This window comes from Camponotus floridanus, unplaced genomic scaffold, assembly GCF_003227725.1.
Source record: "Camponotus floridanus strain SB8 unplaced genomic scaffold, Cflo_v7.5 scaffold6, whole genome shotgun sequence".
In the NCBI taxonomy this organism is placed as follows: Eukaryota; Metazoa; Arthropoda; class Insecta; order Hymenoptera; family Formicidae; genus Camponotus; species Camponotus floridanus.
In genome coordinates, this window is record NW_020229769.1 from 133427 (window position 1) to 194374 (window position 60948).

Consider the following 60948-nt stretch of genomic DNA (forward strand, 5'->3'; position numbering starts at 1 on the left):
TATTTGGAAGAAATTTCTACGTATGGGATTACTTTTGTGAGCATAATCAATCATTCATTTATAATCATCAGAAAAAAAACAGAGATTAGAACAATATATAACTGAATCTATTGCAGTGCGCGTGAAAGAAAATTTTGAGATTTCTTTGCTGGAGGAAATGGATGAGTATTCTCAAAGACTTAATCGAGATAGAAGAGTATATACGGAGAGCAGCCAAAGATTTACTATTTTAAGATGTTACTGTCATCTCATTGATCAAATTAATATGTTTAGTCAGACTTTAGGGAAAGATGGAAAATTTCAATTATTTATCTGTTTAGCAGCGAGGTAAATTTTGTAAATATCTTTGATGATATATAGAGTGTTCTATTTTAATTGATTATTTATCTTTTCTTCTTATTTAAATTTAATCGTCAATGTGTAATTTTCAGAGAGCAACTTCTACATCCAATGTTACGTCCGATGAGTGACGCGCGTTCTACGGCAGATATGTACGAAGAAAATTCGTTTCTACGAAATTCTACATTATTGACTTTTCTCATTCATATTCTCGAGCCATTGAGCGAGTTCCATATTGTCCTCGAGAAGAGCTTGACTCACGGAATCTCTAGTATATGTTAGTATTTGCCAAATGGTATCAATTGTAGATATTCCGTGTTCCTTCGGTAAGTGTTGCGAATTATATGAAATAATTATAATCGTAAAAAAATCCACATCAAGCTTTCCAACGTTATATAATAAGAATGTATTTGTTACATGGCGTTTTTAATTATTGACGAAATTAGAGAATAATTAAGAGCCTTTCATAAATAGGAACACACCAGGAACATACTTTTAATTGATAAAAAAGCCAATTAATTCTAAACAGTAACAAATGAGAAATTCAATTGTTATTACGTATGACGATAAAAGATTCGACAAATTTTATCATTAAGGAAAATTTAAAAATATGTAATATTAAATCTAAAGACTGTTACGAGGATGTAGCTGTACCATATGCGTCTTTAAACAACAAATTAATGACAAGAAATAATATGAGATTTATTAGATATAATATTAAATAAGAAGAACATATAGATCTCGTCCTATTTCAGAAACTTACAATAATATCTTATCGGTGATAAAAAAATTAATATATAATTGAAATATATTTGGCCCTATCTTGCCATAACTATTAATAATGCGATAAAAATGGAGTGTTGAAATATTTATACTAGTGAAGAATCATGTACCAAAGATGTGATCCCATTTATTCAGTTTATATCATTTTGTATTAGCCTTTGTTATTAAATATTAAGTTTTTAACATTGTCGTATATTTTGGATGCATGCAGAATATTCTGAAATCATTTTTATATTTATACTGATACACGTACAGATTAATGATAATTTTTTAATTCTAGAATAAAAATCTTGATATGAAAAATTATCACAAAATATTCACGTACATATGTATAATCTATGAGTCTCGTTCAAAAAAAATACTAGAAAGAAAGAATTATCTTTTTTAATGGCTGTGCTTCATATTTGCATGCTATAAGATTGAATATAATTTGTATTAATCGCGTGAGTACTAACATGACAATTTTATGTTATAAGTATAAGAAAAGAAAAGAGTGATTATCACATCTCCTTTTCTATTACTGCAATTTATTTTTCAATGTTCGCGAATGAACTTTTTTATTTGATTCCATATTCGGCGCCATGGAATAAAAATTTCTACTATGAGATTTATAATCTTAAACTTACACAAATTTTGTTTTTATTCCAATGAGAGATATTAAAATCCCTTCAAATCAAACTAAATCTTAATCTGCGAGATAGTATATGAACTGGGATCGAAACTGTAATTATCAGATGATAATTAATTAAACTTAATTATCAAATGATTACTTTAATTAATCTATATTTTATGTTTAATTATGGTTGCAAATTTTAATAAGGTATATACATTCTAAGTTACAATCGTACGTAAGTGTAAAAAAGTCTTTTGATTTTATTATAAGAATTATCTTTCTTAATTCTTTTGATGTTTTGCGAATTTATACTTAAATAATAATTTATGTACAAATTTATTATTTATATATTTTATCGTAACCATATAAAAAAAAAACAAGAAAACTGTCATTGAATTTCATCGCAAATGGACCAAATGACGTAACCATGTTTAGAATGCTCCATCTTTCTAAGAAAAATCGATAAATTAATAAAGAATATTTGTTTATTTTCTTGCATGATTTATGAAATAATAAATGAATAAACTTTTTGATCAATCAAATATTGCTCGATCAGAAATTATTATTAAAAATTTGATATACATGGTCTCTTTATAAGTAACATGGAATAATAATATTGTGACTATTATAAAAAATAATTCCTAAAGTACAATCCTACAAATATTTCTCATTGACTCAAAACTTTATTGGACACTCAAGATTCAAGAACTGTTTGATCAATTTTTTTTCAAACTATAATATATATATATCTTAATTCTACAATATTAAATGTCATTTTGTTATAATATCTTGATATTTGTATATTAATTGGCAAAAAAATATCAAACAGTTTGACCAAATATGAAATTATAATTAACTTTTGCATTAATCTATATATATATATATATATATATATATATATATATATGTATATAATTCTTCCTTTACAAAGATGACGTACCGATTTCCTATTTATTTTCAATTATTCGGTTATTATTCTTGCATTATAATAATCGCGCTTAACATTTGATGGTGATTAATGAATTTGGAATTAGAAAGTAGAACACATATACATGTGCACATATATACACGATTGTCCTTATAATTTAATTTACAGTAATAGCTTATTTGAAATTATGAGAGCCATATGTTATAAAGATTGTACTATCTTTAAATTTTCGCATTTTTATCTTGCAAAATTTTATTAAATTTCTTCAATATATTTTTAAATATATGTATTAATATACGTATTTGAAAAAATATTAATTCTGTATTTTTATTACAATATTCAAAATTAAATCAAAATTATTAATGAGTATAGCATATTTTGAAACTAGATACATTATAAAATATAAACCACTTATTTTAAAAAGTGTAAATTCAACGTCGCACATTTTGTAAAAATTGATTTATATTTACATATTATAGTTTTCATTATTTAAAAAAAGCATCAATTTTATGTTAATAATTTATTCAAAATGAATAATTCGCATATTCCTAGAACGATATTATACACATATAGCAATATATAATATTATCATCTTTTGAAAAACGTGTTTATTCCAATATTATCTTTTATCCTACATTATGATTGTAATTAATAATAGTGTAAAGAAAAAAATTGATTAGAGAACGGCGTCGTAATTAATTTAGTTATTTCATTTAGCTAACTTTTATATTGGAATTTCATTACTGGTGTAATACTGGATCACAATATTCTATATCTAATGATTTAATTATATATTACATCTAATATCAAAAAATTTGATAACTTAAAGAAATGCACTATATATGATTTAGCATCTTACTTTAGTTTTATTATATATATATATATATATATATATATATATATATATATAATTTTGAATTATAATAAATTAATTTTTGCTACACATATTTTACATTTGTCTTGCATTTTTTATTATGCGTCTTAGAGTTATATCTATTCATTATATCTAGTCATATTTATCATTACATCTATTTCATATTAAATATCGTATCTTTAAAGTAATTCTAAATATAATAGGAGATACATAAATTTTTATTTTAAGATTACGTCAACCATAAGCCACCAAAGTATCTTTGCTCTCTTCCACAATCTATTCCAAAGGTTTGTAACTATTTAAAAGATATAGAATATTATGATAAAAATCAATGTATTTCATCATAATCAAATTTACCTCTTGATTTACAATATATATCGTCAAAGAGCTAAGGATCTAATATCAGAGTTTAAAAAATATACTTTTTAGGATTTAGACATGGATTAGGAACGATATTCTCTCTCTTTATTATTATAAATGGAATTAAATGTATTTGGTATTATATATATCAAAGAGTAGAGTATGCATTTTACTATTAAAATTGACGATGCATTTATATTATAATTTGTCAATATATTTAAAAAGGAAAACTATTTATCCTATAATAATTTCTATTTCTATGAACAAAATTATATTATCATTCAGTCGAATTATCATTGTAACTAACCATCGATGTATTGATAAGAAAAACTGACTTAATCTAAAGATTTATAATCATTATGTATTGTCGTTTTTTGAAGTGAATAAGAATTTCTTATTTATATACGTTTATACAAAATGTTTGGGAAATTTAAATTTAAATTTTTAAATTTGAATTTTAAATTTAAATTTTTAAATTTGAATTTTTAAATTTGAATTTTTAAATTTGAATTTTTAAATTTGAATTTTTAAATTTGAATATTTAAATTTGAATTTTTAAATTAAAATATTAAATTTAAATTTAAATTTTAAATGTTAAATTTAAATTTTAAATTTTAAAATTTTAAATAAAAAAAAAATTTAAAAAAAGGGATGTCAAGTGAATTATGAATTACGCAATATTTTTAACATAAAAGTGACTATAACTCGGAAACGACTTATTTCCGGACCTATGTTTATACAGCTTTTTTTCCTTCTTTTTGGGTCCCGAATCACTTCCCAAAGTGCGAATGATTTCCTGAACATTCTGTATACCTATATGTCCATTTATAAATAACATGTGTACATTTATAAATAAAAAATTCTTATTCATCGAAAGACGACTATGAATGCCGACTGTTAGGTCTCCTTTAGCAAATAAATGAAACCTTTTTTCGTTTCAAAGGCGTTACGATGTTTTAAGTCTTTTAATTCGGTATGCCATCTTTGTAAAAGAATCAGTTCTCTCTCGAGTTAGAATAAGCGTTATCCAAAAATTATTCTTGTGTTTTGTAGCCGATATTATGTGATCATTTTAGATAAGGAAAGAATAATATCCGCTTATTTATACTTTCGTAAGTAATGTATACTGTGTACTGTGTCTTCTCCGTATCCAGATTTATCCCGCGACTGCGTTTTATGTTTTGTCACGTTGATAGAGTCACATAGCTCTACATGCGATCAAGAAGTTTCATCATAAATTTTTATACGTATACTTCGAATTATGTATTTTCATCTCATTAACTTTATATATATATATATATATATATATATATATATATATATATATAATATATTGTAATATAAACTCGAGGAGTACAAAATTGTAAAAATAAAGCGCTTTTCGTGACGGCGTCAATATATAAGGACACACGGCAGCGATACTTCCTGAGCTCAATAATCATACCGATTTAATACTCATTGCAGTAACTTAGTAATTTCGTAGCTCGCTCATTATTGTAAGATCGTTGCCGTATTGTGTATATATATACATATGCATGTGAATTATATTAAAATTCCGTGTATAAGAAGTTTTACAAAGCATGCATTCTATAAGATGTATATATTGTAAGGTATATTATTATGTACACACACACAGAGTAGAATATAAAGTATTATCCAAAGAATTAATAAGAATTTATGTATATTAATCTCTGTTTTTATATTATTTATATCAAGAATATACTTTGCACTTCTTATAGAGATTAGGACAATAAAATAGTGTAAAGCAAAGATTTTTCAAAGATTTGAGTTTTAGGAAATAAAATTATTTATAAATAATATTATTTAGAAAATAAATAATATTAGAGAGAGATTAGAATAATCATTTAAATAAACTTCCAAATTATTTTTTTCTAATATTGATGTGTAATATAGAAATATTATTTTTCAAAGTATATATTCTTTTATATAATTAAAAGAATATTTTTTTTAATTAAAAAAATAAAAATATATTTTTTACGTTGTGTTTGATTTTATTTCTGAACAAGAGAGCGAGACTTTGGAAAAAATTATATCTTTATGTTACGTTTCCCTTATCACGCATCGAGAAAGATCGAGACAAGAAAGGGAAGAAACGATAAATGATAAATAAGATACATACAAAAGTATTTGTATAAAATATCGATAGTTTATTTTCAATCTTTTGCGTTGCCGCGAGGATGCGTAAGATATGTACACAGACGTCGGATTATTTTACGCAGTACAATTCTCATCTATGCATTAAAAGAATTTACGTGCTAGCTTTAAAAATAACGCATTATAAATGTTTCGTTTTCTTTGTTTTCTGACTCGGTAAAAGCTACGGTAATGATGGGATATATCAGGCATTTGATGAATATCTCGGGCGAAGTGTGATTTGAGGTATATCAGTGGTATTCTATTGCGCGCTATTAAAAAAAAACGAAGAGACAAAAAAAATAGTCGATTGGTCTTGATGGAGACCGGTGAAAAGTTAATTCCGTAGAAATATATACGTGACATGTACATGTGTGTCTAACCGATTGTATATATGTGTGTATATGTGTATGTGTGTATGTATTTACTTATAAACGTAAAATTGATAAATGAATTGATAATCGGAGTATAGCGGAGTATAATTTCCGTTTATGCACAGATCGCACATGAGGAGATTATATTTCCTTATTTAAGAGGCTCGATCTTAAATTTCCAACGAGATCTTCTCGTCTTTATAAGAAAAAAGAAAACTTAATTCGCTGATTTATTCTATCGCTCCTATTTACATCGAGCTTAATTTTCTTTTCCTCTGACGTTCTCTCTCGTCATTGATTTTGATTCTTCATGACTGATTCTCATTAGTTTTCTTTAAGATATTTCGAATAAAAATTTCTTTAGATACGCAATATATTGCCAAGTCATATTTACTATTTCCAAACTGTCGAAAATCATAGAATCTCTTCTGATTGAAGTTAATGAAATACAATGAATTGAATTACTTATAATGACTTCATAGATCGGTTTTCTCTTCAGCGCTATCGCTTTTTTATATACATTTCTCGCTGCTTAAACGCTAAAAACACACATCGACGCTCGCGTCCTACATCTCTCATTCGCTCTCAAACAACCTCTGTCTCTCCTTAGGAACCTGCGACATTACGCGGCATTACATTTCAACGTAATAATAAATCATCGCACACACGGCGAGGGAATATTTTGTTTTTTAAAAAAGAAAAAAAAAAACTCTTTGAATTACATTAATTATATATATAATATGTACACACGCGACCGCAACAAGTGAATACAATCGCATCCCCGTTTGTTTTCTTAAATATAAAAATCAGGCGCGGTTAATAATTCTCAATTGGTATTTCGCAGTAATTCCGCGATACTAAAAGACTCTTCTTTGATTTGAGAAAAGAAAGTTTTCATTTTTATAAAAATTTTATACATTAACGTAATTTTATCTAGATTCTCTTCTCTGTGTGTATAACTGAATAATTATACTTTTATTATTAAACAATCTCTCTCGTTCTTACTTGGAACAATATTTTGCGAAAAGAACTCAATTTCTGAAAAAAAGAAAAAAAATAGAAAATATATCTTTCCTTAGATTTTCCTTTCTCAACTCAAAGATTTTATGACGAAGATAGATCTCTTCTTATCGATGAATGGGTTTCATCAATGATGCTTTACGTCAAGATATAAAGTGTGACGAAGATATGCATCGTTAATGATATGACAACGACAATTATAAAGAAAATGAATAGATAAACAGACGAAGAGAAGAAAATGAAAGAGAGATCAGTCGCGCAGATCTCTCTGTAATATCTTTGTATTACTCGATTCCGATTATACATTGTACTAAGTTTTGGTTAATTGACATTTTTTGTTTCTTTTACGTACTAACTAGTTTCCACTTCGTGGCACATTCGTGGATTCTGTCAAATCTCCAGACACGACATTCGCGTATAAATTCACGAGCAATCCACGTGCTTTCTCTATTTGAGTCGCGTTTGAATGGTCTGGATTGATTCGCGAATCGTGCAGAAATGATCAAAGAGTCGCAGAACGTGTCGTTCACACGTTCCTCCTTATGATAAACTGATTTCATCAGGTCAACCACGACGAATCGTACAGATGTAAGAACATCTGTGCGATGGATATACATTCTTTGTGCGAGATACTTTGTTCTTCGGTATATATACATGTATACGTCCGCACTCTTTGCGATGCGAAAGTTTTCGGAGCTATGGAACGTCGATTGTGATTTAATCTTGCCCATCCGGGCGATTTCAAAAGCCATATGACGTCCATAAGCTGGAAAACTCACGCACTCGCAAGTGTGTCATCGAAGTTTTCGAAGTCACGAGAGGACGAATCCTTCCCCTTCCGATTTCTTGAGACTCTCATTAAGTACTAACAATTCCATTATTTTTTTTTGAATGAGTTCCGCGTATAACAATCGCTACATTGCTACGGATATTGTCTAGAAAGTATCGCCATTGATATGATGAGAACATCTATCATATAATCTCACATGGGATATTAAGTTAAACTCGATATTTAAACATCAGTTCATCTGAACGAGATTATCTTCTCGCAACAGTGCTTGAAAGATGTGAAAATACTTTCTTTTCTTTCTCTCTCTCTAGACAATATGCGCTTGACATAACGAAGAAACTATCAGATCAGATTTCGATTTGTTTTCATCGTGCTTTTATATGAAATTCCTTCAAAACACGATTATCGAGTCGTATTCTCGTATTTCTCGTTTTTCAATATATCGTTCAATATTTCTCGTTTCGTTTTATCGCTTTACTTTTTCTTTTTTTCCCTTAAATTTTTCTATATGCGTTTTATCTTACTTAATCGTTACTGCCTACCTATCTACGTACACGTATATACAGCCATCTATGTAAACGGTAAACGTTCTTGAAATATATATATATATATATATATATATATATATATATGTACCGCGGATTTTATTACATATTGACGAAAGGAGGAAGAAAGTCAATTTTTCTCTTCTTTTTTTGGTTTTTCGTTTGATTCTTCTTCTCCCAACGCTTTCTTTCTCTTTTGCCTCTTCTTACTCTCGTCCCTTTCGCACAAGGAACTACAGTAAGCTGTACATGCATACACTTCGCGAGAATCATTCTTTTCACGCTCGCATTACATTACGTACGCACCCGAGTAGGGGGAGGAGGGGTTGGCACAACCCTTCTTAGGAACCGAGCGGGATAAGCGAACGATCGCGCGGTCGTAATCTTTCGAATATATAGACTCGCATCGTTCATCATTTGGATAAACCTTAGTCGTAATGTGAAACTTTATAAAATTAGAAACAACTGCATCATAAAAAAACGCGCGATAAAAAACTGCAAGAGACAACATTCTACTTCGCATTTCGTAGATCACAGACACGGTTCGGTTTATTAGTATCTTTACGAAGAAACGAATACCTTTGCGTCTTAAAAATATCTGCATGTATTCATTCTTGAAATATTCGAACGTATTATTCTATATGTGTATATAGGCGTTTTTCGAAGTGATAAATCTCTTAGAAGTAGTAGAAATTAAAAGAAATAAAGTGATCTTGGCGATCTTGTCTCTCTCTTTGCCAAGCAATTTCTACATTTCGTAACATTAAGTAAACCACACATTTCATCAAACTCTTCGATATTATTTCATTGTGTGTGTATTAAACATTCTTGGATTTAATATCGTAAGCAACATGGTCCAATATACCTCTTTTCTACTGATTGTTATCTCTCTTTTTCGTTTTTATCGTGCATTCATTTTGTACGACCCTTGGTACCCCTTCCTCTTTATTTCTCTTTCTTTCATCAATTTACATCTATATATAGATATATTTTTTCGATATAATATATAATATATATATATTCATTTATTCGCGTACGCATACTATATATGTACAAAACGCTAAATGACTCTGGATATGACTAAGTGAAATTTTTTTTCTTTTTAATGCTCACGCGGAGAGGACAAGTTCTCTCCTATTTATATTGTCATATTTTTCGTGTTTCTCGGTAATTTCTTATCTCGTTATCTAAAAGTTAAGTTATATATATATATATATATATATATATATATATATATATATATAACTTATTTAAGAATATATATATACATATATATATATATATATATATATATATATATATATATATATATATTCCTACTACAAAATTACAAATGCGTAAAGCGTATTGCATTGCCTTCCCCCAAACAGCACGCCTTTCTAATTTCTGTATCCTTTTTTTTCATGTTTTACGGACGACACACGTTGGAACAGTATAAATTCAGACACAAATCACCCGGTAATCTCCAGTCAAATATTTTTCACATCATCTCGAGCACCTTTAATCGTTCGTTTATTTTTCTTTGTTTTCTACAATTTTACGATTTTTTCGATTTAAACCAATGAACCAACCATGTCCTCTGTTCGCAAATTTTGAAGAGATTTAAAAAAATAAACTTTTAAAATATGATATCGACAAAATAATGAAGGCATGTATTGTAATTGAAATATTAATTGAATTGTGATAGACTATTTGGATAACTGTGAGGAAATCAAAATTTTTCTTCAGTCTATCTTTATCAAAACATACTGTACGTAAGCATACGCAACTAAATCTCGCGAAATATGTATATAAATCCAAGAAATAAAAATTCTCTCTTTCATAAGTACGTCTCGTTGCAATCGCATATCGAAATAAACTTCATATTTTTTCAAAATGCATCTTACATGCTTCAAATGTACCCCCAGGTTTTAATTTGTAGTAATAATTCGTGTCACAGTTTCCAATGAAACGCGTGATTAGCGAGCGATCACAGGTTCAATCTCGAGATTCTTCGGGAGGAATTTTTCGCTTCGAAGTACAATCAGCTACTTCCGTCGCGTCACATTTCTCTTCCGGCGTGTTCTGTTGCTCTTCCAGAATTACCTTCCGTTTTTTCGCCGGCTGTTCATCATCGTCGCTCGAAGGCAAACTCTCCTCCTCGGCTGTGAGACTCACCGGTGTGTCGGCCCCTACGGAGTGTCCCCCTACTGCGGTTTTCAAAAATGTACATCCCTGACGTCGGTCGGCGTGCCCGCTTTCTCGTGCTCCAGTATTTTCTCCTGACTTGTATTGTTTTGGTCCCCCAGCGGCCTCTGCGGCGCGCTCGTAACACCGGTACTCATTGTCGGGTGTCCATTTCCGGGATTATCGGTGTTTACGTGGGCGGCCTGCGAGATCATCTCCTCTATCTGCTCTAAGCAGCCATGCAGATAATCCTGTAGGAAAAAATAATGTTGTGATATCGGAGTCAAATTTTTCTTTTTATGCATTAAAAGATAATTTTTGTCGCTTATTAAAAATATTTTCTCTAACTTCCGAAGATGCATGCATGGGCGAATCAAGAGGGTAAAGTTCCAAGACTGATGCGTCTCGCGGGCTATAGCTGTGACCCGAGGTCATGAATGAAAGTCCAGGGAGACCGGATGCCGTCTCGAGGACGATATCTTCCTGCTCCCGGGGGCCTAAACACACGGACGAGAGAGCGGGATCGCTTAAAAATATTGCGCTTCACGGGTCACGGACCCCATGCCGTGCCATTCATTCGCGCTTCGGTTTATTTGCACTAGACGATATAGATGGAGAAAGAAAAGAGGAGAAAGAGCGAGAGAACGCGAAGGAAGAGGAGACGAACCCGGCGACCCCGCTCGCCTCGTCGTCATCGTTCGACGCGCATACGGGGCCCGCAGACCCCGACTCCTTTTTTTTTTCTTCTTCTCTACCACTCCGGCGCGCGCGCGCGAACATGTGCCCGGCACCTGCTCCACCATCTCCTTCCCCGCGCACTTCCCGTCGCGCTTTTTGCCAGTCCCGCGAGTCTGTCTTTCCACGGCCGGACTTGTGCAAAGGGCAAGTTTTATCGTTTCTTGCCGATTTCTGATGTCGAGACACCAGAACATTGGCGGCGCACTGCCAATGACTAGGATTGCACGAGGTACCAAGACTAGTCTTGATATTATGTCTTGTCTCGCAATTCAAGACAAGATCAAAATAAATTTTTTTTACTACTTCAAGCATGACAGTTTTTCGATATTTTATCGAGATGTTTCCCTCGCATTCATTGATATCAAATTTTGGAATCTTGTAGAGGAATGATAAAATCGAGATAAAATAAAGGCAGACGGGCGATCTTGTTTTATGTATGTTTCATATATGTGATACTCTTGATACGAATGCTATTAACCTGTTCAATAGCCGTGATGCGGGTGAGCTCGTCCAGGAGACCGGCCAGCCCGTATCCGCTTTTCCCGGTCCAGTCCAGTCCGTGTAACGCCGCTGCGACGCTCGCTGCCGCTATCATGCTCGGCGTGTACATGGAGAACTTGTATTCTGCACATAAGACATATATATTAAACACATTATTATTTTTCATGTTAAAATATTATTTATTAATATTATTATTTATATGTAAATTATATTAACATTATTACTTGTATATATAAATAATAATATAATAATATAATAATAATTTACATAATTTAATATAAATGTTATTACTTTATGGTTTAAAGTTCAATAATATCGTGTCATTTATGATTTAAAATTCAATAATATCGTGTCTTAATACAAGACAAAATTAATGGACAAAAATACGAAATTAAATTTTGGAAAAAAAAAGTTAGAAGCACATTGTATTAATTTATACATGCAATGTTGAAGGGTTCTTTTAACTTAATATTTAGACAAGTCACATTACATGTTTCTTGTCAATTATTTATCGATTTATGGTTCACGCTATACATAGATTTTCTTAAGGACGATCTCTCTTCACGCGTATTCATTTCATCTTAAGCACATTCTTTGTCATTTACCGTGCCACACGCTGCGAGGATTGGTAAACAATCTTCCCTCAGAGAAGAGAATTTTTTTCTTTAGATATTTCCGGATAGAAGTCGAAATTACGATACGATTTACGATTTACAGGTGGAAACGGACGGAAGACAAGCATGTGGTGATCTTTTGTCCTGCGAAATGTTCTCCACTTCCGCTGTTTCCTCAAAGAGATTCTAATGTTGCAACGTAAACCAGAACAAGTTCAGTTCTCAAAAGGTCCAGGATGCAGAGTGTCGGATGTAAAATCTATTCGTTCTGATCCCGAGCCGTTGTTTTAAAGGTCCCATGATTTTTGTCTTGTATATGTGCGTGTCGTAAAACCATTGCCTAGTTTTTCTAATGCTCGTGAAGTCAGAACGGTGAGACGAGAATTACATCTACGTCAGTGTTTCCCAGAAAATATTTGCATATTTAAATCACAATTTGAATAAGTAGAGAGATTGTGAAGTATGATATTATTATACTAAAATTTTAATAATTGAATTAAAAGTCAAAGCTTTAGAAAAGATTTAAACAATTTTAATTCTAATCTCTGAGAATATTGTACAAAATTCTTATTATATTTATATCCAGAATTCTGTTATGCGTTTATTTAAGTTACTAAATTTGTAATTTTATTTGGTAAAATCGCAGCATTGTTATTTTTACATAGATTCATAAATTTTTATTAATTATCTAATAATTTAATACAATCACAATTTTAGTAATTTTTTTATACTTGAATACTTTTTTATCTTGAGAGAAAAGTAAGATAATACAAAGCTATATGGAATTCAGCTATTTCATCGTCAGTTCATTTTATCTTTATAACTATGTCAACATTGTGCTCTAAATTTTTTCAGTGATTAATTAAGCGTCTTCAGTCTATCACTATTTCGAAAGAAACTAACTAGTATGCATTTACCGCATTCCAAATTTGAATTTAATTTCTACCGAATCACTAAAAAATAGCCTGAACTAAACATCATGAGAAAAAATTGTTGAAAAAATACACATGAAGAAAGAAGGTCATTTACATTCAATGTAACACGTTGAAAAAAAATTTTATATTCGAAAATGTTATAACTTAGACATTGAATGGAGAAATTATATTATAAATTTAATATAATTTAATTTTTAATATAATTTTATATTCAATATTATTAATATTTTTATATTAAAAATTTAACATAATTAACTAATATATTTTAAATTTATAAATTATATAAAAAAAGAGTACGTCCGTAAAATATTTTAATAAAAATCTATCCACAGCGCACTTATTTGCTTTACGCTCCGAAGCCGAAATCAGCTGATAGTTAAATGGCTCGGAGAGAAAGAGAAAGAGAGAGAGAGAGAAAGTGCCTCGGTTATTAACCGGCGAAATTAAGAGCACAGCTTGTAGATATGTATATGTAAAACCAGTTTATAAGGGAAAAAAGACGACGAGAGAGGACGGGAGGTAGGGCGCGTAGATAGCTGTGGAATGTGAACATCAGACGAAATTATCGCACCGGAATACTTGCGTATACCGAAATTCAATCCTCTGCCTGGGAGCTTTTTTAGCTTGCGTAATCAAAACTCGTGTCACGCATCACTTCCCGTCTGCTCTAAGAAAATCTTTCCGCGTAAACAATAATAATTCGCTTGCGTATAAGGCAGTGATTCTACGAGCAATCTCTAAAAAATAATTTTAATATAATTACTTCGCGCAAACTGATTCATTTAATTGCAGTCTATAAATATCACGCAACATTTCAGAAAGATCGTATAGCTGTAAAAATATACTCTATAATATATGAGTGAAAAAATTTGCATTTAAATCACAATTTAATTAATCAGAGATTAAGTATAATTTTAATATATTAAAATTTTAATAATTAATTTATAATTATTGAAAGTTTTAAAAGTATTAAAAAAATTTTAACTACAATCTAATGATATTGTACAATAAATGCATAATGCATAAATATTTCTGTCCTGGATTTGCAGAAAAGTTCTTAATTCTTTATAAAATTTATTTCGTTTAATTTTGATGGATATGCAATCTTTTGTCCTCTTTAACTTATAAAAAGATCTTTTGCTGAGGTAGATAGGTAGATTTCTAAGTGTCACAACAAAAATTTATTATCTTTTTGTATCTGCAGAACATTGTTTGTATAAGATGTAGAATTTATAACAATAAATTCTAGTAATACTTTTTGCCAAATTTAGATCCATTACATTAGATGAATATAAATTTTAATGCTATAGTGAGAGCAATCTTTGAGAAATGATTTTTCTGTGTACTACAGTCGAATTTTATAACAAATATGATTAGTTTTAACGTGGATAGAGGCTCCACAGAAAAGACTTTCTTTCTAAATTTGACTAATAATTAGATATAAATTCTCCCTATCATTTAAGTGCAAAATATACGCGATATTGCAATATTTGCTAATCATTTTTTATCTCAGTTAATTTTTCGCACCTAGAAAACCTTAGGTACAAGACCATTTTTTTTAATGTATGGATATTTCCTCGACTATTTACTCTGTTGGATGTCGATTTGGCGGAAAATTCATCAAATCGTTTTCTCGCTACTCTCTCGCTGTCTCCGAAAAAAACGCGAAGCGCGATACAGCCTAGTTTGGTCCGTGAGAAACAATTCGCGTCTTCATCCTGTCATCGCTCTCCTCTCTCTCCTTCTTTCTCTCGGAACCGTCCAGATCGACCCAATACAAGTACCAGGACCAACGAAGAACGAAGGTCCTCATCGTTCTTTTTGCGATCACGATTGTAATAACAGCCGACCGATGCGGACTTGAGGACGAAAAATCGACGAGAGAACAGAATGGAGAGAAATAATCGCATTGTAGGAGGAAAAGGAGGCACAGACACGCCTGTAAGTTATGTGTGCGTGTAGAGACGCATCTAGGCATTTAAACGCAACTTGTTCTCGCGATCCTTTTTAGCCTCGCGCTATCTTAGCCTCTGCCTATCTTGTCGCGGACTTCCTCGGTTTATTTTCTCTCTTTTTTTCGTGACACGTATGAGTCACATTGAAGAATTTACTTATGATAATTCTTGAAAAATAAATATCTTTTATTTAAAGAAGAATGGAAACTATTATATTATTTTAGATAGTATCAGTGATAATTCTTATTTAACTTTTAAAGATAATTTTTAAAAAGTTTTATTTCTAGAAAATTAATTCAGCACTTGAATTTTCATTCAAAATATATAGTTAAAGATTTAAATTTAAAGTTGCCAATTGATTGCAAATTATAAAGTTGACTTTATTCTCTACTTTTCTAAATTTATAAATATCGTTGCATGCTCTTTTCTTAAATTAATTCGTAGTTTAATTAATTTGACAATACACAATACAAGCTAAGTAGCTTCATAAGAATGCGATCGTAAATTGCTATGGCGTATAAAGAGGAAAATGCGGCGAAATTCCACGACGGATTCCAAAGAAATCGAAGTCGTCCATGCCTAACTATACGTGACTGGGCATTTAAACGGACATTTAAAGCCTTGTTAAGCGGTGCAGGTCTAGAAAATCGAGATACAAAATATTTTCAACATTCGTGAGTTGCTTTTGAATCTTTAAAGAAACTTTAAAATAAGGAAGAAATGAAAAACAGATATCTTTCAGCGCTATAATTAATACTTATTGTGGTGTCCACCTTATCAATTACATCTACCATTGCACCTTTTATTTATTACTTTTATTTATTAATAACGTAGACGAATATTGTAAAATCAGATCCTGAATATAACAATATCAGTAATTAAAAAAATAATAATGTTATCATGCAAAAAAATTGTATTATTTATTTTTTTTTTAATTCGATTTATACAGGCTTTTCCTCATCTCTTTCGAATTGTGCTAATAAACACGAATGATAATGGAAAATGTATAATGATAGTACATAATAAACAGTTTATTCCTTCTAGAAGCACATTCGAAACCGCGCATGTTACTGGCGGCCTCATCTATATGTATATGCGTGACCTATTTAACAAAAAAAGAAGAGAGAGAGAGAGAGAAAACGAAGAAAAGAGGTGATTCGTACGACTGACAAAGCTACGTGACGGTTTCCGCTGTCGATCTATGTTCTACAATGCACCGTGACTATATATTCATTAATGCATATATGTTAATGACGTACGTCCCAAGTTGTTTGCCGCACATATATGTACGTGACACGATTACAACATATGCAACATAGTGCGAAGAAGTGCATTTTAAAAGGCACTCGTCGACTTGCTTCGAAATGTTTACACGTCTCTATACAAAATGAGTAAAACTCGAAACTTGTAAAAGGATTCCCTGACCTTTCAGCTAAATATATTGGCTGCGTATTTTTATATAAATTTTATTCAAAATTCTAGATAAAGAGAATATTTTAAACATTTTTTTGTCGTGCAATTTTCTAAATTTTTTATCGTATATGTTTTCTAATATGCTTTTCATTCATACGAAAGAAAGACGTAGCACTTTTAGTTTCAAGTACTAGATGTGCATACGTTCTGAAAAAACTGAATTACTTTCGTGAAATGATTTTTTACTTGCATTTTCATTTTATCAATAAAGAATATAATAATAATGAGTATAGATCATAGAAAGAAGATCTTAATTATTAATTTTTTGATCGCAATAGCATGTCTGATAATACTAATCTTACTAATTCCTCGAATTTTCTCCATTTTTTATTAATTAACTATTTCTTACCTCGAGCGCTGAGAGCGATAAAGGTTTGTGCGTGCCTCCGGACCATCACGGTGTCCCAAGTGCACGGCATTGGCAATCTATTGAGGATGTGCATTAAAAAATCACCGGGTGTTACCGCAGATAGCTCCCACTTTAGTTTAGAGACGACCAGCTGCTCCCACCTCTGCAACAAATCAGAACAAATGCTCGATTAATTTCATGATACATTCGCTGTACGCAAAAGATATGTAAAGTAGAAAGTGACATTCATCAGTTCATTAGCATTTAACAATTTAATGCGGATTTAGATTAACATAATTTCTCTCGTTATCAAAAAAGAGGAAATAAAAGCAGGAGGCAATAAACTGCATCAATATTTTCAAAAAATATAAGTAATATTAATATTTTATATAAATTATTATCGATATGTTTCAATTATTTTCTTTCAATTAAAAATAGAAAGGTAAAATCAATCTTAAATACGCACAAATATATATATATATATATATATATATATATATATATATATATCAGTATGATAAAAAGATGAAAAGATTTTTGTGCCATTAATAACATTGACTCGCAAAGTACTTTGTAAGATTGCAAGATGTAGCTTATACGAATCAACAAAGAATCATTAGATCTTTTATCTCCATTGAAAAGAGAGAGCGAAAGATCCTTTTCATCGTAGATTAATGGAAAAGGAGCTTCCTTTTAAAAACGCGGAAATATAGGCGCTTTTAATTACGCAGGTGCGACAGCGAATCATGTCGCGCGTCGTCAAAAATCACGGAGCCTTGATCTCTCTTCGTTCCAAGTGTTGAACACGAGAGAGAAAGACATATTAATAGGAGAGGGAAAAAGACGGAGAGAGGTTTGCCCTTTCTCTTCGACGAGGTTACTACGTCCGTTCTCTAGAGTACGTCGTAGTATATACCCCCGTCCGTTCTCTTTCGACCGTGAAATTACACGGCGGGAGTTACGCGCGACGAGTACTACGTGTCCTTCGTCTTGATTAAAAGTCCATTGAATTCGGCGAGGCTTCCCATCGCTCAGCTGTGACGAAACCGGGCAACGTGGTTCCGTTTCAAGCGTGAAAGCATGTTTCATAGAGAATCTTGGACGATTAATATATATATACATATTACATATTTTTATATTTATTTACACATATATATTTTACATTTATATTTGTATACATATGTATACATTTGTATACATATGTATACATATGTATACATTTGTATACATATGTAAAATCAAAAAAGAGAATAAAGCAAAATTTAGAAATAAATACGATATCGGAAAGTCAGCATATTGAAAACGAATATTAAATAAAGAAATAGATGTTTCTATATGATTGTATAAATGTGTAAACTAATAATCATGATACATAATGTAATTATTTTATTATAGATCCATAATATAAATTATAATATAAATATCTATCCATAAAATAAATATATTATACGTATCCATAATATAAATACATTATAAAGAATAATTAAATGTCTATAAATGTATAAATACGTATTTTATATCTCTATCAAATGTGTATTATATGCAAAATTAGCTATTTAGTTTTATGATATGGAACTGCTACAACTTTTACTGCAAACGGAAACTGTAAAATGTCCAAGATATGACTTGCACGAAAGCACTCGTGTTAATAATATTAGTCATGGTACGCAGCATTCGAAATCGTATATAAAATGAATATTTCATGTAATTTTAGTTTAAGCCTATTTTAGACGATCCATAATTTACGGCCTAATTCAAGACAGAATTCTTAATATAGTTATAGATTTTATGTGCCATGTTTTTTTGAGTATTTATTTCGATATGTATCTTGCATATAATATCACGTCTAATTCTTTAAATTCTTTCGTATCTTGTGTACACACAAAATTATAGGTAAAATATGATTTAAAAAATCATAAATCATCTTAAAATAAGCCTTAAGATAATAATTATAATTAATAAAATTATTATAACCATAAAGTGACTAATCTCTCTCCCTCTCTCTCCCTCTCTTTGCCTCTCTTGTATAACCCAATTATATAATTAAAATATTTAATTTTCATATAAATAAAATTTAAAAAAGTTATAATCACTCGGATTATATAACAACATACGAATTTTTATAAAATATGAAATATTCGTATTAAAACTATATCCACGAATGCGATTCTGAAGAGAAAGAAGGCGACTTATTCGTCGTATCACGAGCCAAATTAAAGTCCTCGCCAAAGAGGATGTGCGCTCGAGGGAAGATAAACCGAGGGAGTCTTTCTCTCTCTTTCTCTCTCTGTTTATTCCTCCGGCTTATTCTCATCCTTGAAGGGGTTCCGTGCTCGAGTGCGTGCGTGCGTGCGTACGCTCGCCAATTCCCTCTAGTCTCTCGTCTCTACGCGTCTCTCGTACGTTGGACATCGGGAAACCGGTGAATGAAACAAAGGCTCGTACACACCGAAGAGTAGGAGAATGACAATGTGTAATAACAGCGCGCTGGTGTATAAAACTGTGCTATATTCTATTAGGCAGACCGGATCATCATAATGTCCTACTTTCATTTAGGTACTGTTGTAGTTTTGTCCTTTTTGATGAAACTGATTAATTGCTGTTATTGTCTATTATGTGGGTAAATTCGTTTGATACCGTTATATTCTTGTATTATTATTTCGATTATACACATTTTTATTTTATTATACTGTTCTTCTGGTTTCAGATATAATATATGTACTCCTTTCCTCTCTTTCCATATATGTATATATATTTCGTATAAATTTATATTATTTATCTATCTAAAAAAATTACGTTTATCGATTATAAATATTAAAGATTAATTATTGCTAAAATTGAAAAAGATGTGTGCTCATAAAATCAATAATTCATCAGACATGAATATAAATATATTCATATAAATATTTATGATACGAAATATATGTTATATGGTTGCGTTTAATCCGCTTGACAGATATATATATTAGAACTGTTACTTTTGACAACTTGAAGGAGATTTAAAATTTCGAAAAGTAATAGTGCGAGTGACAAATGCATTCATAGAACGTTAAAAATATCATAAAAAAAGAATTAATAAATATATATGTGCTCAAAAAAGGTATAATTATTTCTGAACATGATGAAATACATAATTAATTGCAATAATTGCATATTTAATATAAAAGTTTCAAATAAAGAATTGAAGGAGGTTCTTATTAAATAAGCATGAACTTTAATAAATTAATTTAATTTAATTTAAATTCTTCGAAGCTTTGAAGATTAAAGTCCCACGACTGCCGTATCGAAATTTCAAAGTCTTCGAAGCAAATCACCAGTCCTATCATATGTATGCGAAATGTTCGGCGCAACGATGCGCGTCGCGTCATCGCTCATCAGAGTGTCTACGATACGCTCGCGGCGCGTGTACGCACGCTACGATACGCGCGTACGTAACGTAATGACACGTAATGATTCACGAGGGGGACAGTGATCTACTTCAGGGATAGTTAAATCAACGATCGGAGCGATGATAAGCGTGCCTTGCGTCGCGTCGCTTTAATGATAAAGAGTACGTTCACCGTCGTGTTCACCCTCTGATACATCCTACCTAATTTCTACATTACATTAAAGTATATTACATTACATCACGCACATTACATTACGCATATTTAGTGTCACGGATACATATGTAAAACGATTTACAACATAATATATATGTAATGTATTAATTGTATTAAAAATTACCAAACACAGTTCTATTATTATTATATTTATTCCTTTAAAGTTTAGGGATTTCGCTAAATTAATATTTGTATTTTAAAAATATTAGCATAACAAAATTTATCATATATATATATGTATAATAATTAATAATTCATTCAAATCGGAGGATTTCCGTTCTATTAATATGCATCAATGTTGTTATTGCTGGATTAAAAAGGAAAGAGAAGTATGTAAGGAGCAAAAGAAATAAGAGGCAAAAGTATTGAAACATGGAAGAACAGGTGTTAATTATGTGCTTTCCCTTTATGCAACACCTTCTGATGTACTTTAAGAATTTAAATGATACACATTTTGTAATTAATGTGTATCAAACCTGTTGCGTCTTCAATTACATCAACTTTTGCAGGCTATATAAAGTTAGACATAAATAATATGTAAAGAGAAAATGAATATAAAATTTGCAAACCGAGCTTCATTTCAAAATAAGCAATAAACAAATTGTAAAAGTTGTAAGAAATAAAATGTAACACATATAATTTAATTACTTTATCATTGCATTTCTATTCTGTGCGTCAGCTTCTAATTTTGGACATGGTATCTATATTTCAAAATCAACTTTAAAAATGATTACCTAGATTTCTCTCATTCATGTATGATTCATTATTTGTTTAGTACATTACATGTTCCTTTCAAATAAATTGAGTACTGAATAATGCATCGGAAGATTAACTTTATTAAAGCGTGTGCACACACGCTTGGAAACATACGAGTTACGGGAAGGATTCGCGCGAAACATGCAAGCATGCATGCATGCGTAGTGGAACACGCGCAATTTAATCGCGTATACGATAAAGGTCGATTCATATTATATGACGTGCACCGGCAACGACGAGGCAGAATATTATGCAGTGAGGAATAATGAAACAGTGGGCCATTTATTACGCGTTCGAGATATAGCGACAATCGGAATAAAACAAAGCTAATGAGACCAGAGGATAATACTCAAAGGGTTGCAAATCGAACAATAAATTTCATTAATATCTCAAAAAGCTATAAATATAATTTGTTCGAACTTATAATTTGTTTCTGTTTTATTACCATACCTTCATGGTGTGTGTTGCTCGGAGAGCAACACACACCATGAAGGTATGGTAATAAAACAGAAACAAATTAATTCTAGAAAATAAATTCTCAATATTAATTTTACATTTTGAATGTATTGCTCTAGTTACTCATTACAAATTTAATACACAATTTTAGTAAAATTAATTTTTAAAATAAATTGTTTTTTCAAATCATATAAATATCATTTTTAATATAAAATTGATTTTTTAAATAAAAAATGCGATTTGTTTAATTATTTCTCTAAGTTATTTTCTGATGTTATTTGTATAATTTTTTAAGGAGATTATATAATTCAAGATAATATATAAAATATATAAAAATATATAAAATAATATATAAAAAATAAATATATTATGCAATTTTGTATACTGATGCTGTAATTATATTTTAGAGCTTATGTTATAACTGAAGCATATCAAGGTATGAAAAATTTCCACGGTACTTATATGTTTGCATTTCCGGTCTACAATTTATAGTCGCTCTCGATTCATACCGCAAGTAGTATCGGCTAGGTCAATAACTATCGAACGATCGATGAGGAGGGGAAGGGGGAAGTACAGTGCATTTATGCGTTTCATTCATGTGCGCGCGAGCGAGCAATCGTGTTCGCACGGTTTGAATCGCGCACCTTGGCCGTCCCGTTTTCCTGAGCGTGAGAAAGATAATCCCGATGAACACATGTGACTCTTTTTTTTCCAATGCTCAGGTACGCCGAATATTGTGACACGGAGAAAAGAGATAGTATGTCGCGATAGTGGCTAGCGCGGACGAAAACGCATAATTACGATCATTAATCGTAATTACCGCGGGTGTACACACGTGGGTTCCCCGATGATGTGTCCTCTTTTCTTTTTTATCGTTTAGTTAGGACGCCCAGATGCCGGCTTTGGCTTGTGGGTGGTGAAATCGCCGCGACAGGTGGTCGGCGGATATCGAGGGAAACGGAAGGGGTGGAAGGAGAAATGAGGAACACGGGAGATATCCTTTTGTAATAATCCCCTGTCAAGAGAATGCCACTTTTGCTTCCTTTAACCCTTTCGTATGAAATTAAATACCTATGGTGTACAAATTCACATATTTCAATCATAATTCTCTTTAATTTACTCAAACATAATTTAATCAAAAAATTAATTTTAATTATAATCGAAAGAATTATTTTAATATTATTAATCGTAATCGAAAATATGACTAAAGTACACACTAGACAAGCGGTGACACGAGAACAATGGAGTATCAAACGGGAGTAGAAAAAGATCCAGGTAAGGCCCCCGTTGTCGGTGCCGCGGCTACCTGGGTCGATTCCGAGAAGCCGAGGCCTTCGATTTATCTGATTCGCAATAAGGGATCGATACGAGGCGAAGCGCACTTTTGGCCGTAAAGGGACATAATTATGTATTATATTTCAACATGAATGAAAGAATTATATAATGGGAATTTTAACCTCGAAATTATAATTAAGTTATTCGTTAATAAGTAAGTGTGTCACATTTCTTAATGTATTATTTTAATAGAGCAAAATTACGGTTTTTTTTATTCTGAATTTTTTAAATAATGTTACAATTCTTGCGTATCTCTAATACATCGATAATATCACGATGCATTCTATAATAAATAATAAATTTATAATTTTAAACTTATATTCATTCTATAAATTAGCGATTCAATAGAATTTATCGTTTTTGAAGCACTTGAATATTTTAAATATATTTTTAGAAAATTAAAAATTATGAATATGAGAGAGAAATAGATGACAGTATGTCGCACTTATTGTCTTATATTTTTTGTAAAAAATGCAATTCCGAAATTTATTACTATCTTCGAGAAATTCTATTAGCGCGGAATCTCACAGGTGGTTACATTGAAGGAGAAACAAGATAGAGGAGAAATCGAAAGGAAGGAAGAAGAACGGCAGGACGGTGCAGGATCGAAGGGCGGCGCCTGTGAGCAAGGTGTTTACCATTCTGGCCAAAAATAAAGTACAAAGGCCAAGCTCTCCCTCTCGGCCCGGCATAACTGGCAACAAAAACCAGAATCACCGTCCATGCATTCCTCGTCCGCCATTGGCGTGACTCAGTTTAGACTTGTTGCGATTAGGCAAAAGGCAAACGATATATTTCTACCTGAGTCGAGTTTACAAGCGGAAAAAATAATAGATAAATAGATAAGATAGACTCTCTTCCATTGGTAAAAATAATCAATCAAACAATGTATCCGATAATAAAGTGGATGTAAAAAGAAGAAGATTATATATATAAAATACTTTAGCATACAGAAAAGTTAAATGTAAATAAGGGAGAAAAAATATAAAATATATGTGAGATCTCAATTAATATCAGAAAGGAAAAATCGATAATAACTTTAATAACAATAATGTTTACTGTGTAAATAAATAGTACACATAACTGTAATAATTATAAATGTAATAATTATGAATATTTATAAAATACAAATTAATAAGAAAAAAATAAATAAATCTTATACAGAATCACATATATTTTAAAATTATCTATCTCTAAAATTATTTGCTTCTAATTATATCTCGTACATTTTATATAACAAATTTTACTCAAACGTTTTATATGTAATTTAGCTCTTTGCCTAGGATGCAATTTTTTAAATGCCAGCTTTGTTTAAGTAGCCTTTAATCTAATGCGATTAATCGCAAATCGGTGGTTGTCGCCGACAAAGCTAATTATAGAGAACGCCAATAGTCGAAATTTCAACGTCAGTTCCAATTGAAAAAGAAAGAAGCAGAGTCCCCTATGGACTCCTTTGAAGGACCCCGCGGAGATTCGATTTAATTGACGTCGGCTACGCCAATGAAGCCGGCTCTTCTCGAGGTTACTTCTAGGAACCCCGCCTTTTGCGGGACACATCTGCTCCGGTTACCGGAGCATACCCCGGGTCCTTTTTCGCACATAAGAAACCTCCTCTTCCTCTCCTCGTTTCGACCGGGACCGGAACACTACTCTATGGCCGGTTTTCATCCAAGAATACTTAATCGCGCGAAGAGCAATAAAAATTAAATCAGGTATGTTCACAAAATCTGTAGATAGCTCAATCCGACTTTTTGGGGCTTGGCATGGTTTAGATTTCAGGTTCTGAATTATGTCTACTATTATGACTATACAAAGCCTTCTTCTGTTATCAGGAACCTGTTTGATTTCTACCCGCGTTTTTAATTTTTCATTAGGAACTATAAATTCGACGATTTAATTAAAGTTCGACTAAAGTTTTATTTCCTGTATTAATAAATGTAAATTCTTACAAATTTTTTTTTCATTTCAAAAAGATGAGCAAGAAATATGAAATAAAAAAGTGTATGTTTGATAAGACGGATTAAAATAGAGTTCTTGTACCGGTGATAAGTCGCTCTTTTGAGAGGCACGGCTTCGATTTGCCTTCGCCTTCGCCGTCTGACGTAGTGCCGGATGTAACTACTGACTCTCTCCATTCAGAGCAGGGACTGCGCGTAATATTCTTGGAACATATTGCGGCACACAAGAGATATCTTTTATATTTTTAGTCATTTACATAGAAATATTCTTATTGCGCGGATATTATAAAAGATTAGATTATTTATGTGTATTAAATATATAAAATTATTGCATGAGATTTTTAAAAATGCATATCATTATTTTGTTTTACAAGAGGAAGACACGCTTCACACGTTAAAAAAAAGTGAATTGAAATAAATAAATTAATTAATTAATTACCGGAAATTACATATTATGAGGAAGAAACGTAGATCCGTTCTCGACGAACGATGACATACTGGCCGTGTTAGTTGATGTCAAATATGATTTACGACGTCACCACAAATCTCCATTTACTCCGTGACAGTCGCTTAATAAGGTGACTCACAAACAGACCTTAATTAAGGTCTGCTAGAAGCTTTCCGGGAAAATATCGATACGTATATACCTGGAGTACGGGTACCCGCATAGCGGATCAGAGAACCACAAAAAATTTGTCTCATCACAACGAAATTAAAAACCATCCAAACGTGCTCGTCTTGCAATAAAATACAGTTATAACTTTTTAACAAATACCTAACAAACGGGCGAGAATGTCGTTAAAACAAAAAAAAATCTACAAGCCATTCATCTGAAAATCTAAACGATTAATTTCATACGTGTAATTTTTCTTTAAAAGAAAAATACGGTGATTTGTTTTATCTAAGAAATTTTAACTAGTATACCATTAAGATTATTGATGCCTTGTGAACTTTTCTAAAAACTTTCCAATATACATGCACAAAGAAATATCTTTTTACTGTAGTAAAACCATGTCTCATATTTAATTTCATTTTTTTTAAGTGAAATACAATGTCCAAAGTTTGATGCGAGAAAGCTAATTCGGCAAAATTCCAGGACAATCGCAAGCGAACTTGTCGAACATTCATTCTGACTTTTTTGCACCGCACACATGGCAGGATTTCGTTATGCTACCGATACGTCATATCCGCACTCGAGGCCGACGCGACGCGATGCTATAACGAAAGAATCGACCGCCTGTTGGTTTAGAAGTTAGAAAGGCGACTCGTGACATATCGCATGGCCTCGACTCGGCCAATATTTACGCAGATTCAGCGAGAGGAAATGGATATTTCGATGTAACTTTATTCATAATTCGTGTGTGTTCTTTCTTATTATATAATAACTATTATTGTTACTTATCATTCTACATCATTTTGCCGTTTCACTAATTGTTATAAAGGAAATGTTAATAAAAACCGCATCCGATCAGTTGGCATTATCGCGAATTAGGAGTAATCATTAGGGATTAAAAAAAAAATTGTTTAATATAAAATTGTCTATAATATGTCGCGCTCGTATTGCATCCGTATTTATAATAAAAATGATGAAAGATCGAACGGACTATTATTAGCTTGTAAAGTTAGAAAGTCAGTTCGCAGTGAGTCGTTCGTCCTCGAATGTCTGCAATCGAGCAACATTCCACAGTGGCGCGTTTATTCTTTGAATTAGAAGGTACCGAAATAAAAGCACTAAGTAGTAATTATATCTTACACGTCGAGGTATAATACATGAATAAAATTTTGCGCGGCGAAAAAATATTCTACAAGAAGAAACATTTAAGTTTTTACTCGTAAATCTGCTACTATAATGATGGTAAACGTCACTGAATGAAACATCTTAATCAAAGAGTTGGTATAAATTGATTTTCTATTATTCAGAATTCTATTTATATCTTGAAAAAGAATTCTTTAAAAATTCTTTAATTTTCCAAGTATTTTTGTTAAAATTTCAGGGCGAATATTTTCAAAATTTTTTAGTATGCAACTTTCTTAAAAAAGTTTTTTTTCATTGTATGCGTTTTCACTTACACGAAGGAAAAATATAAAACTTTTTAAGTCTTACGTTCTAGATTTACAAATGCACTAAAAAAAGCTGAATAATTTTCTTTAAATAAAGTTTTTCACTTGCATAACATTTTCGTTTTTTATCAAAGATTACAATAAAAGATTGCACTAAAAAATATGTACTATATATTTAATATTTTGTTAAGATGGAGTCTATAAAAATACACAAAGAAATATAGGTATAATATATTTGAAATAAATAATTCAAAGAGAATTTTTAAAAAAATTTCCTGAATCTGTCAATAAAAAATTCCATGAGAATTTTCTGATTTTTCCATAGATATGAGAAAAATCTCTGGGAATTTTCGAGGAGGTATATCCAGATTATTATATACATTTCTGCGCTTTTCCCTTTGCACACACACACACACACACATACACACACACCTTATCTCGCCGCGATACGAGGACATTTCGCAGATCGGATATCCTAGAATTGGACAGGTACTCTCCTCTCGAATTCGACACTCACTCAGTCTATTGTGTCGCATCGTCACGACGGCGATACTTCGTCCGGGTGCGGGCATTAAACATAGTTTCTTCGTGAGGGCATCATAGGCGGGGGCGGTGACCGGCTCGAGGCCGTCTTAACGATCGCTTCTCGCAAGGCCAATTCTTTTTAGTCTAGCTAGATATCATTGGTATTATCATGCAAAAATTTGACAAGTTTCCTTTCGATGTTTGTTGGAAAATTTTCTGTGTACGATTAATTCTTAAGCCCCTCTCTCCTCTAGCTCTCCCTTGCGAATAAAATAATATCTTCGATCGATTATCTCGACAATACACGCTGGTATAAAATAATCCATGTTAACTAAATCATCAAGACTTATCATCTACTCGATCGAGGGACGAGACTTACTACTCGACATTACTACTTCACCACACTATTTCGCCGAAGGGTCTCGTATGCGCGCCTCCTGTGTTGTCTGGCATTGGCGTTTCACACTACTTTGCATAACCGTCTGCGGAACGTTCTCACGACATCGCAACTACGTCGTTAAGAGATAATTCGCTGTGTATCTGGTATGTCAGCACACTATCGCGGTTCCTTTCGGCACTGACGATAGCTGGACGAGTTTAAAGCTAATTTTTATTCGACATAAATATTTTGCGAAAAAATTAATAATAATAATGTCAAGACGCAACAAATTTGATTCAACAAGTTTTAATAAAAATAATCGATCAAAATTGATTTATGTATATATATAATAAAAAATGTATAATTATTGTGTGTGTGTGTGTGTGTGTGTGTGTGTGTGTATGTGTGTATATTTATAATATATTATATATATTTATTATCATAGATTTCATGCTTTCCAATGATGTAAAAAAATGCTATCGTATTTTGTAAGTCTCAATTAGCAAATATTTTTTATCTTTCTCCATGCCATATTGTTTTATTTTTATTTATCTTATTTCCGTGTGTATAAAACATTACAAGATACGAAAATTGAATAATAAATTGATGGAACAATTAAATGTCGACTCATGAAATACTGAGGTCAAATCGCCAATTTATGGGGACAAAAGGCCGCGTTTCCTTCGCGTCGCGAAAAAAAAAGAGAACCCTCACAAAAAAAAGATCTGTCCACAGTCCGGAAAGATGTCTTTTATGTCCGCGAGTTTTGTCAGAAAAAGAAATTCAAGAAGGGCAGAACGCACCTGTTGCTCAGCAACGAATTTAAGATAGAGTACACGACAATTGATCGGCGGTCTTGCAAGATCTAATATTTTACAAATTGCATAAAGATAGCGTGGTAGATCATTAATTAAGCTTTTCTTAAGTACAGTTATATGTTGCTCATAATTTTACTCTCAAGATGCCAAATAAAATTTACTTGTAACATTGAACATTTTTCTACCATAATTAAAAATACATTATAATAGATTGGCAATGAAATCCTTTTCGAGTAAATTCGTCAATTAAATTCTATCATTCCTAATTTAAGTATCGGACAATAATTCACGGTATATATGAAATATTCATTACCGTCTGTTCTAATTTTGTCCAAAACGGAAGTAATTCTGCGGGAAAAGCGATACACCTGTCGTCCGTTCACCTTAAGGTAGAACACATTGAGAAAGGGTTATTTGATGGATTAAGGGCCGCAAGGTGCATACGCTACGGAAGTAACAGGTTAAGGTAACATGTGGCAAAAATATTTTAGGACGATATCCTAAATTGTAATAATTCTCTTAATATCATTTCTACGAGGACAGGGAAAGGAAAGAAGGAGGAGGAGGGGAAAGAGATAAATCGCATGTTCTTGACATATCTTATTTAGACTACAAATGAATAGGAATTATTACAATTTCAAGCTACCATAAATATCAACCTTTTCATCTAATGTTAATTTTGTACGCATATCCTTACTGTTATATTTCTCGTAAGATCTGCTAAATTTTTTAAATAATCAATATATAAAAATAAAATGAGAAATTAATATATTTAATATATTTTTATGAACATATATCATGATATTTATTGTGTTTATAAATACTAATATATATATTTTTTTTTCTTCTACACTAGTTAAATTATTTTAATTTTCAGAAATTTTTAGAATATAAATTTACATTATTACATATCTTTTATTTTTTAACAATATTGTTGATAAATATTTTTCTTTGCAATATTTTCCTTTGCGATCGTAGCTTTCTCAACACGGGCTGAATAACCGCGGCGAGGCGCGTGTGCACTTAAGTCGCGTGCTCGCTTAATTATCAGAGGCAGGTGGGCAGCTGTGCAACCCGATGCAAGCTATCCTGAGACCTCTGAGTTTTCGACCTAGCAAAATGTTGCGTGAAAAACAAGACGGCAGCCGTCGCGGTGCGCTTGGTTTCCGACATTCTGCTTGCGCAAAAGCGGAACATCAAGGCAAATGAATTCGTCGATCGCCTGTTGCATCTAATCGTTGCAGCAGGTGCACATGCGCACAATTCTTTCTTTTTCTTTTCGCGAGATTATCGTGCAAAACCGAAACAAAGATCGGAAACGGCAGCCCCACGTTTATTTGCTCGCCTTCTTAATAATCGCACTTTTATCGCAGGTTTTACGCGACGATAAGATCGTTTTCGATAATGATGGCATGTGCAGATGCAGATCAAGATACTTAATAATCCCATCTTGCAATTCTCAGTTTATCTGTGTAACACGAATACCACAAGCTTGTTTTTCTATTATATTACTAAACGTTACTCAATAAATTTTGATAAGAAAAAAATTAAGAATTTTAGAAATATTTTAAAATTTAAATATTTTTCTAAAATTAGGACATTTACAAAATAGGACGTTTCATTATTTACTGCAAATCATTTAGATATTTTTTAGTCGAAAGGTAATAATAATAAATTGAATCGCAGTTCACTAAATCTAACACAAAAATCTTTGTAATTTTTAAATAAAAAAAAATGAAATCCTTGTATTTATTTCACAACAGCACAAATATCGATATTGCTTTTGATCATTACTTATTATTTTTTATTTCAAGAATTAATACTCCCCAATATCAGATAATAATAAAAAATTATCTGCCAATAATAACTTAAGAGTCAAAAATTAATATAATTAACATAGCATCACACACACACATAAGGACATAGTGTCTCGAAATTATCATTGAGATATTATCAATTTATTGGAAATTCAAACACTGATATAATATCCCATTCCATCTAAAATAAAGATTAACAAGAAAAATAAAGTATCGATTCCAAAAAATGTTGAAATCCAAGAATTTAGAAGGTGATGCTTTCTCCCTCGAATACCTACTCGACCTCTATCTCGATATATCTCCAGGAGTATCATAAGTAAAATAATTCTCGAGAGACGCGCATTTCTTGGGGGGGAGGGGCTCGCGTGATCCGAAAGGAGCGAGGAAAGGAAGGGGAGAGGAAGGAGAGTCACTTCTCTCGACAAAAGTTTCGAAAAGAGGAAGGGGTCAAAGGCACCAGCTGCACCAAGGTGTCCTGCCGCCCTCCCCCCTCTCCCTTTCCTCGCCCCCTGGCAGTGCGCGTGCACTTCCGAGCGGCGCGATGCGAGCATACAAATTCGCACGTGTTGCGCGTTGCCGTTATAAAAGCGGCGGAGACGGTCTCCAGAATGGGAGAAACAGGGGGTGGGGCGCGGGGGGGCCGCGTCACTTCTCTTCCACCGGGGTTTCCTGACTTCGCGGAGAAGACGGGAGGAAGGGAGAGAAAAGAAGGTCTCGCCGCTCGCGGGCAAGGGGTGCATATTCACCGGTTCGCACGGGCAGATGCAGCTGCCGCGGGGCGTCGCGTCGGGCACGGGCCCGGTGCACCCCTCGAAAGAACCTATACTCCTCGCGGCACGCACCTGGCCCTCACCTGCTCCCTCCCTGGCCCCTCCGCCTCACTCTTTCCTCAATACCCGCGGTGGACGCGCGTCCACCCGGCCCCGGAACACGAATCCCCGATACGATACGTGCACACATGTGCCGCATACGTAGTGCTAGATCTCTAATATCGCATTGTATACGATACGTCGGTATGTGATTTCAACGTCCAGCTGACTTTTGCGCAATCGAGATTGTGAGGTGAGGTCCGCTTCTGTATCGCGAAGGCATTTTTTTCTCGGTTTTTAATATCGAATAGCTTTTCTTTTTTAAACTGCAAAATTAACATCGATGTAATAATAATAATTACTGTGTGTATCTACGTATCATGTATTAATATTATTAACAATGTAAAGTTAAAGAATATTTAGTCCTACAAACTTCCAAGGATCCCTCTAAACAAATTAGGGAAGAAACACTAGATGATAATCTCGATACATTACTTTAGTATTATATTTAATAAATGTTCTATTTTTTCTTCTTTTCTGTTTCATATATATTTTCAAAATAATAAAATTTTAATTTTCTTGAAAATTTTGTTATTATTGTCACACTGACTTTTCTCTCTCTGTCTTTTTCTCTTTCTCTCTCTCTCTCTATTGTTTATATGTAATATAATTTTTAAGATATTAGCAAACTTAAAGATTTAAAAAATGACTGTGCATTGTTGTAAATTTGATGGAGGGGTAAAATTAATCGAAGATTATTAGTGCAATTATTTATCGATTATATAGAAATTATCACGTTTTTTTATGGAATCTTATGAAAATTCTCAATCGTGACAGAATGGACAAGCGTGCGTTTTGAATTCGATAATACCTGTGGATTCGATGGAAATTTATTCATTCCGACAGAGTGTTTTGACCGCGTGTGCACAGTACCGTGATGCAGGTGCGTCACACCCTTACCTAGCACCTTCCTGTTTATTTATCGATGATTAGTCACTTTTTTCACGTGTTGCACGATTCGGAAAGCATTAAGCGTGAAACGTCAGCGGTGTTCCCGTTTCGAGGTTTACGACTCCGTTGTCCGAATTGCCCTCAAAAAATTAAAAAAAAACAGCAATTATTCCCTCACTGTTTTACGCTCCCTCTTACTCTCACCTGCAGCTGCATTTTATATCCGAAATGTCGTTCCACTCTCTTTAACATCTTGTTAACAATTCAACCGCAATCGCACGCGACAGACAAATATATAATTCTGTCACGATTAGTCATTTCTTCTAATTTCAGATTTTTATTCTTTAATTAAGTTTATGTTACTTCTTACAAATAAAAAAAATTACGATGTACAAGATTGATTTTTAATTTTTTCTACATCTTTATGTGTACGTTGCATATATATGTATTAGAAAAAATACATTTTATTACGATAAATAAAATATAGATTTATATTTATTAAATATATTTTATTAAATATATTTATTAAATATATTTATTAAATATATTTTAATATAATTATTAAATATATTTTATTACGATAAATAAAACATAGAAAAAATATAAAAAATATTGAAATTTGCAATATAGATAATTAGTCAACAAAGTATTATTCGTTTCGTAATCATTTATAGTTATTCTTATCTTTCGTAATAAAATAAATATTTGCGAGAATCGTGAGATATTCTTGTTAAAATATATCCTTTCATTCTTTTATTTATCGAAACGCATAAATATACTTTAACATAACGAAGATGCAACTTGAAAAGATTGAAGAGAGTTAAAAAGCTAGCGGTAGGCGAGACAAGAATTTCGTGTAACCTTGACGGCAGTTTAAAGGAGAATCGAGGAGCTCGTATGATGGTGAGCTACGTGGCTCAAAAGAGAGCGAGAAAAAGAGAGAGCGAGAGAAAGAGAGAGCAAGAGAAAGAGAGAGCGAGAGAGAAAGTCACTGAAAATTAAATAACCGTTTCCCGTATCAGCTGTTATCTATTTAGGCTTGCTCAGACTATCGTGTGTTTGCCCGGGAGCACGAAGACTCGTTACGCTCTCTCTCTCTCTCTCTCTGGTGTTTCTCAAGAGAGACGAAATCGTCGCTGTGCACACACACACACGCACACATACAGAATAGATACACACAACTATCGTCATGTGTTGGTCGGACGACGAGCATTTAAATTCACGAAGCTATTCTCTTCACATGGACAACAACGTGTCGATCCGGTCTCTGTTTGTACAACTTGCAGGAACTATCTAATTTACGGAGAAAACGGCCGGCGACGTTGCAAACGAGACATGTATCGGCCCTTCCGACAAGGGCGCAAACTAGTGAATGGAATTTTTTCGAGCAGCAGGCGAGAAAATTCATTGTTTCCTTATGACGTTCCGTAAATTGTACAGAATGACTCAGAAGTGTCGCCGTATGCCTTCCATTCAAGGATCCTTTCACGAAAATGGGAGGATCCGGTATGACAGTTGGCTTGGAAGGCACTTCTTTCGAACAATTTGAGAAAATTAATTTTAAATTCGAGAGAAATAAATAAATAAATTTTTCAATCGAAATTATGTCATTTTATTGATGCTACACGCGATCGCGGAACGACATTTGCGCGACGATGGCTGGATTTTCTACGTAGTTTGATATCCGATACTCGTCATAATTATCATCTTGAATTTCACATCGCTCGGTAACCCGCAAAAATCGCGGTATATTAATTTTTGCAAAAAGGTCGGTTTGTTGCGGCGAGAATGCAACAGAACAAGTTGCGATATATCGATCGGGAGCTAAAACGTAATCGAGATTATTCCTCGCTAAATCAAAATCATTGCTACATAAAAATTGCGAACTTTCTTTGTTAGTTATATGCATCTAATAAAAAAAATTTAAGCGTAAGAGGTCATGAGAGAAAAAACTTGTGTATCCTGATATTATGTATTTAAAACTGTTCATCAGCAAAAATGTGAGCAACTTCTTATTGCTTTCATTGTAGTAAAGAATTTTTTATCTCAAAAGCATGCAATTGTGTGTTTACAAGGTCAATGATACTACAATATTTCTTCTCTCAAGGAGTCTTTAGAGGCAAAACGTTGCATGATACGCCAATATCGCGCGCAATTTTTTGCGACTAGAACCACGATGGTTCACAAAAAAATGACGATGATTCATAGAAATAACGATCGGGATCGTGTCGGTAGATACGCTACTGATGTTAATGTGATGACGAGTTATCTGGCATTCTACCAATAGGAGCGCTTAAACAAGATATCCTTGTACTCTCGTAAAACAAACGCTGATGTAATTCTCACATTTCATCGGAAAGTGCTCAATCGAAGTGAATCCGTGCAACATTCAATAGAATAATCCTGTGTTGTGTGATAATTAAGTCATTCAGAATTTTCAAAAGTTATGGGCGAGTCAATTTAAAGAGAGTGTGAATTGTTTAAAGCAAAGAATCTAAATATCTCCAAAATTTATTTTAAACAAAAAAATTTATTCAATTTATTCTTACTCTAGATTCCTCGAATAAATATCGTGACATTTAAGATTACCGAAATTTTAAAATTTAACTGGATCGCAAATTTTCTAAAAATTAATATTAATTTAATTAGTATATATTAAATATTAATAATTCAATTTAATTTATTCCTTTTCTAAAGTATTACTTATTAAATTGCAATATTCGTTTTTTTTTTGTCACGAATCTTAAATGTCTATAAATATATCTGTAAATATCTATTGCAATATCTCACCTATAAATATTATAGGCACGTGCATTTCTTTATTTATTCTATCACCTTTATTCATTGTATCAACTCCTTACGTAATAAATTCTACGCATATTTTTAAAACTTGGATCAACGCCTTTCTGTTGTGAACATTCTGGTCTGAATAAATCCGGATAAATCCATTTAAATTCAGAAATCCATTCACACATTTCTCTCAGCAAAATTGTTTTTTTAACCTTTTTGACTTTACATCGGTACGGGAAATTGTCGCGAGCTTAATCATCATCGATGCAATTAACGATCGCCAAGAAAACCACAGATTGTAAGCGGTTATTCCAATGAAAGAGTATCAATGCACGATTAATTGCTCCGTCTGTCTGGCGGTTGGCGATAACGATTCGACGACAGGAGCCGATCACGCACGAATACCTCCGTGAAAATGTACGAGACGGAAGGTATTTAACTTTCGAGGCCGCAAAAAAATCGCGCGACGTCAGAGAACGAACGAAAAAAAAAGAAAGAGAGAGAGAGAGAGAGAGAGAGAGAGAGAGGAAGGAGCAGAGAAAGAGAAACAGGGAGATGATCGCTATCCCATTATAGCCGAAGACCGCCTGGCATAGCCCAAAATAGTCCACATGAAGCCACGTCACCGTCGATTGGACTATCTCGCATCGAAAATTGTATTCCTGGACAAGCCATATAGCTCGTCTAACAAACGTTACGATCTGACAAAACGATTCGTTGCATCTTCGGGGCAATTGATACGCAGTTAACTCTTTCGTTACGATGATGTAGCCCGCTTGAGATTATTGTAGGAGCAAAAAGATTTTTTGCGATCGCGAGAGAGATGCGCGTTTCATAAAATTTGCGTCTTCAATCCCTATGCTCCAAGACCGGTTTACGAGACCACGTCCAGTTTTTTGAAGGATAAAATAACCTCTCGAATTTTCTTCAACATCTTCGTTAGAGATGTCGAGAAAAAAACGAAGAATAATTTTTTTTATAGTCTACGAAACACAGTTACCTCTTTGTTTCACCTTCTGAATCGCAAAAAACGATCCTTCTGTACTAGATTCTTTTTCGATATCTTTTACAAAGAGATCTAAAAAATTTAATGTTATTCTCACAGAAATAAAACTTGGAGTTTTAGATTAATTTGTCAATTTTTTTCGCAAATAGTTATGTGTTCAATCTATCTTATGTATATTTTTGCTTCGGAAAAATTTATTCAATTTGTAATTATCGATTTATAATTCGTTTGCAAATCTTATGAGAATCTCACTAAGAAATGATCATATTCGTGAAAAATTTAAGAATGTCATAAAATATATGATCAAGCAATTAATTTCTTTTTTTGATAGAAAGCGTTCAAATATATACCGAATATATACTGATCGTGAAAACAAACACTAGGCTCTATCTCTCTCTTTCTCTGCTTAAAATGCCGCAAAATGGAATTAAAGAAATCCAAACATTGTGGTGCTTTAAGTCAGCATGCATAAAAAATAGGAATAGAAGTGAATTCCCGCATCGGAATCTGGACAACAAATTCAAATATCACCTCAGTACACATGTCTTAGATTTCTCTCATAAAAGTTTCATGGTATTAATATAAGGTAGCAGCGATTGATCGATCAAGGTGACAATGAGAAAGCCGATATATCGTTTGGACGAATCGTAAAACAATTACAACATATTGTTACAAGATATTTACTTTTGAAATTTTGATATTTTAACAGTGATCAATTTCTCTAAGAATTAAAAAATTTTTTATATACAAATTAAAGAAAAAATTGCATTTCTCCTAATTTAAATTAATAGCGCATGCAAATATTTAAAGTAAAAATAATGATACTGAGAAGAGATTTCTTTTTAATTTCAACTAATAAAATTTTTGACAATTAGTTTGTAAAAAGCTATAGTTTTAAATATTTTTCTACTCTAGCAGAAGAAATTGCAAAATATCTTTGTATTTGTACGTCTAATACCTTTAAATTTGAGAGAAAGAGAAAGAGAGAGAAAAGTTTGTATTTGCTATCCGTCACCCCAGATACATATATGGATCTGAAGATAAGCAATCGCACAAGCGCGATTTTCTCGCGCATTCTATTTATGCCGGTTGTCACTTTAACATTCTGCACGCACGAGAGGAGAATAAAATTGCGTCTGATATCAATCGTTTCCATAAAAATTGCGAGAACCGCTTCTTCGATCTCTCGCTAGCTAAGACACCTACTTGAAAAATTATGTAACGAGTGCGTATTGTTAACGGTATCGTGTGTGTACTTTATTCGTTCGCACGTGCTAAAAAGTCGTCCGATTTTGCCCATAATCGGTACACACACGATCCCCATGTTAAGTAGAACGATAAATTAGAATTCGAAATGGCAAGACGAGAACGTATGATTGAAAAACTTTCCTAGTCGCAGCGAAATACATAAAAAAATTACGCGTAAAGTTAATTTGTTTTTCCTCACACATGTATAAATAATATGTAAAGAAAGAACATTTTTTTCGTTTTTTGGGATAGTCTGTGCGATTGATATTTCAAAATTGTTAACTCATTATTTTGTTCGGTGGTCCTCTTACGTATAGATAATTCGCTTGTTGCAGAAACCTTTCAACGAGATAAGATAAAGTGCGATTTGTGTCTATATGGGTCAAAAAGTTGATACGCAATTTTGTAACCGTTAAATTGCTGCATAAAATATCGATCGTTTGCGAAATGAACCATGCCACGATGATCGATAAAATGTCATGTATCTAACATTCGATCGCTCTCTTTAAAAGCTTACTTACCCATAGATCGTCCAGAGTGATAGAATTATCGGTATAGAAAACCAGAACGTCAGCTGTGAGCGGTGACGTCTCGCGTAGCTTCGATGCCAGCAGGAGACAGGCGGTGCCGAGTAGCTGCAACTGCGATTTTCTGATCGGACAGATCGACAGGAACCTGTCGACGTAGTTCATCGACAGCGGAAAGACCTCGTCCTGGCACTTTTGTTCCTCGCATACCTGCAACAGGATGAAGAGACGTATATAACATACACTTGCGTGATAACGCAACGATGAGATCGCTTCAAGGACGAATGATCGGGGGAGTCGTCGCTGCGATAACGTCTGAATATGAGTGATTCGCAATGCAAATTTAGCTCACCAGCGCATCACGCCGAGAGTAATGCCGCAAATCGTAATATGTATCTCGTAAAAATATCAAATATATGCGAGGCAAAAGATTATAAGTGAATAACTAAATTATTTTACTTAGTATTTTTTGTAAACAGGATGTCTTTAAAAAAATCCCCTCATCTTCTAGATTTTTTTCGTTTAAAATTATCAAAGAGAGAATCGTTTTTTAAAAAATTTTTTGGATTCGAATAAAACTCCAATAGAATTTCCTGGTTTTTTTAGGTATTAAAAAAAATCCCTTAGAATTCCAGGTTCTCTATGTTTTCTCAAATAGACACTCCCTCCTGCTGACTGTCAGTTGAAATAACTCTATCCTGTCAATTTTTTATGCATTTTTTTATAAATTTTGCTACTATTTAAAAGATTTATGAGATGCATTGTGTTAAAGAAAAAAAAAATGAAATTTCGCACAACGACCATTCGTCCTAACATAGGCGTAGGATACAGATATCTCACCGGATTTCCTTTGATCGTATTTTAACAAGCGCGGCCACAATATAACCGCATATCGATTGTAGGTCGAAAAATTTTTCGACTTTAGAATTCTTCAGTTACATAAGAATTCGACGTAAAATTTAAAAAGCTCTTTAAAAAAAACTAATGGCAAAATATTTAAAACAGAACTTGACTTTATTATGTCTTTTATAGAAAAAAGAAATCGATTATTTCTAAAAAATAATTACTTGTATTTCTCTATAATCAAATTTTTGTGACATTTTCACAGCCTTTCCGAGGCTCTCTTTCCACTCGCCGATCATAAGAATAATTTAGCAACAAAGATATTACCTAATATCTTACTGATAGTAACATAACGCATGCAACAACGAATGAATTGCGCTTTTCGTTATCGCGTTTATTGCCGCTTGTTTATTATTGCATGTTTATAAGACGCGCGGTGGAGCGGCTCTTTGAAGTTTCGGGGACTGTCGAATTGCGGTGGAATCGCGAATTAACTTTGCTCGAACGTCTCGGTGCGATCGTGCGCGTCGTCGAGGCGCGAGAGAGGAATTTATTGAGCGTGACCAATGATTACCGGTCAGTCCTTGCGGCTGCACGCATGCATGCACGCACGTACGTACGCATATGCACCTTCTCGTAATTACTCCGTCGCCACCACCACCAATTAACAATAGTCCCGACCGACCTAACAAAATAATTACACTAACTTGATTATCGAAAACTATAAATAATAAAATTAGTTCTGTCCAGAGAGGACAAAACATGTGGCTGTGAAAATATGAAAAATTAGTATTAAAATGTGTTAAAAAGATATTTCCAATGAGAGTATCCGGTCTCATCCGGTTTTCACTTAGCTTATCATATTATCTGTATAGTTACTAAAAAAGGCCCGAAATAAAACCGATACATACAAACAATATTTTGCATTCTTAATGTTGCATTAGCTCTTATTAACCCATTTTAATACTAATTTTTTATATTGTCATATTCGCGTTATTTTTATGTGGAAATGTTTTTTTTTTTTTTTTTTGACGAAATTATCGCTACTAATTGTAAGAACAACGTTAAGAAAAAAATATTCAGCCCCTTTTTCTTTAATATTTAACCCTTTTGCAAATGGCAAATATTAATTATTCAAAATCGATAAAGACAGGGACGTACTTTTTAATGAAATTGCTTCGAAAGATTATCGTGCATCTGTTCAAACATTGCGATGAAAATTGAACGAGATAAAGTTAGGACCAGAGAAGAATCCATAATTTTTCGTCAAATTGCAGTGTTATGCACACAATATTTTTTAATAATATAAAATCATCATATCTTACTGATGTCAGTACTTTAGCATACAAATGATAATAAAGTGAACAGCGAAAATATATATATGAAATGCAAATTCTAAAGGACAAATCTAGTTTATATGAAATCAAGACTCAAGTTACAAGAAAATAATATAATGCATTCAGAAAAAAATAATAGAAATGAGAATAATATAATTTTTTCTATAAAAAAAGTTTTTAATAATTTATTCTTTTTTATTTTTCATACATCTGCAATATGCAGATATATCATGACATATCATAGAATTTCAGAAGACACAGAAAAACATGGAAATTAAATTAATTAAAAAAGGGATATGTAAAGAGATGTGTAATGAAAAGTGACACGAATTAAAAGATACACTTGTAGCAATCATCATCTATCATGACATATCTGTATAGGACATTTGTATATTTTCAGCCTAGTAAATAATCTAGGAAACGATATTTGCGAACTAATATTTTTAATATTTAAAATAATATTTCTCATTTCTTTATTATTAAAATGTAAAATTTTATTACATAATGATATAAATTTATTTTAAACAAAGTTGAATCGTATTTGAAGAAGATATTCGATGCAATTTTCGTTATGCAAACGATGCTTAAACTTCGCGAAAAATATTCACCAAATGCTGACAGAGTGAAGCAATTAGCAAAGTTGTTGCATCGAAACGTGGCTTTACATTTGCATTCGCGATTCGCTTTTAATTGGTAAATGATAACGGATGTCTCGAATCTTTTCAGGATGATTTGCCTCAGAACTTTGTTACTCTTATCTGCGTTTATCGAGCTCGCTGATCTTCCTTATAAGTTCGGCGCCAATTAAGCAGAACTGCCGCCGATAAAGCCGATAGCGACCAGTCTCGTATGCATTGATAATAATCGAGCAAGGTCCATTTGAAAAATTTCTTAGGAAGAACAAAAAATTTAGGACTTTTAACGGACAAAGAAATATGAAACCGGTACAAGTCCGATTGTTCGCGATGCGATTTCACGAACAATTCAATACCTTTGCTATCAACAACATTTACACGAATTATACACAGGGTGACAAGCGAGAAGTATGTTATCGCGCAAAGTGCTTCTCCTCCTTTCATAAAAGATCGTTAATGTACTTGGCGAATCGAACAATTAATTGCATGTCGAATTAACGAAAAATTAAACCTTCGAATTTAAAATCAATTTAAAAACTCAACAAGTTTTCATTCGATACATGCACACACATTCTTTTATAATAATAAAATTTTATAATAAAATTTTATAATCAATTTATAATAAAAAAATAGATTTTTGCAAATTATTTTATACAATTTTATCAAACTTATTATATTTGACGAACAAAATTATAGCTCTTTTTTCTAATTAAAATTTTGAATGGAAACATTTAGATTACAAAATTTTGGATTACGAAATAACTTTCTCAGTCTTCCTATTCTGCTTTAAGAGAATTCAAATTTAGCTTTAATTAGGAAGATGTCCGATGTTGAAATCATGAAAAAATAATTGTTTCAAATTTCCAGTTTCGAAAGAGTTGCTAAAAGAGGAATATTAGTGAGCGCTTAGCGCGAACATCCTGTATATAATTACGATTAACACTAACTGCAATAGCTTTTAAAAGTCGAATACATTCCATCAACGCATACGATGATCTGTCATTTGCGCCGGTCGGATCGACGAGCCAGCGTAATGTCAAAGAATTCGAAGCGCGATGTGGCTTGGTGTGTGCGTGAAACCCACATATACACCTATACACAGCCATACACACACATGCACGCACATGCACGCACATGCACACACGCACGCATCGCGGCTGCGACCCAGGCGACTCGCTTTCGTACGGAACACGCCGTCGAGGTCATCACGTGAATTCGGTTGTTGCGATTAAATGTCTGGGGCGCAAGAGCAATTAAATGCCCGGGGAAAAAAAGCGATATCGATAAACAACAAAACTGCAAAGAAGCAGCTGTGATGTAACAAAGAGGCTATCGAATTCCACCGCTTTGCGCGATTTAAGCTTGCAACATGTTCAAGTTCCGATTATTATTTCCGTATTATTTCTGCAAGACAATGTTAATAAAACGTCAATCTTAATAAGACATCAATAATAATAATTAAGAGTCTTCCGATATCAATATCGATTAAAATATTGACCACTTTATTTTGCTACTATCACAATAATGGAAAGATATCTGCGTTAATAGAAAATATAATTTCAGATATAAATTATTACGAATAACAGGTGATGACCCTTTGACAGATGTCACATGACTGAACCGGCTTTTTGTTCGAGCCGCAATGACAAGGTATGCGGGCTTTGGCGGCGCCGAAACAGCTAATTTATCGAACGCTCGTCATTGTCGTTGTCATCAGGCTTCTCGACATTGCAAAGAGAAACAATTTGGACTTCTATGCCGGGGCACAGAAAGAGCGAGTGCGTATCGAGCGACGTACGCTATCGGACCATGAGCCGAGCGATATACCCGTATCGTTTCGGCTTTGATTTAAACAAGAGCGAGGTAAAGCGACGCCGAAGGAACACACACGACACGAGAATCCGGTCCGGAAGCGGAGGAATTCATTACCATATCCGACGAAGGAGGAAGTCTAAGCGGGGAGACGACAGAATTAATTCGTCGACGCGACCGATCGTCTCTGCCTGTTCGGCAAAAAATTCAGCTGTCATTGATTTCCATTTATTCGTTTCTTAGTTGTTGCATTGTCTTTTTATTTATTGTTATTATAGTTTCATTTTCTACTTATTGCTATTAATTTTATTTATTCATGGGTTATTAATTTCGTTTACCGAGAATGTTTTAAGTTAAAATGCGAATTTCGGACACTTAATTTACTGTTCAATTGGTGAAATCGTTATCACGCGGGGGGGACTGTCTCTAATCTTATGCTTCTAAGAATATTTAAGTCTGCCGAATGTAATTAAACTAGACACAAATGATTCGCGATAACTCGTGAACCGGCATATCGTTATCGTGTTAAAGGAGAAATCGAGAATAAAACAAATAGAATATATCTTATGCTCTGAGTACTAAATACTTCTGTCGTTTAATAACTGTTATGCACGTTTGTCTTTAAATCGCCATCGTTAGATCAGGAATTCGATAATCATGCGATAGCATGTAGCGATATTCGATCAATCGGCTGCCGATTCTGCTCTTTAATCGACGAATGTGCGAATGATGTCAATCGCGACGAATACAGTTCCCTTATCGGCAGCTTTGGAAACGGTGACGTAAGTTAAAAGAGGGAACGGGGGAAGAGGAGGGTTTATCGACGACGGTCCGAATTTCTTGCTCAATAACAACGAAATGTCAAAAATGTTATGTGATTGAGCAATAAATGTCGAAGAAATTGATTTCTCCAAATTACAGAGACTTAACTAATTTTGTGAATAATAAATGCACGTGAAAAACTTGATAAAAAATAATATATCAAAATATGGATATCTAAATTTGATATTGATGTTGATATAGGCGAATCGTATATATATATATATATACATGTATCAAGATCACGAATGTTACATCTTCGAACAAAAATAATAACGTCAATGTCATTTGACGATTAAAAACAAATAACAATCGATGAGAAATCTCGATTTACAGTATACATTTCTATTTTAAATTCTTAATATCTAAACATTTGACATCTGAAAAATCCTTCTTTCTTGCATCGATATCGAGAATATTTAAATTTTAAAATGAATTTAATTTTTTGATACCCTTTTCAAAAATATTTCACATTGAACAGATTGATCGAGAGAGGATATTGCGTAACAATGTAAATAATTATCTATTATGCTTCGTTATACACCGACAAAGAGTTTCGCAAGAATATGAACTTGGAATCACAATGCTCTCGTGACAAAAGAAACGCGACGACAGGTTTCTCGATCGCTGTCGAAACATTCGACAATCATCGGTAAGGGTCGACGTATAGCTATTAATATTTGTTCCTTTTCGCTTATTATTAAGTCCAAGATAATTACCTTATCTCGAGATAAAAATTCTAAAAGAGAAACCGTCTTATTTCATAATCTTTTAAAAGTAATTAATTTGGAAATTGAATTTTAAAAAATCATTGTCCGCGGGAAGAGATCGACAAATAAAAGGTATTTAAATACGCAAATGAATCTATGAGGTTTTTTGTCACAAACGTCTGTGCACATCTATATAATTAATTTTTAATATAATCATCACAAAGTTCTGTCAACATGAAATTCATCTCTACATATGATATTAATTTAGAAAATGTTCAGCTTACTTATTCACTTACCATTGCGAGCAATATAAAAGATAAACATTTAATTTGTGGATTATAAAAAAAGGCAGACATCGAGTCGGAGAGAGAGAACCGAAATTCATTTTCGTCTCGCAAACTTGACCTTCATCCGTCCCCGGGGCATATATTTGAATGTAAATCAATTCAATTTGTTCTTTAAAAGCACCCGATCAGCCGTGTTATCTTTGTTACGTTTTTAAATCGACGAATAATAAATTAACATTGTCGCGCGCGGTCATGTCTAAGAATAAGATTCTCGAAACCACAACATTCGATCGAGACCTTTAACTTTAAGTGGAAACAATTTAAAATACCATGATGTATATATTTTTCGTTTTAAACAGACATGTGTATTATTAAATAATTCTTATTTTTACTTTAAAAAATTTTTTTTGTAAATCTCATTGTATAATAAAAAAGAAATAAATAATTACTTTGTTGTCTATGTAGGAAAAAAAACTGACGTCAGTCTGTCAGACCATAGGTCATCGGTGTAAATTTTATTTTTAGATTTTTACCGTTACTTTTTTCCTTGTAATCGGCATTTATCAAAATACAAATTTTGCCTCGCAATCGATTTATTTAGCGTCGAATTAATCTAATGATTCGTGATTCAATTGTCTGTCGTTTTGCAGATTCTATCTTTAAAGAGACAGTTGAAGAGCAGTTGGTTAAAGTGTTTCACTGGATTCTGTTCTGTTCGACATGTTATCTTTTCCTAAGGTAGCACTTGTATAATCGCATCATAATTAGGAACTGTCATCATTTACTAGCCATATAAAAAAATACTATGATCTAAAAAAAGAAAGATGAAGAATTTATCCTTATCTCACATTTTTTTCGACTCTATTCCTGATTACATATAGATATCACAATGTCTTATCGCAGTTTTAGATGCGTCAAAGTGCTTAGAAAAATCTATATGTATATAAAAAAGATTTATATACATTCCTTGACGTCTGTAGAAAATGATTATATGCAATAAGAGTTAAAAAATAAACTTTAAACATTTCCTTTTATCGCGTTTAAGACCTTCGGAATATTCGATTCTTGTTAAAATATAAATCGACAGGTCAAAAAAACGTGATCTTTAATCAGCCAGAAATAAACTGGACATTTTAATCAGTCTTTATATCCTGCCGACTTACTTTTCGTACCTAGTTCCACGAAAGATTTACGCTGAAAATAATTGGATTCAATCGCGCGATTCGACGGCCGATCGCGACACACATTTCCACGTGGACCGGAAGCAATCGCTTACCTCCAACATCCATTCGGCGACGATCTTGCGCATGAGCGGCGAGATGTCCCTCTGGACGCACTCGAAGTAGGAGCTGCTGGGCGCGTAGCGCTCCTCGGTCTGCAGGAGATTCTGGAGAACCCGGTCGTCGCCGAGGAGGGCCGGATCCGCGTAAGCCCGGCACTCCGTCTCGGTGGTCTCGCAGCACAGAAGATCCATAGCGATGCTCGGGAGGAGAGACGCGTCGATCGATTTTCCTGCCACGTTCCTCGGAACCGCGTTCTGTCCACGTGTTCACACGATCTCTCGGAGAACCTCCTCGAGCTCGATAAATTCCAGGGCGAGGAGAGAATGATAGAGAGAGGGAGGGCGCGGGGGACACTCAACACTTTTTCACAGCGGACGAGGCAGAGACGGCTCTGATCACTCACCTCGCGAAACGACGACGATTCGACGACGACGTATGTATACGCGCGTGGATGTGCGTGTGCAACGATCACGTGTGTATGCGTACACGACGACGGCGAAGACTCGGTGCGACAGGCTCGAACGATCGTTTCGCGATCAGTTTCTCACTCTCTTTACCTTGTTACTTACACATTTTCTTCGCTCCTTTCCAAGAACGTACCTTCTTCCTCTCTCTTTTCTTAATCGAATCGTGCGATTAACCTAACCTCCTCGTTCTCGTTTTCCTCGGCACGTATTTATATTTCCGCGTAATCGAAGCACAAAAACAGATAATAAATAATGCGTTGCTTCGAGGATCCTAATAAATAAGCGTAGCGTGTTGCGCGGAAGGTTTTTTTACGACCGGTGTCCACTTAATCGTCGCGCGATTGTCGAGAGTCCACTAGTTCGTTTATTTTCTCGAGGGAATGAGGAGAGAGAGAGAGAGAGGGAGAGGAGGGCTTCGATCGGCGCGCAGGAGAAAGACGGCGATGATGCGTGCACGAGACCGCGACGAGCGAAAGCGGTCCTCCTTCTTGTCTTTCTTTCTTTCCCAGTGCGTCGGTCCGTCTACCTGCGGTCGATTTAAATGTCCTACGAGGTGCGAGGAGCGCGGTCCCTCTCCACTATCTCACGATCCGACACTGGCGACTTATCAGGTCTGAATGCCGGCGAGTATCGTTGTACGACTGTCTCGCAGCCGGGTCCTCCTCCCACCAGCGCGGCGCCAACTGATCACGTGACCGCTGCCGGTTTCCCCCACCAGCGCGGCGCCAGCGTGTCACGTGAAACGTAACTGTCGCCCCCTCCATCTCTGCTCTCCTCTCGCTCTCTCTCCCCCCACAGCCGAGGCATGAACGGTCGAAGCGCCGGTTTAGTCGCTGAACAACAGTGCAGCGAGGTGGATGGGAGATCTTTTTCTTTTTTTTTCCGCATTATGTAAAACTGCTCGACTGCATTCGACGTCTACGGGTCTCGATTATGCATGTAACTTGTTTCTGCATGACATTTCTACTGATAAGCGATGGTAATTTTTCACGATATTTTTTAATTTCGTAGATTTCAATATTGCATTTAACTTTTGTATTCCAAATGCAGTAAATTTATTTTGTTCTCCGCGGTGTATTTTCTTACCTAAATATTTTTTTCCTGAAAACAAATAGTAATATGTATGAGGCAAAATAGAAAAAGATAGAAGAAAATGTAAAGAAAAATAAAAAATAACCATAAATATATGAAAAAAGAATGCACATAATATTAATAAATATAGTAAAAAATGTCTAACAGAAAAAGGTGTAATAAAAATAGAAACATAATAATTTTAAAATGCAATATATACAAGTAGTTGATAATTAGAAGAAGCTGTTTAAATTTAAAGAATTTTAAAACCTTTACATTATTTATATTAAATTCAAATTTATATAAAAAGGGAAAGTTTCACGTCTATGTGATATTTCAAGCATCTTTAGTATGTAGCAACCTGTTGCCGATGATAGCAATAGTATTCAGCAATCCAGGTTTTATATACACATATATTTTTTTATATTATCTTTAAATTACGAGCTATGGATTTTTTATGCCTTCATTAAAAATTCAGGAAGAAAACGGATATCGTTATAGAAAAATATCGTAAGCATTACAAATATACTTAAAAATATATATTTAATATACTTAAATATATTTAAAAAATTCTAAACGTCAAATCTCACGCAACTTTATGCAAAAGCTTGCTAAATTTTCATTTACGTATCTTGATAACTTTGATAAGTTAGTCATCTTCTTACGATCGATTCACGGCCGGTTTTGCGCTTCATACGTAACGTTCTTGAGCGTAACAAAAATATTCGCAAAGCTGCACGTTTTCTTCGTGAGAAAGTTAAATATCGTATTTTTGAGTACTCTTGCTCGATTCTGCCGGCCTTGGGGCCCCGTTTGAATACGACCCGACACTGAACGAACGAAGTGGCTCGGTCAACTCCGGTCCCATTCGCTTTCATTCGTTCATCCGAGACATCGAAGCTCCTTCACGTTGCTCTTCGCCAACGAGCCTCTCTCCGGACCCAGCTCTCGGCGAGTTCGCTTCTGGTTCGTGAGAACCAGAATAATCAAGGACAGAAATCTCTAAAGATACAGATTCCTAAACGACAAAATCTCTTCCCAAAACTCGAAAAAAATTAATAAAAAATCACTTTATAAAATGTTACATGATGTGCCGTCATGTATTGTACTTGCGAAGTCAGTTTTTTTATAAAAAATTTATTTTTTTAATGAAGACGAAGAAAGTTTATGGAAAATCTTCAAGTAATTGAACCCAATTAAATAACGTTGCAATCAGAATTGTATCGTAGCCTTTATTGTTTTGCTTCCAAAGAAATTTGTTTAATAAGCAAAATGCCTTTCTCTTCAAGTTACTAACGTACAGGAGCTCCTAAGCAATCTATTTGAAAACATTTGCAGTTTACATAAATAAAAATAAAAGCATAAAAAGATAATTGTAATTGTGTCTAAGAAATATAATTTTTATTAATATCTATTTTTAAAGCAAATGTAAAGTTTATTTTTTCTTAATAAAATTTATTTATTAATTAATTTTAAATTTTAATGCTGTATTTCTCTTGCAAAATTAATGTTCAGTATAGAATATTTTGATAATTAAATTTAAAATGATATCTAAGATATAATATAAGTATCGTCTATTGTTTTCATTCATTAATTTAATAAATAATTTAAAAATTATTCATTCTTATCGAGAAAATATGATTAAAATTCAATGAATCAAAGGAGAAGAAAGCAACGTTTATGAGTCACCTTCTATATTGACGTGTCAATTAAACTTTGTTAAAATTTTCAAAACTTAAATTTTTTTGTTATCCACCGATTTAAAAAATTTATATAGAAAAGCAAGGGTCGATTTTGGTGAATAATTATGATCGATCGGTTGTGAGACGAATAAGAATAAAAAAGAAAGAGGCTTTAGTGGGAGCTACATAAGAGCGAAAATGTCCTTGATGCATGGAACCTCCATGTGGAAGTTTCGCCTCGTTTACGTGTACTACGTTTTTACTACATAATGCGTACGCGACGATACGCGCGTTTGTTATGGGACCACGGTCGGTTGCGACTCCGCGACCGGATGTGCCGTGCGTATGACTTATTAGGGTATGACAAACGCGACACGGTGCGTGTGCATCGTACGAGAGACGATCGTATCGTCGTCGCGATCGGGATAATAATCACGATGTGCATGTGGTTCTCTGAAATAAGTCAGACTCGCAAGCACATGTTTACGTTTCTTTATTATTACGTCATTGGACACGTCTCTCTTAACAAACTTATTTAAGAGAAAACTTTATGTAATAACAGCTTGATATAATTCGGACAATTTGACTTAGTTTAACTCATATGTATTAATTTAACATTTATTTAGTTGTGCAAGTATGTTAATGAAAAGATCGCACATTTAATCTTTTTATGTGATGCTTCCTATTTATAATGCATGCTGTTCTCTGTTAGTATAATATATAAAATAATAAAATTAGTATTGAATATATAAAAATGTGCTTTCCATTTTTTACATTGCTTTAAAAAGAAATAAGATTTAGATAGAATCTAAATCTGATTAGATCTGATAAAACAAAATTACTTGCTAATGCTGTGATTATCAATATATACATATAATAATAGATAAAGCTTAGAATCAGAATAATCATATTTAACATTAAATAAATATACAGATATAAAATAGTTATCAATATCTGATTACATAGTTAACGTTAATTAACATTGATTGATTATTTTAAAAATTATCCTGCAAGAAAAGAAAAACGAAATTAGAAATCTAGCGATGAAATCGTATGAGCTTTCTACTCTGAAACACGAGAGCTGGATCTCTATTGATGGAAATGTGTTTCTATTGTCCTTCAACGGGATTCCTATGGCGTTCGTATCCGTTTGTAGAAAAATTTCGAGTCGAACTAGTATATTACACCAGCAACGACATTGGCGTAGCAATTTGTTTCGAACGAGCGGCATGAGTTTCTTTTGTCGGCGTGATTTTTGACCTCTTTCGATATCTATCTCATGTTAATTAGACATTGGAAATTTTGATAATTATACAATAAAAATTTTCCTATTAGAAATCTCGTATATTTCCTGAAAATATCTCTCGTATCATTAGAACGACTTCAAGTTGTGAAAGAAAATTGCTTTTATTATTTATTCGATTAATTTTATATTACCGACATCAATTATAGGCATTTAATCAATCTAATTCCAAGTATCTATTTAGTTGTTTTTTTATATATTCCTTTTTTTAACATTGATCATAAATGATATCTAATATTGAAAATGAAGATTAACGTGCAAGAATCCGAGACAAGTTTGTTTTATCAAGCAGATATAAAGGAGGAAACTTTGGCTAATTTTTTCCTCCAGCAATTTGATAACTTGATAAATCTTTAATCATATTTGAAGTTAAATTGGAAATGTACATCTATATGATTTCTAGCATTCCGAAAATGATGTAGAGCCATGAAAATAAATCGTAAGAAATAAGACGCTAAATAATTAAAAAAACATTTTAAAAAAACCTAGCAAAGAACTAGCTTTATTTTAGCGAAAAATTAAATAATAAAAATGATACATCTTTATAATTATATCCAAGTATATTCAATTTTAAATATAAAAACGAGAAGTGTGTCGAGAGGTTTTAATTGATTCTCGCGATTAAGACTGTAATCTTCGATTTTTATTTTTTTCCCACTATACGGTTATCTACATATATATCTTCGGTTCTTGCATCAATCGGTGAGCCATCATTCACCCAACACGTAGCAGCAAATAACTCGCTTTGTCGAGAAAAAGGGGACTCCGACTCGGCCAAACCTTCAATTACGTAATCGTTCAATTTTTCGCCATCGTATCTCGCTATCATCAGCCGGCTTCATTCATTGTAAACAGTTCCTCGTATCGAGTCAGATTGGGAATTTACGATAGGTTTTACTTCTTAAGCTACATTCGAGTTTTAACTTTATTTATCAATAAAATATCAGAAAAATTTAAATACAATTTAAATTATCCAATAATTAAGAGGCAAATGCAAATGGTACCGCATGATGTGATTTGATTTCATAAAATACTTTCATATTTACAATGCATATCAATTTCTAATTCTAATTATTTTTTACGAGATGTTTTGGGATAAGAAAAATTATGGAAATTAAAAATATGTCATAACTTTAGATTCTACGAGTATTTCGCGTGGCTCTAATTAAACTATGCTTTTAGTCTCGTCTATCTTTTTAGACCGATCTTGCGATAGGCTATCGCATCGTACGAGACGAAACGCACGTGGTCGCGAGACGTCTCTCGCGAGATTTATGCTGCCGAAGAAAAAGTCCATCGGCGAACACGCAGTTGCCTTCGGATTTAAATAGCCACGAGGCAGTCTTCGCGTGGTACTTTCTCGCTAGTATTTAATTTCACTAGAGCATGAATGTTCCGGCCGGTGCTTACCCACCTTTTACGATACGGCCTGACGAGCCCGTCCTTCTCCTCTGTTTCTACTTCGCCATCTCCTTCCTTCGAACGAGGGAAGTCTCGTTCTGCCTGCGTGAGCCTATACAACGTGTACCGAATGAATGTAACGAACGACGAGGTGAACTTTCGCCATGTCTTGAAGAAGCGAAATCATTGGTCATCAATTATAGAAAAAGCTAGAATCTTTTCGTTGCAAGCGATAAATTCGGCGAAGTTGAAAATTCAGTATTAAGCCCGCATTAGCAACAAGATAATTCGTTCAACTTCCAGGACAAATTTAAAAGTATCGTTAGCTATAATTTATGCAATTTTCTCAATGGCTCTCATTAGGACGAAATTTTTGGCTTAACTACGCTTGCTTATCGCTGCAACTCAATAAAAGCATACTGCATTTGCATATATGCACGCATGGATGCGGGTACATGCATATAAGCGAAAAGTTCCTCTCTCAATAGAAGAATTTTCAGAGATTTTTAATGAAATAATAGAAAATCAGGAAAAATTTCAGAAAAAAAATAAAATGAAATCAAATATATCAAGGGGTTTTCAATGATCGGACAAAACTTTCGAAATTTCGTATTTTAAATTATTCGATTATCTCAGCAAGCGAAATATCAAAGAAATATGTAGCTCGCATGTTTTTACAACGGCACACCCAGTATTAACGATGATAACGTGAATCACACATTTCGCGCGGAATCTTTCCGAGTGGCACGCACAAATCATATTTGTCGATGCAACATTGTGACGTTTAATGACACTCGTCACGAGAGAGAAAAGGAGAGAAAGAGACAGATAGAGAAAGTTGTGAATTTGCAACGTTACGTCCCGACACGAAAGATATACGGCGGCGTATACCGATATAGTTAATTATCGTTTCTGTGAATGCAACTGGAGCAATCTCATATATAATTTGCATCGCCTGGCATTCCTCGATATTGATTTTACTAATATCTTCATGAATAACTCGCTTACGTAGCTGTCGTCTATTCATCTTATCGGTGTTATCCAACCTCTTCTGAGCGATGAGAATGCTAAAGAACTGATAGAACGTAAGCCGATCTCTTCTCTTGCACACATCAATATTATATTAATAAATTTATATAACTAAAATTATATTTATAGAACTAAAATTTGATTCAACCTAAACTAAAGTTATAGACACATACATACATACATAATTTTACGAGAATAATTTTCTATTTCTACTCTTGAAGTTCATTTTACCAACCATTTGTTTCTTTTCATTATAAAAAATAGATAAATAAAAAATAATTAAAAAATAAAAATAAATATTTAGTTATAATTATAACATTATATGGATGGAAATAATTGTTGGCATTTTGAAGCATTAATGTGTCTGTCCATTTCCATTGAATGATGTTAAATTTTACCAGCATTGAATCGTAAAAATTAAGTGTTTTTAATTTTGTTAAAGTATTACATATAGCGTGTATTACGGGTACATTTCACTCACGATATCATATCACGACTAAAGAACTTATTCGAGCATACTTTAATAATCTCCGATTCTTGAAGCCTGTCGCGCAATTCTTATCGCGAAATACATATAATTAGTTTTATATCTGACAGCGGCGCCTTCGAGACGAGCTTCGTATAGATTTATGTTATAAGTCGCACACTATTTATAATTTTTATATGAAGTCTTTAAACAACAATCTTGTTTATATTTTTTTTAATTAATTTAAAAAATAGATATTTTTAAAAACTGTTGAATGATACAATAATTTTTAATAAAAAGCTTCTTTTTTTCTCGATCGAATCAAACATATTGTAAGATGAGTGATAATTTATTAAATTAATTGATCGTCTGTCAAGCACCATAATTCTACTATGCGACAATAATAAAATTGCAAGAATCTTCTGTTTGTGACAATGTGATCAAAGTTAATCTCAAAATACGATCTAAGATAATGATATAATTACAATGATAAAATTTGTTTTTGCACGAATCTTAGCACATATAATTGCTATCTCTCGTCTTTTAAAGTTGCTGTACGATGTGCTTGAAATATACGTTTACATAATAAACTCAATATATAACATAATGCAAACTATTGAACAAAGAAATGAAATCTTTCGTGAAGTGTATGTAAATTGTGAATGTAACTTTGATAATCGGCGAACGATTATATTAATTACTATCAGTTAAAAGTTTTGTAAGAATTTCATATTCTTTTTTTTAAAAATTATAGATATTTATTTGATGAACTACTGGTACTTTTGCCTTATCGTTGTTTGATATATGATGATATAGCTAAAGTATTTTTCGAAAGCAAAGACATTAACCTCAGCCTAGTCTTTCTCCGATAATGTTGTGATAAAAGAAAAGAAATGGACGTTGACGAGTCCTCGAGAAGGTGACGTCATTATCAACGTGTAGCCTCTGACCTCGTGCATGCTCATTTCCGTCCGTTCAAGACCTATTTCCAGTGTTATTGGATGCAACGCCTCGGCGACACACATACACTAGCGACGTAATGACATATATTATCAGAAATGCTTCTCATATACGAGTTTACTAAACAAATATCACACTGATATCACACAATTTTAGAAGAATTTCTGGAAGCAAGGAGCAGTGGAAATCAGTATGACGAATGTGCATTGTAAATATCGACATATTTACAGGATGGAAAATGTATCATAAGAAATTTGTACACTTTACGTTTTATATATTTTATGATAAAAATTTATACTAATATTAGTATATTTTATAAAGTAAAATTCTTTAAGATTATTATTTAAGATTGCACGAGATACCAAGACTATAGTCTTGTCTTCTGTCGAAATATGAGACAATATTAAAATAAGATTTTTAAGTTATCAAGACAAATACCAAGACTAAGATTGTGATCAAGATTGTTGTGTCTTGTCAAAATTATTGCATTTAAAAAGAGATAAAATAGATATATTTGTATAAATTTGATAAGAAATAAATCACATATATACGCATATGCATACACATACACACACACACGCGCGCGCGCGCGCGCGAACTTAAAAAATGTTATTTAATATATTAGAACATTTATATTAACATTAAATTTAGAAATAATTAATAAAATAAAATTAACAATATAAAGTATAAAATTATCAATATAAAATTTTACGCAATTATTTAACTACACATATGCTTTGGAAAGTAAATACAAGAAATGAAATAGTAATAATTATATTATAAAGAAATTATAATTTAATTATAAAGATATATTAAATATATAATTTATTTTAAACAATTGAGAGTGTTAGATAAAAATTGTTAATTATTATTATTATATATAAAATCGAAACAAGGTAATATAAAGTGAGATTTTTGCTACAAAAATTCACTCAAGATCAAGATAAGATTTAAGTTATCGAACACACTTTTCCCTTATCAATATAATATTTTTACGAATATTTTATGTTGAATCTAGTGCAACCCTACTATTGTTACGTCACAAAAATCGTGATAATTATCGAACGCTATGTCATGCACAAAGAAAGTATGTTCTCACATTTTCTAAATATAATGCATTACTACTAATTGTAAGTGCTCATGAAGATAGTTTATGATCGAAAGAAAACCTATGTGCAAAGATACTATTACACGGAGCGATTCCTTCGCGACATTCGCAAAGTATTCGTACGCGCGAATAATTGGCGATAAGTTTGAAGATTTTACGTACAAGATGACAATTAATTGCCAACATATGAAGGAGGAAGGGGAGATGGCAGTTAAGGCACGAGATCAATTCGGCAAATCAACGTCCCACGATGCCTGTAATTCATCCATTAAGATCGCCGGCAAAGTGAAGTGAGTGTCGCTTCGGTCTAATTAATGTTTAACTAACGCGAAATAATCCTTTTATTCTTTTTATTGACCGTCGACTCGCCGCCCCTCGAAGACTCATAGTGCCTCCTGAAACCCGGTCACGCACCGCAAGACTTTTAACTCGCATTACTCGATTCGAGCTTCTTCATTTTATACGTGAGGGATGTTCGTTTCTCCGTATTATTGTCATATGAAAGAAATCATTATACGAGAATCTAATCGCTCGTTTTAAGTAAAACTTCCCAAGATCTAAAGATAAAGCGATTTCAAAAAATGCCGAGAATGGGTTTTCACTGTACTTGTTTCTTTTTTTTTCAATTCTTTTGCCTCTCGAGCTGCGGCACTGCTTTTCCATTAGAGTATCGTAACTAATGTTATCTCGGTGGGATTTCAGTTAATTGTCGAAGACAGGCATTCAATTCCTTCTAAAGATATTTACCCGGAGATATTCACTTATGTCCTACACTTATGTCCCAAGACTTTCGTGAAATAGGTGGGGGCAACATTATTTAACCGAAACGAGGGGGATAAAAAGACGAATGATATGAGACAGGGATTGCTTGGAATTGGACTGTGGTCTAGACTAAGAACCCACGATCCCACCATTGGATGGTGGGCCCGAACCGGGGCCGTTTCTTCGGTTACGCCGGCGCTTCACCATGAAGATTCTCGTCGGCGCCGAATTCAGAATGTGGGGAGGCCCTTATAGAGCCTTGTGGAAATACGATTGCCGCCGCTTAATGGAATATCATGAAAATTAGCGTGCGCGTACAAAACTACTCTGACACGAGAATCGTATAAGGAGAAATTTATAAAGTTACCTTAAAGAAGAAAACACATTATTTGAAATTAAATTATTCAAGAAAAAGAGAAAAGAAATTTTTATATCGAAATTAGATTATCACTTTAATTGAAGAATTTGACTAATTGACTTTTTCTTCTTCAGTTTAATAATCATAGAATAATCTATGTAAAAACATTAAAAATATCATGTGGATATTATAAATCACTGATTTATCGTTGATTTGTTGTTATCTACAGATTATTTTTATCAATGATTTTACCGGTCACTCGGTATGATTGAAGTCTTATAAAATCGAAACTGCTATATCGAATATCACGTGTCGAGGCTACCCATTTGCAGCCGACTTTTACACTAAATAAAGTTCCCTGAAATTATCGCCGATGAAAGTTTTGCACCGGTTAACCCTTGACACGAAAGAACAGGTATATTTGGAAGGAATGCACATCAGGATGAAGTATAACCAACCTTATACCAAAGATAATTTGCTACTATCCTTACATCTTTTGAAACACTTGTATAAATATTTATTTAAAATATTGAAAATTATACGCGTATTTTAAAGCCTAAAATTAAGAAGAATAGAAGCTAAAAGATAAAGTAATTCTTTTTTATTCTTATTAAAATTTTATACTTATTTTGCGGGCAATTTTCTGTCGAACGGTAACTCGGTCCAACTGGAAATTTATATATTCATAACCCATGTATTTCATAAAATCATTTATTTCAAAATAAAAATGAAATCTAATTTTGAATTGGAAAAATTTGGACAATAAATCTATAGATATTGTCTAAACTCTATACAATTTTTTTTATATTTCCAGTAAGTAATTTTGTTACTAGCAGTTTAATTGTTTATATAACTATTATTTTATTAACTATTAGACAATAATTCTTTCTTAATATAATAGCTTTAAAATAAGTAATGAGATATTAATTTTTAAACAAAACCAATTTTTTGTATCAGATTCAATTATTAATTTTAATTGCGATATTTAATATTAATTAATTTTTGATATTTTTATTAATTTTTATTTTAATTAAGTATTAAATTAATGTGTAAATTCAGCATTTTATTTACCATAATACTAGCAACATAATAACATACAATATGAATTAAAGTTATCAATTTAGCATAATTAAAACAAAAATTTTAAAAATATTCTTAAAAATTCCGTCAAACTTTAACTTACAATTCCGAATTTCTTCAATGTAGATCCAAATAATGTTATTCGCTTAAATTTAATAATAAATATGATGATTTCACGCCAGTCAGTGAGACCGTGAATAAATAGTGATGCATAATGAAAAGTGAAGCGAATTCGCGCGATAAACCGAGTGAACATTTAATCTGAAACGAGCTTGAGTTCTTTGTCATTTTGGTTTGCTCGGTTTGCTGAAAGGATCGTTGGAAATATCCGTTAAGGGAAGAGTCGCATTCCTTTCCACGGACACGTTGTCGGTTGTGTTTGTACACGAGTTTACCTCCCTCATCGTGAGAGAAGATTGAGAACGCGACTTGTCAAATTAAATATCGAATAATATTTTTAGCAAAAGATCTTCGCTTATTTTCTTGGAATCATTTCTTCAATTATATACATATATACCTTAAGGTTTATATGAAATACTTTCCCACACGAATAATTAATCTTAGCGCACAATGACATATGTGCATAATTTTTTTAGTTCTTCAATTTTTTTCTGTTTTGTCTAATAACTATAAATATATTTTGGAAAAAATATAATTGGAAAAGATAAAATATTTTTTCCGACTTCAATAAATCTATCCTTAGAGAATTTAATTAGCTTTAAAGTAGAGTTTTTAAATAGACATCAAACAAATAACAAGCTAATAAACTAGCTACTTTATCATATGATTCACAAGCTTTCTTTTCAAATACAATATAATTTATTATAATTTTATTTAAAGATGCGTACACACATTTTTGACTAAAAATATATTTGCTTTTTTATTCTCTCGGCTTTCGTATGTGATCAAAAAAGATACGAAAATTGAAGTTGCATTATTTATAATTGTATAAAGATGTTTTTCTTAAATCTTTTCATATGGTAAATATACAAATTATTCAATACTTTATCATTTCCTCTTCCATTGCATGAATAAAATATCACGAAATATCCAGATCAAGTGTAACCGCATTTGTTGTATGTTGTATGTTGTCTGTAAGTATATCGATCCGAGATCATCGTTGCATGTTGCTACACAGTGCGATTTATAAATATTCTCATAACGTTGCCACGCATTTTATGTTCGATGAGTCTTTCTGATTGCATAAGTGACTAGAAGGTCAATGTTGCGCCTTTGAAAGCGTCTCGATGTGGCGCCAACGTCTTGGAATGTTCGTATTGTATAAACCGCGCCATCGTCTACACACACAATGCGCTTAAAATGTATAAGAGAATTGTTGTTTCTGTTTCAAGCTATGTCACAGAGTAGCTTCACTCACGCTGTAAGAAAGAACCGGAAGAAGAGTGCTTAAACTCCCCCCATTTTAACGAGTTCAAGTGTTACACGATACATTGTTTCATTGTTGCATTGCTTCTTTGAAAGAATTCTCTCTTTAACATATTTCTCGTCGAACAAATCTGCCTCTTTGCTACATTGTGTATCGATATCTCCTTCAATATTATTATACATTCGTGATTTTTATAAAGTAGAAGAGACTCATAGAATTTTTATTGTATTTTTTGTTAATTATATTACTTTTATATATATATATAATGTAATAACAAAACTTTTATATACGTTCCCTGATAATAATTTAAAAAGAAAATTTGAAAAATTTTTTCCTTTTTATGATTATTTTAATAATTAAGATGGAGATTTTTATGCTTTATTTTTTAAAAATATGTAAATCGAGTTATAAAATTTAAAAAATTTTATAATTTAAATATATCTAAGTAAGAGGTCAATAAATAAAAAGTCAATTAGAGAAAGAAAAAAAGATTTAGATATTCAAGAAAAAGATCAATTATAGAGAAAAAAACAGAGAAAAAGAGAATTAATTAAAAGGAAAGAACAAATTAAAATTATATACTCCACTAAAAATAAATTTTTGCAATTTCTTAACCGGCAGAAAATCGGCGAATCAATTATCCAGTCGGCGAGATTGCTACGATGACTGATTCACGAGGCGTCAAAACTTAATCTTCGTAATTTCCGAGCGTCTCATTTTTTTTTTAAGTGCGAGGTAAGCGGGGAAACTCAATGAGAGCCAAGGAGAGGCCCGAGGGTATATCCCAAAAGGGTGCAAAAAGATGATTTAACGGCTCGGTAATGACGAGCAATAGTGTGAGCTCGATAAAACCGACTATCGTAGCCATAGCCGTTCGTCGTCGGCATCGTCGAAAGGGCGTACTTACGATCTACTTTGTGCCGCGAATATAAGTGAATTACACGAGGAAGTTAAAGCACTGTAATAAATACCTTGGGCACTCCTCGCCTTTCAGCTGGTTTCGTTTCTGCAGCGGCTCTCTTTCTCTCTCTCTCTTTCTTTCTCTCTCTCTCTCTGCTCACGCGAAAATAATAATCGGTCCATTCGCGTTGCCCGATAGCCTTTCTTACCGCCCTGTTTTTACAATGCGGTCTCGTTATAACACGGGTTCAATTTCGACAAAGAAAAATGTCGCTCATTTTTTGAGGATAGCAATAGAGAGCTTATAGTATTTGTGTGTATGTGTAATTTACAATTTTAATTTTAATTGTATTTATTTAATTTCCATTTAATTATTTAATTTCAAGTTCTATTCATTTTACTCAAGATTTAAGCATAACATGTTTCTATCTGAAAAATTACATATCTCCCCTGTTTTTTCATTTAGACGTTTAAATAAAATAAATTGCTTGTAAAGTTACATTTTCGTTATTTAAGACGATGTCGTTGAATTCAAAACCAGTCTTGCTAGACTATAGAAATTCTCGTCTTTCGTGAAATAAAAAAACGCAGGTATCATTGAACACGCTCTTTTACACGGTACTCTGTATTTGGCCATAACTTGGATCGATACGGACGGGTCTTTGGATCTCCGTCGAGGGTGGGAACTAACTGGCTTTG

General features: G+C 32.8%; 2 protein-coding genes across 5 annotated transcripts in view; one reads left to right on the forward strand and one right to left on the reverse strand.

Annotated features, from left to right (window-relative positions):
* LOC105248370 (DENN domain-containing protein 5B) overlaps positions 1–1366 on the forward strand; it is a 22774-nt gene extending 21408 nt beyond the window's left edge. For all 4 annotated transcript variants that reach the window (XM_025413027.1, XM_025413025.1, XM_025413028.1 and 1 more), the window contains 3 exons: positions 1–36; positions 117–327; positions 432–1366. The exon at positions 1–36 is cut by the window's left edge and continues 141 nt beyond it. In XM_025413027.1, coding sequence (XP_025268812.1) covers positions 1–36; positions 117–327; positions 432–621 — 437 coding nt within the window. In that variant the 3' untranslated portion in view covers positions 622–1366. The remainder of the gene's footprint in view (positions 37–116; positions 328–431) is intronic.
* An 8730-nt stretch (positions 1367–10096) lies between these two features.
* Positions 10097–47785, reverse strand: LOC105248357 (G1/S-specific cyclin-D2). Its single transcript, XM_011253113.3, has 5 exons — positions 46269–47785; positions 38544–38759; positions 17512–17674; positions 12163–12308; positions 10097–11197 (listed from the first exon to the last, which is right to left on the reverse strand). Exons 1-5 carry the CDS (start codon positions 46464–46466, stop codon positions 10979–10981), a joined length of 942 nt encoding a protein of 313 aa, XP_011251415.1. The 5' UTR covers positions 46467–47785; the 3' UTR covers positions 10097–10978.
* Positions 47786–60948: the final 13163 nt, after the last annotated feature.

Excerpts from the sequence above, each read along its gene's own strand:
- LOC105248357 (XM_011253113.3), bottom strand. The coding sequence starts at position 46,466 with ATGGATCTTCTGTGCTGCGAGACCACCGAGACGGAGTGCCGGGCTTAC. Across the intron at positions 17,675-38,543 it reads TCACTCTGGACGATCTATGG|AGGTGGGAGCAGCTGGTCGT; the intron begins GTAAGTAAGCTT and ends GATTTGTTGCAG. Across the intron at positions 11,198-12,162 it reads GCATCACGGCTATTGAACAG|GATTATCTGCATGGCTGCTT; the intron begins GTTAATAGCATT and ends TTTTTCCTACAG.